This window comes from Rosa chinensis, chromosome 6 (assembly GCF_002994745.2).
Source record: "Rosa chinensis cultivar Old Blush chromosome 6, RchiOBHm-V2, whole genome shotgun sequence".
Lineage (NCBI taxonomy): Eukaryota > Viridiplantae > Streptophyta > Magnoliopsida > Rosales > Rosaceae > Rosa > Rosa chinensis.
The window spans coordinates 60,708,316-60,777,583 of NC_037093.1; the positions used below are offsets into that span (position 1 = coordinate 60,708,316).

The 69,268-nt window shown below is 38.4% G+C and overlaps 8 protein-coding genes and 1 long non-coding RNA gene across 13 annotated transcripts; 4 read left to right on the forward strand and 5 right to left on the reverse strand.

Annotated features, from left to right (window-relative positions):
• The first annotated feature begins 293 nt into the window (after positions 1-293).
• Positions 294-13,696, forward strand: LOC112171886 (CHD3-type chromatin-remodeling factor PICKLE). Of its 3 annotated transcripts, none has more exons than XM_024309013.2 (32): positions 294-455; positions 1,279-1,353; positions 1,483-1,632; positions 1,753-1,890; positions 1,983-2,137; positions 2,394-2,555; positions 2,729-2,970; positions 3,075-3,170; positions 3,260-3,396; positions 3,477-3,689; positions 3,771-3,878; positions 4,206-4,256; positions 4,355-4,454; positions 5,064-5,206; positions 5,310-5,413; positions 5,638-5,776; positions 5,904-6,073; positions 6,877-6,943; positions 7,042-7,164; positions 7,257-7,366; positions 7,463-7,544; positions 9,067-9,264; positions 9,580-9,742; positions 9,836-9,941; positions 10,234-10,305; positions 10,882-10,946; positions 11,046-11,122; positions 11,447-11,577; positions 12,106-12,454; positions 12,740-12,860; positions 12,963-13,036; positions 13,151-13,696. In XM_024309013.2, exons 3-32 carry the CDS (start codon positions 1,486-1,488, stop codon positions 13,451-13,453), a joined length of 4,146 nt encoding a protein of 1,381 aa, XP_024164781.1. In that variant the 5' UTR covers positions 294-455; positions 1,279-1,353; positions 1,483-1,485; the 3' UTR covers positions 13,454-13,696. The 3 variants fall into 3 exon arrangements, with proteins under 3 accessions (XP_024164781.1, XP_024164783.1, XP_024164782.1); XM_024309015.2 differs by having other exon boundaries at positions 1,285-1,353; XM_024309014.2 differs by lacking the exon at positions 1,279-1,353 and having other exon boundaries at positions 295-455.
• Positions 13,697-15,536: 1,840 nt separating this feature from the next.
• On the forward strand, positions 15,537-17,708 carry LOC112172784 (brassinosteroid-related acyltransferase 1). Its single transcript, XM_024310259.2, has 4 exons — positions 15,537-15,927; positions 15,974-16,174; positions 16,374-16,862; positions 17,040-17,708. Exons 1-4 carry the CDS (start codon positions 15,595-15,597, stop codon positions 17,547-17,549), a joined length of 1,533 nt encoding a protein of 510 aa, XP_024166027.1. The 5' UTR covers positions 15,537-15,594; the 3' UTR covers positions 17,550-17,708.
• Positions 17,709-18,032: 324 nt separating this feature from the next.
• LOC112172783 (two-component response regulator ARR12) lies at positions 18,033-22,009 on the reverse strand. Its single transcript, XM_024310258.2, has 6 exons — positions 21,525-22,009; positions 20,952-21,104; positions 20,213-20,602; positions 19,900-19,976; positions 18,604-19,806; positions 18,033-18,322 (listed from the first exon to the last, which is right to left on the reverse strand). Exons 1-6 carry the CDS (start codon positions 21,652-21,654, stop codon positions 18,308-18,310), a joined length of 1,968 nt encoding a protein of 655 aa, XP_024166026.1. The 5' UTR covers positions 21,655-22,009; the 3' UTR covers positions 18,033-18,307.
• A 5,318-nt stretch (positions 22,010-27,327) lies between these two features.
• On the reverse strand, positions 27,328-28,905 carry LOC112172542 (class V chitinase CHIT5a). Its single transcript, XM_024309933.2, has 2 exons — positions 27,568-28,905; positions 27,328-27,495 (listed from the first exon to the last, which is right to left on the reverse strand). Exons 1-2 carry the CDS (start codon positions 28,682-28,684, stop codon positions 27,467-27,469), a joined length of 1,146 nt encoding a protein of 381 aa, XP_024165701.1. The 5' UTR covers positions 28,685-28,905; the 3' UTR covers positions 27,328-27,466.
• A 14,706-nt stretch (positions 28,906-43,611) lies between these two features.
• LOC112174331 lies at positions 43,612-46,712 on the reverse strand. 3 transcript variants are annotated; one of them, XR_005801443.1, is made up of 6 exons: positions 46,324-46,704; positions 46,131-46,193; positions 45,269-45,511; positions 44,323-44,512; positions 44,163-44,261; positions 43,612-44,052 (listed from the first exon to the last, which is right to left on the reverse strand). It is a non-coding gene; the product is annotated as an uncharacterized LOC112174331 (long non-coding RNA). The 3 variants fall into 3 exon arrangements; XR_005801442.1 differs by having other exon boundaries at positions 44,163-44,512; positions 46,324-46,712; XR_005801444.1 differs by lacking the exon at positions 44,323-44,512 and having other exon boundaries at positions 46,324-46,698.
• A 2,929-nt stretch (positions 46,713-49,641) lies between these two features.
• Positions 49,642-50,877, forward strand: LOC112172459 (zinc finger protein 1). Its single transcript, XM_024309812.2, has one exon. The coding sequence runs from the start codon at positions 49,819-49,821 to the stop codon at positions 50,659-50,661; it is 843 nt and encodes a 280-aa protein (XP_024165580.1). The 5' UTR covers positions 49,642-49,818; the 3' UTR covers positions 50,662-50,877.
• A 2,143-nt stretch (positions 50,878-53,020) lies between these two features.
• Positions 53,021-54,484, reverse strand: LOC112173033 (uncharacterized protein At2g39795, mitochondrial). Its single transcript, XM_024310578.2, has 3 exons — positions 54,185-54,484; positions 53,663-53,991; positions 53,021-53,488 (listed from the first exon to the last, which is right to left on the reverse strand). The coding sequence occupies exons 1-3, from the start codon at positions 54,401-54,403 to the stop codon at positions 53,329-53,331; spliced, it is 708 nt and encodes a 235-aa protein (XP_024166346.1). The 5' UTR covers positions 54,404-54,484; the 3' UTR covers positions 53,021-53,328.
• An 8,241-nt stretch (positions 54,485-62,725) lies between these two features.
• Positions 62,726-65,195, forward strand: LOC112172635 (deSI-like protein At4g17486). Its single transcript, XM_024310036.2, has 3 exons — positions 62,726-63,526; positions 64,008-64,295; positions 64,666-65,195. The coding sequence occupies exons 1-3, from the start codon at positions 63,388-63,390 to the stop codon at positions 64,887-64,889; spliced, it is 651 nt and encodes a 216-aa protein (XP_024165804.1). The 5' UTR covers positions 62,726-63,387; the 3' UTR covers positions 64,890-65,195.
• Positions 65,196-67,735: 2,540 nt separating this feature from the next.
• On the reverse strand, positions 67,736-69,186 carry LOC112174130. The gene has a single exon (XM_024311847.2). It carries the CDS (start codon positions 69,079-69,081, stop codon positions 68,023-68,025), a length of 1,059 nt encoding a protein of 352 aa, XP_024167615.1. The 5' UTR covers positions 69,082-69,186; the 3' UTR covers positions 67,736-68,022.
• Between the last annotated feature and the right edge of the window lie 82 nt (positions 69,187-69,268).

Below are 69,268 nucleotides of genomic sequence, written 5' to 3' on the forward strand. Positions count from 1 at the left end.
GACATTGCTACTAGTATGATCATATAACTCTTTTTAATGGTAAATGCTCTGCAAAATTCACATCTCATTTCTAAGAACAAAAAGAACAAATAAACCATGCTTTTACAGAACGTTTTCCACCAAAGTTTTGATATTACTATACAGTCACATGGCAGCCAAGTGGCATCATTACAAATTCAGTACACAACCCCTGTTCTTCCACCAAATTATATTTTCATCCCCAAAACAATAAGGTAAATCTGGTTGGAAGGCAAGGCTATATAAACAGCACCCCCCAGTAAATCAACAAGGTCACGCTAAATCCTCGAGTGACCGGGGTCAGACTCCATCTACACCGCCTTTCATATTGTTTTTTTTTTTTTACCCCTCTTTCAGTTTCTCGAACCCGCTCGGAACTCTGGTTCTCGGAGCTCAGGGAATTCAGGCATTTGGTCCCCAGATCCATTAAAACTCCGGTAACTCTCTCTCTAATTCGTTTTACATTCTGCTCACTCTTACCATTCATTCACAGTTTCACACACAAAGAGAGAGAGAGAGAGAGAGCACTTCACTAGGTCTCACCCTAAGAAATGGTGGTCCAATTCTGAATTTTGTGTCCAAGAAACCCTTCAATTCGCAGTCTCTGTTAGGCGGAGTTGTCAATGACGTTGAATTGTAATCATATGCTTTGGGTTCAAATTCAATACGTTTAATTATAGTTAAAAAGAGCTGGAATGATTTAGTTCTCTGGATGTTGCTAACAACTTGATTGAATTAGATGGAATTCTTAGACTGTAGGAAGACAAGTAATGGTTTATTGAAACTCTCAAGTCTTGGCATTTGAATTAGATTGCTGGCTTATATGAATATTGTCTGCAATTATATATAGATAATTCTTGTTCTGAGTTTGTGTTTGTGGTGAGGTTGTTTGGAACCTGTTGGATGTATAGAAATTCCAATTAAGGCTGCTATGCTATGCGTGGGTACTAGTATCAAGGAAGGCCAAGGTTATGTGGTTTGGTCTGGGTTGGGTTAGGTATATTACAAATGAAGCACACTGCTATTTTGTGGTTATTGCTGCCAAGTACAAAGGATAATGAATCATGATTCAAGACTTACTTAAGCTTTCTTCCTTGTTGGCACTGATTGGGTATATATATATGCTTTGTTTAATTCAAGGAAACATGGAGTTGTGTCTTCTTGTGGAAGTTAGTGAAACTATTTACATGATTCATGATTTGGTCGAAAATGCTATATAGGTCGCTTGGCCCTAGAAAGTTACTGACTTAGAATTGTCAGGTTTAGGATTTCCAGTGACCCAAGGCTTGATCAACCAAGGTGGAAGCTTGGAGATTTCTTAAGCGTGGATTCCAGGTGGTGGGGCTGGGGGACTCACTTACGCCTCGCTAGTCGCTACAGCTTTCTCCCATATTTTCATTTTAGCATTGCTTGACTATTTGCATATCATTGAATGCTGATTCAATATCTACTCTCACTCTGCAGGATATGAGTAGCTTGGTTGAGAGGCTGCGCACTAGATCAGACCGAAAGCCAATTTATAATATTGACGAGTCTGACGATGATGGTGATTTTGGGACTGGAAAACCTGGAAGAGCTCAGGAAAAGTTTGAGAAGATTGTTAGGACTGACGTGGTTTGTTTATCACTTCTTCGATAACTAATAATACTTTGAAGTCTATTGTGTTGCCATATTTTGTTTCAATTTACAAATTACAACAAGTATTTTCTTATACTTCTTTTTCGGGGTATGTAGAAAGATAATTCCTGTCAAGCGTGTGGGGAAAGCGAGAATCTTATGGAATGTGAGACATGCAACTATGCATATCATGCTAAGTGTTTACTTCCCCCATTAAAGGCTCCTCTCCCTGACAGCTGGCGATGTCCGGAATGTGTATGTTTCATTGCCTACTTTTGCTTCTATTAAACCAGCTACAGATGAAATGCTTTGGTGATGGCTGAGAACAAAATTTCCTATGTTTGCAGGTGAGCCCTCTGACTGACATCGACAAGATTCTGGATTGTGAAATGCGACCTACTGTGGCCGATGATAGTGACGCCTCAAAGCTGGGTTCAAAGCAAATTTTTGTTAAACAATATCTTGTGAAGTGGAAGGGATTATCATATCTACATTGCACATGGTAATTTGTTAGTGGTTTCAGCTTATCTCTATGTATAGGGGCTAAATCTGTTTGCTGGATCTCTTATGCTCTCTTTAAGAATAGTGGCTGGCTTACATTAAAGTTCTCTCACTCTGAAAATCATCCCTAAATGCAAGCTGGTTGTCTTTCGTGGTACTCTGGAAAATTGTATTTCCATTTTGGGTAGTAAGCTAGTTTTACGTGACAATTGTCAGTTTGAGAATTTCCATTTACCTGCCAAATTATTTTCTTTCAGGATTCCTGAGAAAGAATTTTTCAAAGCGTTCAAGACGTACCCACGTCTAAAGCAGAAGGTTAACAATTTCAATCGTCAAAGTTCTTCAAATAATAACACAGATGATGAATTTGTTGCCATTCGACCCGAATGGACAACTGTTGATCGGATCCTTGCTTGCAGGTCCCGTTTCTAACTTCTTTTGTCTATTGAGTACCAATATCATTTGCCCACGAAAACGTTTGTATGCTTCAGTTCATTTGAAATTCAAATCAATATGAGGTGGTTAATGGGAAGACCTCATTGCTGTATGGGAAGTCTAGAATGTTAGTAATGCTTCTTATTGGATTCTGCAGGGGCGACGATGAGAAGCAATATCTTGTAAAGTGGAAAGAACTTCCTTACGATGAATGCTATTGGGAGGTGGAGGCTGATATCTCGACATTTCAACCAGAAATAGAGAGATTCCATAAAATACAGTCTAGATCTCAGAAATTGTCTGGTAAGCAGAAGAGTAGTCTTAAAGATGCTCTTGAACCAAAAAAGAAGCAGAAAGAGTTTCAACAGTTCGAACACAGTCCTGAATTTCTTTCTGGAGGTATCATTTCTGTCTGTTATGAACTTTGAATCTGGCTTGCTTCACTCTTCTTCCGCGATTTATTTTGACTATGGACGCCTGAGTGCTTCCTGGTGTAAATAAAGGTACACTGCATCCCTATCAGCTTGAAGGTCTGAACTTCTTACGTTTCTCCTGGTCCAAACAAACTCATGTCATACTTGCAGACGAGATGGGACTTGGTCAGTATATATATTATTTTAACCTGTGGCATAATTTTCTTTCCTAATAGCTGAATTTTACCAACAGCTTGAGATTTATTTGGTTGCAGGCAAAACTATACAGAGTATAGCTTTTTTAGCATCTCTCTTTGAAGAGAGAGTCTATCCACATCTAGTGGTGGCTCCACTTTCAACATTACGAAATTGGGAACGGGAATTTGCAACATGGGCACCTCAAATGAATGTTGTAAGTGCATTGAATGTTCATATGATCTATCATCAATCATCAATCAAATGTGATTCTGAATAAAAGTTCACTTGGTCCAGGTTATGTATGTTGGCTCTTCCCAAGCCCGTGCAGTCATACGTGAATACGAATTTTACTTCCCCAAAAATCACAAGAAGATCAAGAAAAAGAAATCTGGTCAGATCAGTGGGGAAAGCAAGCAAGATAGGATCAAGTTTGATGTCCTTCTCACATCATATGAGATGATTAACTTGGACTCTACATCACTGAAACCGATAAAGTGGGAGTGTATGGTAATTTTCTGTTTCTCTATATGTACATTCCATACATATCTTAATATTTGGTTTGTGCCTAATGCTGATATCGGTATGTAGATTGTTGATGAAGGGCATCGTCTCAAAAACAAGGATTCAAAATTGTTTTCATCATTACAGCAGTACTGGACTAATCATCGCACATTGCTGACTGGAACTCCTCTTCAGGTTGATTATGTAGTGTCTTGTGTGATAGATATGCTTTCCCTTATATTGCCCTTTCTAATACTTTCTAACAACTATCCTGTCACTGTGAAAAGATTGAACCATTCTAGTTACGTCTACAATTTCTTTTTGGGTACAATGCTGATTTGGTTTGTTTCTCAATTTATCGTTCTTTTGTGCCTTAGGGTTTTCTGGGTGTCGCAACACATAGTCAGCTTGATTTTGTTTGTGTGTTCTCTTATGATTTAGCTGACATAAACAAACTAGTTGCATATATCAAAGTTATTCATTCCAAACTTACTTTTGGTCACATATGTTATACAATTTCAGAACAATCTGGACGAACTTTTCATGCTTATGCACTTCCTCGATGCTGCCAAGGTGAGTATGAGCCACGCACTTTATGAAATTGAATTTAGCTAATTGGAAATAAATGCCTTTTTGTATTTCATACCTTTTCATGTGTTCTTTACATGCAGTTTGCAAGTCTAGAGGAGTTCCAGGAAGAGTTTAAGGATATAAATCAAGAGGAGCAGATCTCCAGGCTTCACAAAATACTTGCTCCTCATCTTCTTAGAAGTATAAATTCAAAACTCTATCAAGCGTAACGTGCCCTACTAATTAATATGCACATATGATTTCCTTAGATGCATTACTTATAGTTATACACTCTGTGAGCTTTGTTATTTGAGTCTTTTTCTTTTTGTTTTTTGAAGACATCCTGACTAAATATGAAATTTTTGGTCTGGAACAATTTTGCATTTTGGATCTTCAAGAAAATTTTGGAACTCTATTAATGTGGTTTAATTTTTGGTTTTATTGTGGCTCATTTTCAGTCTTCTTTTATTTTTTAATCACCCCACACCCCAATCCTATTCGTGTCAACACATATCATGAATATGCGGACTTGTTTATATTATTAGTTCTTAGTTTTGCATTTCATGTAAGATAACAGTTAACATGGTTTCTTATGTTAAAACCCTAAAGACGTGAAAACATTTGTCACTGATACCCGTTGAACTCATTGCTGCCTTGTGTATTTTCTGTAGTTCTGTTCACTTTGATGTAGTTTAATGTTTAATATGTGTAGTGGTTGTTACTGCATTTAAGTTTAATTGCTTTAATTTCTTCTAACCAATCTAGGGAAAAATTGCTAATGTGTGTGGAAATTGGTTATTGGTACTGCAGGGGTGAAAAAAGATGTCATGAAAGAACTACCTCCTAAGAAGGAACTTATATTACGCATTGAATTAAGCAGCAAGCAGAAAGAATATTACAAAGCAATTCTGACTCGTAACTATCAGATACTGACTCGTCGCGGTGGTGCACAGGTAACTTTGCGCCACGTAGTTAAATGAAACTCTTACTTCTTCTTCCTTTTTTTTTTTTGCCCCCCCAAACAACCAAACACAAAGCCTAACAAGTGGTTATCAGATATCTCTTATCAATGTGGTCATGGAATTGCGCAAGCTCTGTTGTCATGCTTATATGCTAGAGGGAGTCGAACCGGACATAGAAGATGCCAATGAATCTCACAAGTAATTTTGTTTCTTGCCTAAAGTTGGTTTGTTTTGTAAGGAGTTGGTGAATTTATTTTGATGTAGTTCATAATGCTGTAGTAGATATTTCCAGTCTTCTGCTTGAGTTGAAAATAGTGTCTGAATTTTTTTATTTGATAGAATGTTATTCTATTAACTACATTTGTGCATTCTGAGGTGGTGTTCTGAGATATGTTGTTCCACTTTCTTTTACCATATGGCAGACAACTTTTGGAATCTTCTGGAAAACTCCAAGTATTGGACAAAATGCTGGTGAAACTTAAGCAGCAAGGGCACAGGGTGCTTATCTATTCACAATTTCAACACATGTTGGATTTGTTAGAAGACTACTGTACATACAAAGTATAAACGCATAGTTATTTTGCTTTTTGTCTACATTCTTATATATTAGCATCTAGTTTTGCAGACTGAAATAGTCGGTAACTTTTCTGGTTATATCTAACAGTTTTAAAATTTTCATTTTTTTCAGAAATGGCAGTATGAACGAATAGATGGTAAAGTTGGTGGAGCTGAGAGACAGATAAGGATAGATCGATTTAATGCCAAAAACTCTTCCAGGTTTTGCTTTCTGCTTTCCACTAGAGCTGGGGGCTTGGGCATAAACCTTGCAACTGCTGACACAGTGATCATATATGATAGGTAAGTATTTAATAGTTACTAACATTTTCTTACCTCTTTGAAATCCTTCAAAAAGTTTTATCATGGAACTAGTGGGGGACGCAGGAATATATATACGCGGGGGCAAATATTTTTATATTTTTTAAATGAACACGAAATAAAACTACAACAAATGTTTCAATTTTTGTATATTGATAATATTTCTAATCAATTCATATCCCAGAAAACAAACATTTACAAATTAATCCATACATTTCCTAGCACAAAAAGTTCAGTACTTTCACAGCAGAACAGAAACAGTGCTGTTCAGTATATTTATAATTGACCTCTGCAAAGTGAGAAGATGAAGAACTTACTGACCTGCAATATAGGAAGCAATAGTTGTTTGAATTAAGTAAGAGTCATATTATAGGCTATATTTGCATAAATCCACAAATTTGGGGCTGAATTGCTGTAGAAAAGTTTATTCGAGAGAGAGAGAGAGAGACTCAGATTGCATTTTTTTAAATGAAAAAAAGACAGAGCTTCTCAATCTTTGTTTAATAATCATAGGGCCAGATAGATAGTTTTTGTCTATTGAAATTACATATCCATTCAAACTTTTGCCTCTTATCATAAAGATACTATTATATATGCCTAAGCTACAGATATGATCATATGGGAGCCAAATAGCTTAGGTAAGAAAATCCAATATTTCACTGGGGGCAATGGCCCCCACTAATCCTATGTTGCGTCTGCCACTGCATGGAACTCTGAAATCATTTTAAATAAAAGATATGAAGTATTATAGGACAGAGTTTAAGGAATATAAGTTCGGTCTGCAGTGATTGGAATCCTCATGCTGATCTACAAGCTATGGCTAGAGCTCATCGACTTGGGCAAACTAACAAGGTTAGATTTAATACTTCAAATGGTATCTATTATTCTTTTTTGTTTTGTTTTGTTTTTTTGTTTTGTTTCAGTCTTATAAAAGGGTTTTGGGGGTGCAGGTGATGATTTATAGGCTAATAACACGAGGAACGATTGAAGAAAGAATGATGCAACTGACTAAGAAGAAAATGGTATTGGAGCATTTGGTTGTTGGAAGGTTAAAGGCTCAAAACATCAACCAGGTCTGCAAATATCTTAATTATTAATTGGAGCAAAAGCATTATGTTCCAATGAAATTTGATCAAAGTTTTAAATGGTTCTAACTTCACTTTAGGAAGAGCTTGATGACATCATTAGATATGGATCCAAGGAGTTATTTGCTGATGAAAATGATGAAGTAGGAAAATCCCGTCAAATTCATTATGATGATGCCGCGATAGATAGGTAAATTTTGTAGCAAGCTTTGGTTCTCTCGATTGACAGCATTTAGATGTATTTGCCGAACTTATTTATTTATGCTTCTTGTTTCTTTGCTGATAGATTACTTGATCGTGAACAAGCTGGGGATGATGACGCTGTGTTGGAGGACGAAGATGAAGATGGATTTTTAAAGGCCTTTAAGGTAGATATTTTATGATTTTTAAGGTCATTAAATTTATAGTTTATATGCATAAGACGCAGTGGTGATGTGCATAAAGCCTAATTCCTTAGCTGCACACGTATTGTGTTTAGTTGTTTTCTATTGCTTAAACTGTTTGATAGTGATGATAACATAATGTGCTGGGGCTTAGCCATTAAAGAAAGTGGTGTTAGTTTGTTTTGGTAACTCAAGGTATCAGCTTAATATATTAAGCATGGTAGTTTGTCAGGCCATTTCTTTTACTTTTTACGTAGTGTTTTAGATGAGCTTGGAGCCTTGGACCATTGTATACTAGCAGAATATGTATATTTGGTTGAGTCACATATTATAGCTGTATCTTAATGTATGGATAATTACAAATTTGTACACAATCTGGTTCTCTGTAGTACTATATGGTTAAATTTAATGCTGTAGCATTTAGATTGACTTTTAGTTCTTCACAAAGAAGAGATGCTATGTGCAATCATGAAGTGGTTGTAATTTTGACTGTCTCTGGAATATGGTTAAATTTAATGCTGTAGTATTTAGATTGACTTTTAGTATTTCACAGAGGAAGAGATGCTATGTGCAATCTTGAAGTTGTTCTAATTTTGACTGTCTCTGGAATGATCATTTCTATACTATTATTAAGAGAAGTGAGTTTTTCCCCATTTTTGGCCAAAACTTTCCATAACAGTGATAACACCCTCTTTCACTTTGGAAAAAAAATGGGGCATTATATTAATTAACAAAATAATATATTAATAAAAGATATCATAATTTTCTCTATGTTTTTTTTTCTCTGCCTCTCCACAGGAGGTTTCTAGTCATTAGAATCAACTGTTTGATTGCGTGATACACTGATACATAATTGTAATGGTTGTTCATTTTTCTCTTTCCTCTTTTCCTCATTTGGGGCAGGGGGGTGGTTGTAATACTCTTGATTCTTTACCTTCTTTGTCCATTTTATCATGATTTTCTTTCCTTATATACATAGATGTGCTGTATTCTAATAAAATGTTTTTAGTCAAATACTTCCAAAGTTTTAAGATATAGAAAATTTTGTAATTAATTCGTATCTATCATTTTAAGAATTTATGCCTCAAGTGGTTTTTTTATGAGTATATATATGAAGGTAAATAGAACAAAGCTACCTATTATAATATAATAAAGGGGCGGTGGTACACTCGTCCCTTGTTGGTTCGTCCCAGAAATTTATATTCTCTGAACTGCTTTCTGATGAAATAGCTTACCATTATGTAGAGGAAAGAGATATTCATCTGTGTATTGTTGGAGTCTGAAGTTTCTGTCTGTAGAAATTGCAAACTTAGTTTGGAGTTCTTCTGTTGTGTTTACTCATCAAGGGTTGCAACATTTGGTAGTTCCTTGGTTTTATATAGGCAATAACAGTCATCTTCCATAAGATTTCTTATTGTTTAATCTCATTCCCTCTGTTTCCTGATTTGTTTTCTTTTGTTAAACTTCTTTCCCCCTAAACTAAATAAACCTGCATCATGTGCCATAGGTTGCAAATTTTGAATACATTGACGAAGCAGAGGCAGTAGAAGAGGAGGAACCAGAAAAGGCTGCAGTGGACAGTAGACCTACAGAAAGCGTTGCAGAGAAGACAAATTTCTGGGAAGATTTGTTAAAGGACAGATATGAAGTGCATAAAGTTGAAGAATTTAATGCTTTAGGCAAAGGGAAGAGAAGTCGTAAGCAGGTATCTCTTCAAGTTGCTGATTTATTTATTTATTTATTGTTTATTTTTGTAAGAGAGATGTGCTTTTGCTGCGAACTATATTGGGGTCTGATTGTGTGTGCTTGCATCATGGGGCATGTTCTTTGAACATCATCTTAACTAATCTACATATAAATAAATTCTTCTGTTTTAATTATTATTATTATTATTTTAATAATCCAAATTCTCAATTTAGTTGGTAAAAAAGGTGTAAAGGTACTATTAGACATGCCAAAAACTGCTGTTAAAATCTTAGTCTTTATGAATTTGTATCAATTACGTATTGAATTTGTTCAGATGGTATCTGTTGAAGAAGATGATCTTGCTGGTTTGGAAGATGTAAGTTCTGATGGAGAGGATGATAACTATGAAGCTGAAGTGACGGATGGTGAAACAGCTTCCTCTGCACCTCTTTCTGGAACTCTTTCTGGGAGAAAGCCTAATAAAAAGAGAAGTCGTGGTATATTGACAGACATGGTAGTGTATTAATAATTTGACAAATATTTGATCTCATGCTGATCATCTTTCCACTTTGAAATAAATTATTTTGCAGTGGATAGTGCAGAACCCCCTCCTTTGATGGAAGGAGAAGGAAGATCATTCAAAGTCTTGGGTTTCAATCAAAATCAGAGGGCTACATTTGTACAAATTTTGATGAGGTACTGTTTAAACTTGTATAATTTTTTTTTTCCCAGTGCTTATGCTTATATTTTATGTTTATCCATTAATTGCCTACCCTCCTTCCCTCCCATTTCAATCTATATACATTCTGACTGTGAAAGTAGTTGTTTCTACGAATCTACTGAAATTGTCTTGTGTTCATTTTGTGTGACAAGAATGTCTGGAATGTATCCAGCTTGTGGGGCTGGGGCTCTGTGATAGCGGTGTGTTGACGTTTTAAATAATCTTGTATATAATTCTTCTGACGAGAATTTATGGAACACCCTGCAGGTTTGGGATGGGGGATTATGACTGGAAGGAGTTTGTAGCACGCATGAAGAAGACATATGAAGAAATAAAAGCGTAACTTCTCTTTCCTACTTGCATCTATACTACAGTTGGACACATGGATAAATACTAGATAGATTGGATCTGTTCTTCATATTTTGTTAGCTGCTACCATATGCAAATTTCCCAGTTTTCTCTATGAAAATCATGGAAGTAAAAGGCCAATTTCTCCTTAACCTTCATATTTGCATCTTATCTTAGAAGTTAATAGAAAATGGCTGTATTCTTGATCCTTATTTATGGTCTTCTGTTTAACTGACTGCACCTATAACATAAGGTAATGATGCAAATAGATATTGCTTGGTGGGAATTCTCTTCTGTTGGTATGTTGGCATGCAAATGGGATTTTCTTTTTGTACAGTTCCTCGGGTCTCGTATTCATTTCAGTGTGACACTAGTAAATTCCAATGGCTTCATGTTATGTACTTGATATTACTTTTCTATTATCTTACATTCATCCATATCATATCCCTAAACAAGGAACACACTATTTCTCTGTATTATCGGAGACAAAATACGTGTACATATTCTTTGAGTACTGTGGGTGTGCTTTAATAATTTTTTTTTTTTTTTTTTTAAATTTCATTTTAGTTATGGTACTCTATTCTTGGAACACATAGTTGAACAACCATTAACAGACTCCCCAACCTTTTCAGGTAATAATCCATGGAAATCATTTCTTTCTTATCTGCCCTTTCTTTATATGTTTACTCAATATTTTACCATTTCTGACAAAGAAAGTATTACTGTTATAGATGGTGTCCCTAAAGAAGGACTCAGGATACAAGACGTACTTGTTCGGATTTCTGTTATGTCTATGATTCATCAGAAAGTAAGTTATACAAGACGTACTTGTTATACAAAATGGCTGTTATGTCTAGCTTTTTTTTTCTTTGGTATTACTGTTATACACGACGTACTTGTTCGGATTTCTGTTATGTCTATGATTCCTCAGAAAGTAAGTTTGTAGGCACATGTAATACTAATTTCATTTTTACGTATGCAATATTGTCTTTGGATTTCCAGTATTTCGATATATTCTAACCAAGTACAGAGAATTATTTACTTATCTACGTTTATTTTTTATCTATAGTGTGTTTCCACCAACCTTTCATCCCTTTGGATTTTTCTTTGTTTTTTGTTTTCTTTGGTACAGGCAAAGTTTGCAACCGAAAATCCAGGCGCTCCTTTGTATGAAGATGACATCATGTTCCGTTACCCAGGACTGAAGGGTAGCAAATATTGGAAGGAGTATCATGATGGAATATTACTGCGTGCCGTATTAAAGTAAGAATTTATCGTATGATTTTTACTATTGCTGTTGCTTTTTCTGCAATTTGTTTCTGCAACTATTTGCTTGTCTGCATGATGTGAAAAACTGAACATACATAGCATAGTGTCAAAGGCAAAACTTACAAAATATAGCCCCATAGATCGATATTAGCTCTCTTACATTCATATGTACGTCAATCATTTTGTGTGTTAATGTCTTGTTGGCAGAATAGCAGCACGTGTATTGGTTATCTACCAAAGTGTGCTTCACATAATCCGGGCAATACTTCTTAACCCTAGCAGCACACTATATATACATTACATTTAATTTTCCTGGACCATATTGAAAGTGGGAGGCATGATTAACTCATTCTGCCTCTAGCTTTAGATGTTGTAGTGGCCAGCACTTTCATTTATGCTGAAACTGAGTCGTTTGTGCCAATCTGATTTTTTTAATGTTCTTGGGACATTTCTCCACAGTTGTCAGTTTAAATATACAGTCTGGACATTCTTCACTTACTGTTTTTTGTGCCTGGATCACAGGCATGGCTATGGAAGATGGCAAGCTATTGTTGATGACAAGGACCTGGGGATTCAAGAAGTTATTTGTCAGGAGTTGAATCTTCCTTTTATGAATTTTCCTGTCCCAGGGCAGGTTAAAGCACAAAATACTGAAGTACCTGGTAACGCTGCTGGAAATGGTAATGGAAATGACGTAGGAGAAAATGTAGTTCAGGGAACCATTGATCCAGCAAACCAACCTCAATCATATCAAGAGTCTTCTACGTTGCATCATTTTAGAGATATGCAAAGAAGATTGGTAGAATTTATCAAGCGAAGAGTGCTTCTCTTGGAGAAAGGCAACAATGCAGAAGCCCAGAAAGAATACTTTGTAAGTTTATTTTGTCTCTTGTTACCTGCATGTGGGCAAATTGTCTAGTGTGTAGGAGCATATCGGAAAATAGCTTAAACTATTTACTGCTTTTATAAATATCATTGCTTTTGTTATAACTCCTAAGGTTCTCATAAAATCTATCCAGAAATTTAATGGTTTAAGGTTATGAAATATGAACTATGATGTATAATTTCCATTCAGAAATAGAAGAAAAGCAAGGAACATGTTCCTTTGATTTGATTTTGGCTCCTGAATTTTTGGTCACTTCAATTATTTTCTCAGGATGAATTGTATGCAAATGAGATTGCGGAGCTTGAGAAGGAAACCATGGGGACAAATCTGCCATACACTGGGGAGACTGATAAGCAAATGGGCGATCAGTTGCCAAGAGTTGAAGAAATCGGTAAGTGCAGTCTGTTTCCTGAATCACTTCCTGGTAGATCAAAATCGGTATTTTCTTTCTGCCTTGATTTGCTCAGTGACAACTGATATTCATGCCTTGCAGGTTCGGAAGAAATTTTAGCTGCAGCTTGTGACAACGATCCAGATCGTTTAAAATTGCCTCAGCTTTATAATGAGGTAAATTAATTTATTGTTGGACATTTGTCGATGGCTTTGAGCATATTGGCCTTCACCATATCACAATAACATGTCAGATTTGATATATTTGTCTTCTTCCTATTCTATTGGTAGATGTGCAAACTAGTGGAAGGAACTGCCCCTCAGTCACTGCAGACTTCTTTTGAAACTATCTGCGAAGACATACTAAGCAGGACTCGTCCCCCTGTGCAACAGAATCCTCCTACCTCAGCACAGCCAACACTAAATGCAGATAGACAACCAGGAGATGAGTCAAAGAGCAATCTTGTAGTCCCTGAATCACCCTCTGCACAAGATAATGCTGCTCCTGCAGCCGAAGTTCAAATGGGAGATTTGGCAACAGAACCCAAGCCCGAAATTGTGGAGTTAGACTCCCGCAACACAGCAGATGAATAGTGAAATTCCTTGTGATGTTCCAGCTCCTGGAGGTTCGTGTTTGCCTCGGACAGGTCCCACAGTGCCCGAAAACGCTGGAAATGCTGTTGGGAAGCATCAACTAAATGCAGTGATGTTACCGTGTACCTTTCTTGTTTGATCATAGCTTAGGCGATCAAAAGTATCTAGCTCACAGAAATATCTGGAAAAACAGCTGTCCCATCTTTTATCAAATAATAAAAGCAACTTATTTTCCCCTCAATATTTCATATGTGAAATTAGAGTTTTAATTCTTAAAGTTAGTTTTAAATGGTTTTATAACGGTTGCTTTTGGTCTTCAAAATTTCAAATCCAACTACTTGTCGTTATCTAAATTGGACCCAAAAATCTTTAAAAACAGACTTAACCTGTCTTTTATGGTGTGGATGCTGAGATTATCATATTATTCGATATGAATAGCAACTACCACTATTGATTCGTGGTCAACTTATCTTACCCACATATTCTATAATCGAACTATATTATGGTCATGATGATTCTAGTATAAAAGTCTGATGTGTTTGTGGTTGTGCCAAAAACAAACAAATAATTTATATTTGAGGACAAATTTTATTTATGCGTGATCTATATATTTTAATAAATAAAAATTTGATGATCCTAAACAGTCCACAATTGAAAGTAGAAGCATCCAGCATTATAGAAATCTAGTTAGACAATCATGTCCGAGTGGTTGGCTTTCACAATTCAAAAGTGTAGCTGGGATCATGATGCAAAGGTGTTCAAGAGCCCCACTTGCACCATAGTCCCTGAACCAGCTAGTTATGGCCGGCCAATTTAGTATTAATCATCCTTCAAATTAAATTCTTACTTTTTTCTGGTCTGAACTCTGAAGATAAAGTCTCACTTTGGGTACAGAAGAGTAGTGTGTGTGTGTGTGAGTGTGTCCACACAGGCGCGCGCACATATATATATATATATTTGTGGTACCTACGTTTTATGTGTATTTTGTTGGTTTTGAGGTTGGTCTGTTCCTTTTTTACCGAATTTTGAATCCAATTGGCAAATTGGGCTCAATCTGGGCTGTTAGGCTGCGAGATTAAAGACTCAGATTTTGTGAGTTTCGTCCAGATTTTTGATATTTCTAAAAATATCGCGATATCTCGAAAATATCACACTAAACTGTCATAGTATATAAAGATAATATCGTCAAGCAGGAAAAACAAAAATTTCGCCGATATTTTAAGTCCTTGGTTATATTTGTGGTACCTACGTTTTGTATGTATTTTGTTGTTTTGAGTAATGTCTCTTTTGCTTCGATCATTACATATATGAACCAAGGATGGTTTCATCCTGAAAATAAGGTGAGTGCTGGAAAAAGTCGATGCACCAAGAGACAAGACTCGGGCTTTGAAATCACGCATGCATTCTTATATTCTTGCTTTGGCCACGGCCTTTTCTTTGTCTTTGGCTTGCTATCAAGATTGAAGAGTCACCTGCAAACCCTATCCTAGCTTTAACCTAGCTAGCCGTCTCTCTCTATCTCACACAATAATGACAACCTGTACTGTACATGTTGAACCCCACCACTCCTAGCTTCTTCCTCCGATCGATCAATTCACAAATCACAAGTCCACCTTCACCAAAACAGAAAGCAAGTTTCTCTCTTAACGGAACTGAGAGATATATAGGCGTTGTTAATTATTAATTGGGATCATATTACTACACTAGTGAAATAAAATGGATAATAGACAAGGTTGAAGGTTAATACAGAAACATAGACCATAAACTCGAAGGTCATAGACGTACGTGCCAATAATGAAACATAGACAACTGATCGATCAGTAGCTAGCTAGCTATATAGTGGATCATTATATATTTCCTCCATGGTGCGAGACAGATCGATCACCATATGAATAATACAGGGACTACTTTGAACTACAGTAGCATGCAAATGCAAATTAATTCCGCCTCAATCATCTATAAATAAATAATTAACTGCTAAAATGATTGGCTACAGTACCACTAGTACTGTACCTCTTCATTCTCGGATGTCTATATATCTACCAGCTCCTTGCTTCCCTTCTCTCACACTTTTATTAACAGAAACAGTTTGGTTATATTAGTTACTATTAGCTAGTCCTGTAGCTACGTACTGATCAAATATGGCCAGTAGTACTGAATTAGGTGATCATGATCATGATGAATACTTGATCAGTAAAGTTTCAATCACCGAAACCGTACTGGTGTCTTCTGCACCAGTTTTGCAGCAGCCTCCAAAAGTTGTCAGCCTCTCAAACTTGGATCGCCAGTGTCCACTTCTTATGTACTTGGTTTTCTTTTACAAATATCCCACCACCTCCTCTGTTGATCATAATCGAATTTGGTCGCTTGATTCAGTTTTTCAAAGCTTGAAGTCAGGCTTGGAAGAGACTTTATCCATCTGGTACCCGGCGGGAGGTAGATTGATCATGACCAGCTCCACCGACGACGACAAAGTCCTTAGATCTAATGATGTTTATCATGACTAATAATTCTAAGCAGTCGCTTGGCGGTCTTAACTTGTTGTGCAACAACAAAGGTGCTGTTCTTGCCAAGGCAGCCACTGTGGTTAAGATATCAGAGCTTGGAGACCTCTCTCAATACAATGACTTCTTCGGAAACTTGGTTTACAAGCCTCCTCCTCCTGTGCTTGATGAACAACATGAAGATCATTTCTCTCAGATGCCTTTAGTTGCTGCTCAGGTACATACCTAAAGAATTAATCCTCCATACATGCATAAGCTAGCATCCTCTTCTTCTTCTTCCTAATTGAAACAAGTTAATATCGATCCCAAATTCTAATTAACTTTCATCAAATTTAAGATAAATCATCTCTTAATTTTTATATTTTGTGATCATTAATTAGGGTTTTGTTTTGGTGGAATACATGAATTTAATGTAGGTGACCAAGTTTGGATGCGGAGGCTACTCAATTGGCATTGGCATCAGCCACTCGTTGTTTGATGGACCAGCTGCATATGAGTTTATGTGTGCATGGGCTTCTAATTCTGCTATCAAACCAAATCAAAACAAATTAGACGTCATAATGGATGATGAGCTGCAGCCTAAACCAGTAGAACTAGTGCACGATAGAGACGCACTGTTGATGATGGTTGACAATTATTCATGTCATGATGACGATAACGATGACGATGAAGGGGTTAGCTGTAGGGCTGCTGCCATAGATCATTTATATCAACTGATAATGAAATCAGCAGCAGCAGTTGCATCCACTGATCTCCTGATGATCAAGAGTAGCAATGATGATAATAATTATGTTCACAAGACCTTTCATTTGAGCAGTGCATTCCTCAACTGTTTGAAGAAGCAGGTTGTTGGTGACAACTTTTCATGTTCCTCCTTTGAACTTGTAGCAGCTCACCTCTGGAAGGTAAATTTCTAGCTTGCAAAACCAATAAATATATCTCACGTACTAAAGGGCCAAACTTGAACTCCATGAATATTTGCTTTCCTTCCACTATTGATCTTTATGTGCAACAATTATTCATCACAACGTTACAATGTCTGTGTGAACTCTATAAATGTATACAACGTATGTGGATTTCAGGCGAAGACTTTGGCTTTAGGATTGACCATGGAAACAATGGTGTGCTTGCAATTTTCTGTGGACGCGAGGAACAAGGTGGACCCTCCACTTCCTCAAGGTTTCACCGGCAACGCTTACGTCCTGGCCTCTGTTGCGCTCACTGTCTCACAGGTTGTTGACCAATCCGACCACAAAGCCATTGTTGACAAGATAAGGGAAGCCAAGAAGTCTGTGACAAACAAGTACGTCAAGTCGTACATGGAGGCGGTTGCAGGTGGTGGATCCCAGCAGGCTTCTCTACCTCCTCTCAAGGAGCTCACCTTAGTGTCTGATTGGACCAGAATGCCCTTCCACAAGGTTGACTTCTTACAAGGAGAAGCAGATTATGCTTCTCCGTTGGTCGCACCAGTGCCAGAGGTTATTTATTTCATGCAGAATCCAAAGGATGACAAGGGCATTGACATGAGAATTGGATTGCTTCCGCAACACCTCGATGCCTTCACTCGCTATTTCCTCACCAATACCAACTGAAATCTTCCGGTACTGTTAAAAGTTTGAAGTGAAACTCACAGTTGGACATTGTTAATCATGAGAATTCAGTTGGTTTGGCCTTTGAAGGAAGTGGTTGGTTTGGTACTAATGTGGTCCGTGAAAAGATTATTAATGGGATTGTGTTTAATGATTGTGATTTATCATAAGCTATTCAAAGAATCAAAAACCAATTATTAATTGCATAATTATGAAACGGTCGTTTGTTAAGGCACATTACACACCTCACCAAAAATTAGAAAATGTTCTTGGTCAGACGATGATGTTGTAGGTACTCCTGTATTCCTGTCATTATCTTAATCTATCCTTAATCTTGTGGCCAAAAAAGAAAGGGAAAGAAGCGAAGTATGAAAGTGCATGTGCGAAAATAAGCCTCATGCTACAGCTGTTTAAATGCTTAATATGAGCCAAAGGGAAGGCAAAGCATTAAGCATTGTATAGTTAAAGCTGCATTATCATTAAAACTACTCTAGAAACGGACAATGCCCTTTCATATAAGTACGTAGCAAAGCCCTTATTTGTTCAATTAACAAGAAACTGACTGCTCATCATCATCTAACTAAAAAGACTGACTAATGGAGACAGAGTCCGAATAAGTTGTTTAGCTGCTAACAAAATACAAAACTTTTGATGAATGTAGAGACACCTACACAAATGCTATGAAACTCATCTCGCAAAGAACACTACGTTCTGGATCTTTCCACTTCTCATGTTGAAGTCTCCTTCCCATTGATGTCGCCTCATCTCTTTTCCAGCTGCATCACCAAGTTCATGTTATTCACATCAAGAAGGTAAAATGAAACATGTGATAATTGTAAGCAACAAATTCTTCAGTTCAATTTTGTGAATTTTACCAAGTTTATGCAAAAGAATTAATAGGAAAATGAAAACGAAGCTGCACCTATAATGACTGTTATCACTTCTCAGTATACAAGTATACTCTTATCAGTTCAGAGGCTAGGCTGTTAATAGAATGAAAGTACTCATTTCTACTAAGTTTTTTGAAAACTGAAGGAGGAGTGCTTAGGTTTCATACCTGATTTGTCATTGCACTCACTAAATCATCCAATAACCCATAATTATTTGATACTAGCCCACCCTGTGGCTTCCGTTGGTCCATAGTGTACCCTGGCTTCAAGTTCATTGATGCCTCCACTGATCTTTCAACCTCATCAAATTTTATGAGCAAAGGATCAAGAAAATTTGACTGTCCAATGGAATTGAAGTCCATGTTTCTTTGTAAAGTTGTGCCTTTTGAGTCCAAATTCTGGTCAAAAGCCACGGGAATATTAGCAGGCATCAAAGAGTTCATGGAGCTACTTATAGCATCCGAGTGGTGGTATGGGGAATCCTGCTTATGATCCATCCACACCCACCCCTGAGTTGGATCACTATCAATTATCTGCTCAGCAGTGCTACTAATTGCAGAAGGTTGGATCAGCATTTCTGTTCTTGGATCCTGCAATTGACTGGAGACTGAATTTATAGAAGGAACATCAAACTGACAGTTCCGCAGTTGCGAGGACATTCCAACAGGTATATTGTCCCTCGTATTACTTGATGGAAAAGAATTTGATCGGAAAGCAGATGACTGAGCAGCGCTTGACCAGCTGTCATTCAACCTACCATGATCCAGAAAGGGGGCAGAAAATTCAGATTTTAAAGGAGCCACTGAAAGTGAAGACTGGTTTACATATTCTCTTCCACCTTCAAAATCTCGAGGATGTCTTAAGATTAAATCGTCTGTAAGCCCAACAGCATCACTTGATCTACTGACAATCAGTTTTGCATCTGAAAGACCACCGGGAATGGGAAAAACTGGTGTACCATTGATACCAGCAGAGAGGTCCCGCACGGAGGTAGCACCTTTACTGTGCCGTTGATCAAGTTCCAAATTTCCTTGAAACATACTTCCATTACGGTTTCCAGGAAATAAGCCCTGATCAAGAATCGAGTTGCTTGGATGTTGTCCATGACCCAACTTAATTGATCCTGAAGATGGCAGGCAATGCTGACCCAGACCAGCAGGAGTGTTCACTCTACCAATCATCCCATTAAGTGGCATGGATCTAAAACCAGTGTTGTTAAACTGCCCAGGTCCAGTCAATGCATGGTAATTTCGAACTCCGTTGAAAGAACCCATTCGCAAATAAGAAGAATCCGAACTACCTATAGCTGCCATCATATTAGCTTGTTGGTTTGCCACGCAACTGATTCTTTTAAGATATAGTCTAAATTTCTGCAATGGAACAAAGAAAAAACAAAAAGAAGGGTAAGCTCCCGGAAACAGAAGATAAAAACTGTTGAACTGAAGAAATATCGGCATTCATACCTGGAGATGGCTTGCCACATTTTCTCTAGTAAGCTTATCCTCATTCATCAAATCTAGAATCTTTTTGGGTACCGCCTCTGCATCCAAACAAATTAAGCCAAGCAATTAGTAATGAAAAAAAAAAAAAAAACCTTGATTCATGAAAGAAGCTTTACGCATAGAGGACTCATGAATTGCCTATTCACTAGTACAAGTTTTGAGTCCAGGCTATAATTGTAGAAAGTTTAAAGATGAAAAATTCAACACATTAAGGAGTATCAGAAATATAGAGATAACTTCCTCAAGTAACTTAGACGAGAGTTGAAGAACATACTGTCAATGCCCAACTTATTAACAGCAGCAACAAACTTGCGATGCAGGTCTACAGACCAAACAACACGAGGCTTTTTCTGGGTTGAAGGATCATCATTGTCATACCCATCCTCATCACGATTGTCATCCTCATCCTCATTCTGATCCTTCCTTTTTTTATTGAGCTTCACATTCTGATCCAAATTAGCCATGCCTCCACCACAATTTCCAATATGAGACTTGTCCTGATTGCCAGAATTTGTCTGGTCCTTCGAATCAACCTTCTTTCTCCTGACAACATGTTGCCAGATGTTCTTCAACTCTTGAATTCGGACAGGCTTTACCAGATAATCACAAGCTCCATGGGTTACTCCCTTCATCACAAGTTCTCTATCTCCATTTGAGGACAACACTAAGAAAATATCACACTTCATAATTAATACCGAGTTCAGACTACAAAAGAAAAAGAAAAAAGAGCTAGCTGCAGATATGCTATCACAAGTCTAAGAATTGACTGCAAATTTTAAGAAACTTTAAACGGTCAGAATTTGTTGTATATAGTTCAATTTTACAAATAGTAGATATCTATAACGTTCTAGCTGCAACATTTGCACACCATGAAGACTTCTTGTTAAAACCGAAAACTTTGTTCTTTGACTTGTATAACTGTCTTCAATTGTTAGAAGTTAAAACTTTATATAGTGAAAAGAAGAAGCTAGGGACAACATAATGGAGATTGTGAAAAATGGTCGTGGATTTACTTATAACAGGGAGATCCATCTCAAGCCCAACAAGCTCGAGCAACTTGAATCCATCCATGTCTGGCATTTGGACATCACTGATAACCAAGTCAAACTTGTTCCTGTTTTCTCTTAACAACTCCAATGCCGTAAATGCATGACTGGTAGCCGTAACTGCAAAATCCAACACAAAAACTATATAAACACACCTATCTTCTAGAGTGTTAAAACTGAAAGTGCAGATGCAAAAGCAGATGGCGCAATCAACAAAGTCATCCAATAAAGAGATCCAATGATATGATAGTACCTAATAGACAATAACATAAACAACTGAATTTGAACATAGTTGAGAATCCGTTTGATATCCTCTATCTAACTATGATATCTAAGAGACAATCTTATCAAGTATTGAATCTTGTCAAGAACAGATATTTAAGAAGAAGATATCAAATTTAGACGTTGGCAGAAAAGCCAAGGTACAATCAAATCACAAATAGATTATGTTTATAGCATGCGAAAAGAAACAAGAACAAAATTTCAATACCAAACAAAAGCAAAAGGCTTGATAACAAAATCCGAGGAACATAGACACACCATGATATTGGCACTTATGAAGCATAGTCTCCAAGACCCGCAGGCAAGTGACATCATCATCGACGATAAGAACACGCATTCCAAGAGGAAACTGATCTCTCTGGTCATCTAGTACTGCCTCGATAGTCATCTTCTCAAGTAGAGAACTTGATAGAGAAATCACAGAGAAGTTAAAAGCTTGAGGCTTTCTTATTCTGGGCCCGGAAAACCCAGAACACGGAGAATGGATTGGTGAAGACCAATGATGAAAGAAAGAAGGTGATAACTGTGTCTCTCTCCTTCTCTCATAGGAGGGTGGTGGGGAGTCAAGTTTGTGTACAAGCAGAAACAGAGAAATGAAATGGAATCTCAACTAAATGTGTGGGATCACACACTGAAAGCTGGAACAGCAAGTACTCTGTAGACTTTCCTGAAATGAACCCTTTTTTTCTGCCTGGTTTAATTTTGTTTCAGTGAAAAGAATCTCGAAAAGATTTGGAAATAATTTTAATTTGATTTCTCAAGCGCGTGCCCTCCCACGCATCAGTTGACTGTTTGATGCATATTACTAGGCCTACATAATACATATTACTTTCTAAGAAGTAAGACAAAAATAAAATGGCTCAATCAAAATGGAAGCAAATCCAGAATCTTTTACTTACCAACTTGGGTTGGTTCACTTTGTTATCTACAACTGGAATATTTATGTACAGATTCTAAGAGCAAGTTCACCTGTTGGGTCACCAGGTCACCCACTATTTACTGTTTTTTAGTGTTAATTTCCACCATCTGAGTCACAGGCACAGTTTTCATGGTGACCTGAGTCACCAGGTCACGATGGTGACCCAGAAAGTGACTCCGGGTGACCCAGGGCACGAAATACACTGTGTCCATGACCCAGAGGGTGAAGTTAACACTAAAAAGTGATGAATAGTGGGTGACCTGATGACCCAACGGGTAAACTTGCTCTAAGAGGATTAAACGAGATGGGTGATTTTTAGATAATTTCCTTACATATTCTTTTTTCTTTTTTATTAAGATGAGATAGCAAGTCACTTCGATTATATTAACGAGTTAGTAACACACATCCAGTCAATATTCGTACTGAGGTCCATGAGGATATCCCAACAAAACTAGATTAATTTCCGGTCACTGGTGCCTAAAGGCCTCTCAAATCTACTGGTCATAAACTTGTAAGAGTTGGAACTCGAATCCTATACATGGGAGTTCCGTGTTAGAACACTCAACCACATCAGGTGATTCATATTCTTCCTTATTAAAAAATTTTTTTACTAAAACCTACACATATATACCGTTAACAAACAAACTTTTAGTCTTTAAAAATACACATGCAATATTGTAAGTTACAAAATATCATGAAATATTTGAGAACTATCATTATGCAAATTCGTACATAAGAATACCAAAAGCATCGTTTATAGTATTGATATATGAAGGGCTAGTGATCGAAAGAATATTCCTCCATTTTTCTGATATCCCTTTTCTTTTTTCTTTTAAATGCTTCAGCTTTTATTTTCTTTCTGAAAAATGAGTTCAATAAGTCAATAATTTGATCACAAGTTTGAGTATGCTTAATCTATGTGTCACGCGGACATAAAGCAGGTGTGAGTTGGGCATGCATTTTTTATTAAATAGACAAAGTCTCAATCATACAACTGAAAACCGATCAAAGTAAAGTAATGAACGTGGCCTCTTTCAATAATAGGTTCCTTCCATTTCTTCCTTTCTTCTCTTTTTGAACATTCTTATGTAGACTTGGATTCTAACTAAATCTGTGCCTACAGAAGAGAGGTCCGTGAACTCCATAACCCTGTCAAATATAGAAATGTATGACATGCCTTGATTTGGAAATATAAAAGCAAATTCAACAGTTTCTCCATATCCTGATTTTTCTCCATTTTAGAGAAAAAATTGACTGTTTTGCTCCAATAGATTCCATATAATTATCCCTAAAATAGAAATAGTGATGAGAGAGAAAACAAAATTCCTTATATTTACAGCAATCTGTAAAATTTTGGGGAAGGATTTAGGGAAGAATTATGGAATCTGTAAAATTTTGGGGAAGGATTTAGGGAAGAATTATGGAATCTGTAAAATAGAGAATCTGTTGGAGTTGAAGCAGAATTTTTTTTGGAGACTTAAATTTTTGCTTCCCTATAATAGAGAAATTATAGGGAAGCTGTTTGAGATGCTCTAAACCCTGCATTTTCTACTTATGCTAAGGTTATTAATTTTATAAGACTATATATAGTTTGAATTACATAATTGTAGAACATCGAATGACATTTTAAAATTTCATAATCTTATTTTTTTTACTACCAATGATCGATTATATTTGTCATATTTCCAATAAGAGCTTGATTCTTATGGTGCTCTCTTAAACTGACAATTTAAGGAGGACAGATAAACTAAGAGCTAGAAAATGATGATTTAATGTGATATGGAGGGAGAGAGACAAATCCAAGAAGTTGTGAAAGGTGGGAGGAATTGGAGAAAGGGACAGAGAGTGAGTGATGATTAGCAATGAGAACCAATCAATCCCAATATCTGCAATACCAAATCACCTTAAAGATGAATGGATTGTCCACTACATACCCAGCTAGCTTAGCTTCCTTCTCCTTACTAGAATTTTCGCCATCTCTCATCATTCTTATGTAGTAGAGTCTTTCATATAAATAATTAACCCTAGCTGCCTTCCGCATATTGAGACATTGAGTCATCTGGAAAGCTAGCTATCGTATATCCTTTTTTGATTTTTTTGTTTTATCCCAGTATCCCCTACCCTCAACTAGCTTAAGCTTTATCATCGCGCGATTTAAAAAGTTAGTTCTTTGTCTTTCTTGATCTTCTTCGTTTTTTATTCTTCTGCATGAAATTAAGACATACAAGTAGATAAATTAATATGATCATATATAATTGATGTTCAACAAAATTTTCTTCTAAGTTTTAAAAATGAGATCAATCTCTTAATTGTCATAATCTATTTTATAGAAGGCAAACATGTACAAATGGTTGAACACATAACCAAAGGATGCGATTGCTTTCCCCCATGTCTTAAACCTCATTTGGAATTATAAGCTATTCTCAATGAAAATGAAATTCATTTGTTATTATAATGACAAAAGAAAATTGTCCGTACGGTAGTCAAATTTTTCCTCCTTATAACTTTTAGTACTTGAACTTAAAAAAATATCAATACGGTACCTGAGGTTCTTTGCACGACCGAGAATTGGTACATATGGCCGTTAGCTCCGTTATAGAGGTTGTCAGGTGGCAATTTTAAATTTAAAATGACCAATTTACCCTTTACTCTCTCTCTTTCTCTCACTCTAGTCCTGTCGCCTTCAACCCGAAAGCCCAAAGCTTGAACTACAAGAACATGAAGAAAAAGAAGAAGAAGAGTCTATGGAACAAGCCCCCAAACGACGATGATCCGATGGGAGAAGACGCCTCCTCCATTAGCCCATCTGCTGTGTTCTATATTGGGGTCAAGCAACCTAGGTTTTTTTTAGAAGAAACTGGTTCGATTTGCAGCACAAGATGAGCGTTCTTGAGCTTGCTCGCAATTTTAGGTATAATTTCAGGTGCAGGCCTTGCATTCGTATGGCCTTCTTTTCCTCATTGATATTTCAATGTCTTCAATCTTCATTTGGGCTACTGAGCTCTGTAATTTGCTCATGTTTCTGGGTTTTGGGTGTTTAATTATGCGTTTTCACCATTGGTGGTAGTTGGGTTTGTGTGTAATTCTGGTTTGCTTTCGCAAAATGCTTACTTGCTTGTTCTTGATTATTACATATGAATTGTGATGGGGCTGCAGTTGAGATTTTGGGTTGTTTTTGATAATTTTGACTTAATTGTGGTTAATCTCCTTCAAAATGCTTTGATCCCTCTGATTTTGTTGTTATCTGATATCTCTGATGCCTTTTTTGCAGTCATAGCCTTATTGAGATTCTTGATAGCCAAAGAGGAGCCACCATTCTGGTTAGTAAAAGAAAAGTCTGATTGAAAATGCTACAGTATAAAAGAAAAAGAAAAAAGAAAAAAAACAAGAACAAGAAACAGATCGAGCAAATAGAATGACAATCAAACGAGGAAATTAAAGAAGTGTGCGTACCTTTAATCTCCTTTGTTTATGGATGAAGCTAGTTGGTCCCAAAATCTTGAGTTTAAAGCACCGGATTATGAATGCAAATTCAATTGATCTGTAAATAGGAACAATTAAGCTTAAACAATTAAGAGCAGAGAGTATGCAATGTTCTCCATTGCAGATCAGTAAAAGCAAAAAGAAGACTCAAAATAAGCAAGTTAAATAACACATTAATTAAGTAAATCAAGGGGGAAAAACAAAAATCATAATACATGTTCTTTAAAGCTAGCTTGGCTGTGATGATATGATTATAGGTGGAATGAGTTTGAAAGCCACGATTCAGTGTAGTATTTGATCTGGAAAGAGGAAGAAAGAAGAACATAGGGAGAGACGGGGGGAATTAAGGTATGAAAGGACGAAAATACCTTTCAAAAATTGTCACCTGGCAACCTCCGTAACCGAGCTAACAGCCATATGTATCAATCCTCGGTCAGGTAAAGAACCGTAGGTACTGTATTGATATTTTTTAAAGTTTAAGTACCAAAAGTTATAAGGAGGAAAAATTCAGTTACCGGGACTATTTTTCTTAATGACAAAAATTAACTGAAAACTTTGTTAAAGACGTGGCATTGGTGGTCAGCAATAAGCACATGCAGGGTAGGGTTTGAGAACGGATTGCTGTTACGATATATAATATTTCCTTCGAGATGATGATGACGACGATGATGATGGAGAAAGAGAGACTAATTAATTATAGTGCGAAGTCTTGGCATGAATTAAAGAATAAGCTGGCTAATGACAATTAAGTCGCTTTGTGATCGCATCTTGGAAGATATATCATGCAAGTGTTTATCTGGCCCTAAACAAAACACCAATGAGTAGCTTATATTTTATGATTATCATCAAAAGCATCATCATTTGACTAAACCAACCCAACCCAACCAGACAATTAATAATAATTAATCCAACCAAATTGAGCATGATAACAAAAGCTGCTTAATTCTCTATTCCCTATTCCCTATAGCCATAGGCTCTCTCAAAATATGATATAGTCTGTGGTATTATGATATGCATATTTAGAAGATTCTATGTTGGGTGCAAAATCTTGAGATTCCCTTGCTTTTTGAGTCACATGACATTTCCCTTTGGCATGACTAGGTAGCCTAAGAAGCTTAGCTAGACTTGTGTAGAGGCAAAGGAAAGTATGCAACTTGGCTATTATATAAGCCTTATAAATGGTGAAGCTTAGCTGATCTTGTCTCCCAAATGTCCATAACCTGCCTATAATTGTATGCTCTCACTTTAAAAACATGTTAAAGTGACTTTCCTACAATCTTCCTCTTTTCTCTCTCGGAATCCATTGCCTCATAAATTATGTCTTCTGCAGTTCTACTACTTCACTTCAGTCCAATCTATGATAGTTTGATTCAAGTCACAAGCAGTTAAATAACTGTTAGCTGTTCGAAACAATTTCTTGCCAACTTGTGTAAACTGCCATCAAATGGTGTAAATTATTTAAATAAACCATTTTTGAATCTTCATCAACTAGTTTTTGTTACTCAACTTATTTGCTAAGCAATTGTTGAAGTAACCTCAAACCGGACTTTCATCAACCTATTATATATTTTATGAGCTTAATCTCACTAAGTGAAAAGTAAGTTCTAAAAATTACAGGCCAAAATATTGCTTGATATATATGAATAAGGACAGGGGAAATGAGTTGCTTTGAGAATACGACAATGACTTGCTTATTCAATTAGTTATGAAACTGGATAATGTAACAACCTGATAAATATAAATAAACAATGGTGGGCTAGACTTGTCATATTCCGCTTCTAAGTTCCCTTCAGATTGATCACCCGCCATATTTCCAAGCGTTTGAAGCTGCCAAACAGAGCACCAACTAGTTAATTTCAAACTTGGAAAATCACAAATCAAAATCAAATAGTGCCTTACCTTTCTGTGATAGGGTCCAATCTTTGTCCTGGCCCAGAGCCCAAAAGAAGTACCCACCCAAGCCCAGTGACTTGGCAAACCGAACCTTCAAAGCGACGGATCGAACATCGTCATACCCGATCCAAGTGGTACCCGAGTAGGAATAGTAAGACTTGGTTTGCTTGTCAAACACAACCGTTGCGTTACTTTGAGCATTCAACTCAACTATCTGGTAATAAAGCAATATACCATCATCCCCGGGCCCCACGCCCACCGCCGCCGCCCCGACCCCATTCACTTTCGGGTCCCGGAGCCTCCAACTCTTCCCGTATAGAGGTAGGCCCATCACAAGCTTCTTGGCCGGTACACCGGCTTGGATCCACGACCTGATTCCGTAGTTAGTACTGATGTTACTCTTGGAATCATACAAGGCCGAATGTTCGCCGGTGAAGTTTTCCCACGAGCCGTGATAGTCAAAGCACATTGGACTAGCCCAGTCCAAGTACTTACTTATTGCGCCGGCCGGGTATGATCTCGGCCCGCCGTAAACTTGAAATTCCGAAGCGTAATACACGGCGGAGGTTAAAAGCAGACGTGGCTTGCCGCAAGCTTTAGCTTCCTCGTCTAGAGAATTTCTCCACTGCTTGTATAACAGAGCTAGGTTTGACATGTCCACCACGTTAGCCGGAAACTCCCAATCCAAGTCAACACCTTGGAACCCGTATTTCCGGGCTACTTCAATGGAGGAATTGATGAATACTTGACGGCTTTGTTTGGTGCTAGCCATCTCCGAGAATACTGTTGCGTTGCTACCGCCGCCTCCGATGGAGAATAGGGTTTTCACGGGCGGGGTTAGGTTGAGGAGCGACCCGATGAACTCGGGTAACTTGGTTTGGTCGTCTGAGGTGATGCTGAGTTTGAAAGTGGCGGGATCGGGTAGGAGGAAGGCGTAGTAAATGTGCGTGAAAAGAGAGGTTTGTATAGAGGAAGCAGGGAATGAATTGAACGAGGGCCAATAGGCTGCTCTGATTCCTTTACTAGGTTTAGCATGATCTGGATGATCACCATTTGCTACAGTACTAGTGCAAAGGATTACGAGAATGAGAAACAATGATATGAATGTTGTTGGGGTACCCATGGTCGGTGTCTCTGATTTCTGAGGTTCAATTCGTTAGAAATGGTCGGCTAAGGATGTGGCTTTTATAAAGCAAAGTGAATATGAAGCTCTAGAGGACTTGGTAGTATGGACTAAGTTTTGTCAGATTGCTTTTGGTTCAGGAATTTTGTGTTGGAAGTTTCCTGCTGGGTTTTTCTGACTAAGTTAGCATCAAACAGTTCCAGCCAAATTAAAAGCAAACCTAGCAAGATAAGAAAAGGTCTAAGTATCTGGAATGAGCTTGGTTTGTATTTATTAGAGAAATTATTTCTAAGTTTTGTATAATGCAGACAATTCATGAATTAAATTTAAACAGAGACAATTCGCTTGTCCGACTAGCTGTGTCGACTTTGCCGCAGAATGGTCCAACTTGCTTGCTTCAACTTGAACTCCATTTAAAACAAATTTCGTGCATTCCGGCCATTGTAGGGGAAAACTAAAACCAGAAACTTGGACGTATCGTTCAATTCAATTCTGTCTATTGTTTGAAGAACCAATTATAGGTGTTATGCGTGATAGACATTAGACTGTACTAATTTTCTCGATCTTGTTTTGTTTCACGCATACACTCGTGATCACATGAAGCTGCTTAATTGTTGGTCATCCTTGTCCCGAAGGCCACATACACCTATATGCCATTGAAGCAGTCAAGTGGCCGGTGTATTATATAGAATTAACCACCGTGTGACTGTGTGAGTTATGGTCGCAGGTAAACTACGGCAACGCACGGACTTGAATGTCAAGAATTGACTTTTAATACTTTATTATCTTACGTAATATTACATGATACTGGTTCAATGTTTTCTCTCAACATACTAATCTGAGAGACGTACCAATTAGTTTTTTCACTTTCTTCAGGTTGGAAATTGGCAAAGAGCCGTTTTCCATCAAGTAATAGTCAAATTAATTTCTAGAAGATGTCAATGGCAGTGAATGTCAACACCATACCAGAGATAAGTTGTTTTCGACTTCATTTGTTGTTGCGAATCTCTCCTCTCTAAAACAGCATAGTAGTCGCAAATTTCCAAGTGCCATTACTCTTTTTCTCTGTCTTCAAGGAAAAACGAATGATATTTCTTCTAGAACAGTTTATTTGAGGGGGAAAATAATGACGAGTAGAAACAAAGTCATAAATTCATTAGCCTCGTCGACCAAGAGGCATATTATTGCAATTCATGGTAAGTTTTGAGTCTTTGACACCCATTAGGCCATTATTGCTGCCAACCAATCCTAGGCCTAAAGCTGCTGCTGCAGCCAAGAAAATTAATAAGAACAAAATGTACTGGGTAAGCCTAAACCTGCACCTTAAATGATTAACCATCTATGGGTTCGATCAGCGGTTTGGATTGCGAGAGCGAGCCCCTTCTTTGAACATAAAGCCTACGTCTCTGAAAATGACAAAAAAAACTTTGATTCTGGAAGATGTATATATTATATAAGGCGCTTGTGATGAAACAGAGGACATATCTAGCTACCTGCAGAAGGGTTGGCGTATTTGCTATTCTAAGCCTCTGCTGATTCATCAACTTCATCACCTCATGAAACTTTCGGAGTGCAGCATCATCTGCATCCAAACAATAATATAAGAGACTTACAAAACGTTCTACTAAGCAAAAGCTTTACGAATATGACAAAATCGGGATTCTTTAATTTCCTTTTCAGTATTCACTATACCAAATAAAGCTTCAACTATAATTTCGGCTATAATGTACAAAATTCCAGAAATGTTAGCAATTCAGACCAGCAGGGAGTAGTGTTATACATACCAAGTTACCAAGCATTGGCCGATAAGAAGAAGCTAGAATGTGAAGCGCGTGCTGCGGCTGCTGCCATTGAATCAGCATTTGCTTTAAAATAAAGCCCATGGTTAAAACGAATATATATGAACATAATACCTGGATTGCAGTCGGCACATTTTCTGTTGTCAGCCCTTCCACATTCAACAGATCTACAATCTTTTTGGATTCAGCCTCAGCCTCTGCATATATCCAAACAAATTTTTTTTTTTTTTTTAAGCTAAAGGTAATTAGCATTTGAAATGCTTTGTTCTTCTCAGAAATAAAGGATAAATAACTTTGAGCAAGGATGAAGAACACAGACTGTCGACATTGCCTAAATGTTTAACAGCAATCTGTAACTTTGGACTCATTTCCATAGACCAAACAAGCTGAGGCTTTTGCTTTTGCGGGGTTGAAAGATCCTTGTTATCGTCTAGATCATTGCATTGCTTCCGTCTGTTAGTGTGAGTCATCGTTCCCTATTAGGAATAGACTACAAGGGAATATATTGTTGTAAATACTTACCTTGTATGTGTTGTAGTACAGTAGTACACAATAGTTGTAGTACGATTGTAATCTGTTTATATACACCACAGAATGGGTGTAATATGATATCAGAAAATTATTTTCTCAATCTTGTCTTATTTGACTTGGTATCAGAGCAAAGATCCGAAAAGGACTTTGTCTCTCTCTTTCAGTTTTTTCTCAATCCAAGGAAAAACTATTGGGTTAAAAGCCAATTCTTTGTCAGGCTTTGAAACGACGTCGTTTTCGACGTCCTCTTCCTCTTGTCTGTTCGCCTGTTCGCTCGACTTCGTCTTCAGCAACAGCCTTCGCTCGGTCGACTGCGTCTTCAGCAATAGATAGATCGCCCAGACCCTCAGTCCAGACTGGATCGCCCAGACCTTCAGTCCAGATCGCCGAATCCCATCCGTCCGGCGTCGCCCCGCTTCCGGTCGTTGCTCTCCCTCCCATCAGTCCGACGTCGCCCCGCTTCCGGCCTCGTCTTCGTCTGTCTCCGACATCAGATCGGCCTTCGTCCGCTGTCGTTTACTGCAGATCGCCGAATCCCATCAGTCCGGCGTCGCCCCGCTTCCGGACGTCCCTCTCCCTCCGTCAGAACCAGCTAAACTCGGTCAACTCAGTAACCCGGTCAACTCAGTAACCCGGTCCACTCAGTAACCCATTCAACTCGGTAACTCGGTCAACTCGACCAACTCGGTCAATTCCAACAGTTTTCAAAAAAAAAAAAAAAATAAAGAAAGAAAAAAGACACACACACACATATATATATATATATATATATATATCGCTGCAATTGTTGGAATATCCTCTTTTTCCGCTGCATACTCTGTGATTTTTACTATTGAGTTGTTGTGATGGGTGGTGATCAAAGTGAAGGTCAGGGTTCTAAGACCAATGAGGTTCAGAAAGTTGAGGTCTCTGTTAAGAGCTCAGAAGGTGGTTCTTTTGGTGGTACCAAACTCACTAGTATCAATTTCCGAACATGGAAGAAGATTATGTCCGTTTATCTTCGCGGGATACACAAGATGGGACATGTGACAGGAACAATCAAGGTTCCTAGTGAAGATGACATAAAAGCCTATGCTAAGTGGGAAGATGATGATGGGTTAGTAATGTCTATTTTGTTTACAGCCATGACTGATGATGTGCTACAGATGGTAGAGGAATGTGAAACTGCTGAGGCAATATGGAAGACGTTAGGAGATCTCTATACAAATGAGTCTGATTTTATACAGGTTCATGAACTGATGTGCAAAGCTGCAGGAATGCAACAGAATGGGCAACCAGTGTCAGTGTTTTTCACCAAGCTGAAGAATGTATGGGCTGAAATTGATCAGAAGCGTCCCTGCAAGATCAAGAATCAGGAAGATCTTGAGTGGTACCAGAAGGAGAAGGAGCTAGAAAGGGTTCATGTCTTCCTGAGAGGGCTTGATGAGAAGCATAGCAGTGCCAAGGGAGAATTGCTCAGAATGACAGACCCTCCTAATTTGAACACAGCTTTTACATACATCCGCAAGGATGAGTCTCAGCAGGAAAGTGTCAAACATGCACAGGTTGAAGTATCTAGCCTAGCCATTCAGGCCAAGTCACCTGCACCTTTCCTTCAGCAACAGAGTTCAGCCCCACTTCATCAGCAAGGTTTCCCGCAAGGCTTCTCCAACCGTCCTCGTCCTCAATGCTCTTATTGCAACGATCTTGGGCATGTTCGGGAGACTTGTTGGAAGTTGAACCCACACCTTAAACCTAAAAAACAAGGTTATCGCCTTAAGGGGGAAGCAGCTGCGGTTCACTTGGTCCAAGAACCGGATTTCTATGGAGTGGCTGGCCAAGATCATTATACAGCAGGTGGAGCTACCCCTACAGCCTCTATAGCTGGTCGAGGTAAAATTGGTATGGCTTTACAGATTTCTAACTTTGTTGGTTCTGATACATGGATTATTGATTCTGGTGCCTCCGATCATATGACTTATGATAAATCATATTTTACTGAATTGTCTTCCCCATCAGTGTCCTATGTAACCAATGCCAATGGTGAGGCTTTTCCTGTGTTAGGGTCAGGGTCAGTGCGTCTTACTCCTACCTTAGAACTTCATAATGTGTTATATGTGCCTGACTTATCTCATCACTTGATATCTGTCCCACAATTGAACACTGAGTCTAAATGCTCTGTAACCTTTTATCCTATGTATGTGATTTTTCAGGATCTTCTCACCAGGGAGATAGTCGGTCGGGGGTATCTGAGGGGTCGGTTGTTCCATCTGGATCAGACATACGCAGGAGAGAAACCAGGAGCACCGTCCCGAGCCGCTTTGACTTCGACTTCTGATAAGCTAAGTGAGATTTGGTTGTGGCATCGCCGTTTAGGGCATCCATCTTTTAATCTTATGAAGAAAACCATGCCTACTCTGTTTATTGGTATGGATGAGTCAGTTTTACATTGTGAAACATGTGTCTTGGCCAAGAGTCATCGTGCTACTTATTCTCCTAGTATTTCTAATAAAAGTGTTATTCCTTTTGAATTGATTCATTCTGATGTTTGGGGACCTTCTAGAGAGCCTACTGTCTCGGGTATGTGATATTTTGTGTTGTTTATTGATGATTGTACAAGATTGTCATGGGTTGCTCTTCTTAAAACCAAAGATGAAGTCTTCCCCGCTTTTCAAACTTTTCGTAATCTTGTTCAGACACAATATCATAGCACCATTAAAGTCCTTCGTTCTGACAATGGGGGGGAGTATGTTAATCATATGTTCCAAGAGTTTTTTCAAAACCATGGAATTGTTCACCAAACCACGTGTCCACAAACACCAGAACAGAATGGAGTGTCCGAACGGAAAAACCGTCATTTACTTGATATGGCTCGTGCCCTTCTTTTTAGTGCTCATATGCCTAAATATCTTTGGGGCGATGCTGTACATGCTTCCTCTCATCTTATCAATCGTCTTCCATCTAGTGTCCTTCAGGGCAAAATTCCATTTGAGGTTCTCGCCTCTCATGTCTCCTTACCCTCTTTTCACAATCTTCCAGCTCGTGTTTTTGGTTGTGTTGCCTTTGTCCATGTACCAAAAAATCAGAGGTCTAAGTTGGATGCCCGGGCCCTTAAGTGTGTGTTTGTTGGCTACGGAGGTCATCAGAAGGGGTACAAGTGTTATCATCCACCCACCCGAAAGTATTATGTCACTATGGATGTTACTTTCTTTGAAGACATGAGTTATTTCTCCTCTTCAGATACAGCTCTTCAGGGGGAGAATTCATATTTTGAAGAGCTATATCATGGAGAGGGGGAGGAATCAGAGGGAGAAGGAGAAGGCACACAGCCAGGAGGTATTTTGACGGATCCGGTTGAAACTATTAGCTCGCCTCCTCCAGCAGCAGAAGCACCAGTTCCCATCACTCAGAATGAGGTTGAAGACACAACTGCCCCTCCTGCCATTGCTTCTACCCCTGACCCACAGCTTCCTGGTACTGAAGATCATCCATTTGAGGTATGTCCATCCACTGATATTAGTAGTAGTGAGTCTAATGTTGAGCAATATGTGTTACCACATAGGACCACTCGAGGTCAATCAGCCAAAAGATATGAACCTACTCTTACTGCCAAATCAACATATCCAGTAGCCAACTATATGTCCACTAGGAGGTTGTCTAAGTCATATGCATCATTTGTGAATCAAATATCTGCTGTATCAGTACCTAACAAAGTGCAGGATGCATTGGGAGATCCAAAGTGGAGGAAGGCTATGGATGAAGAGATGGAGGCGTTGCAGAAGAACAGTACTTGGCAACTTGTGCCTCCACCACAAGGCAAGAAGGCTGTAGGCTGTCGTTGGGTGTTTACCGTGAAGCATAATGCAGATGGATCAGTGAATCGATATAAAGCACGTCTTGTAGCAAAGGGATTTACTCAGACATATGGTATAGACTATGATGAAACTTTTGCTCCTGTTGCCAAGATGAATACTATTCGGGTTCTGCTCTCGTTCGCTGCTAGTTTAAACTGGCCACTCCGACAGTTTGATGTCAAGAATGCATTTCTTCATGGAGAGTTAGCCGAGGAAGTATACATGAGCCTCCCACCAGGGTATGTAGTTGCTTCTCCTGGCGAGTTTGTATGCAAATTGAGAAAGTCTCTGTATGGTCTCAAACAGTCACCTCGTGCTTGGTTTGGAAGATTTTCACAGTTCATACGGAAGGTTGGTTACAGGCAGAGCAACTCAGACCATACCTTGTTTCTCAAGCATCAACAGGGGAAGGTAACAGCTCTAATTATCTATGTGGATGATATGGTAATCACTGGTAATGACACTGTTGAGATGGATAGACTACAGAGACAGCTAGCTTCTGAGTTTGAGATGAAGGAGTTGGGTGAGCTTAAATACTTCTTAGGAATTGAGGTAGCCAGGGGGAGAGAAGGAATCTATCTGTGCCAGAGGAAGTATGTTCTTGACTTGCTGACAGAGACAGGTTTATTAGATTGCAAACCTATTGATACTCCTATTGAGCAGAACCATGGTTTAGCTGAGTATCCAGATCAGGTACCTACTGACCGAGCTCGCTATCAGAGGTTAGTTGGGCGCTTGATTTATTTGGCTCATACCAGACCTGACGTTGCGTATGCAGTGAGCGTGGTGAGTCAGTTCATGCATAATCCGAGTGAGAGTCACATGGATGCTGTTATGCGAATTCTGAAGTACTTGAAGTCAGCTCCAGGTAGGGGAGTATTATTTTCTAAACACAACAACATTCTTGAGGTTTGTGGCTTCACAGATGCAGATTGGGCTGGAAATATCACAGACAGGAGGTCGACATCAGGTTACTTTACCTTTGTGGGAGGTAATTTGGTTACATGGAAGAGTAAGAAACAGAAAGTTGTGGCACGTTCTAGCGCTGAGGCGGAGTATAGAGGTATGGCTCACGGAGTGTGTGAATTGTTGTGGCTGAGAAATCTGTTACGTGATCTAGGTTTCATACTAAAAAATTCCATGCAGTTGTATTGTGACAACAAGGCAGCTATTGACATATCACAGAATCCAGTACAGCATGATCGTACTAAGCATGTGGAGGTTGATCGTCACTTTATAAAGGAGAAGCTAGATGCCAAAATCATTAGCTTTCCTTTTGTTCCAACTGAAGAGCAACTTGCAGATGTACTTACCAAAGGAGTTTCCAGGAAGGCGTTTTATGACTCACTAAGCAAGTTGGGCATGGTTGATGTATATGCGCCAACTTGAGGGGGAGTGTTAGTGTGAGTCATCGTTCCCTATTAGGAATAGACTACAAGGGAATATATTGTTGTAAATACTTACCTTGTATGTGTTGTAGTACAGTAGTACACAATAGTTGTAGTACGATTGTAATCTGTTTATATACACCACAGAATGGGTGTAATATGATATCAGAAAATTATTTTCTCAATCTTGTCTTATTTGACTCCGTCTTCTTTTGGTGAAATATTTGTCGTTAAATCGACATTGATCTTTGTCCTCCTCCTGATCTTGAACACATGTTGCCACATGAGCTTCAGCTGCTCCACTCTGACAGGTTTCAGCAGATAATCACAAGCTCCATTCAATTGTCCTTTCATCACAAGCTTTGTATCTCCACTTGCAGACAACACTAACATCCAACACCATGCAAGTATATACACTTGTTTGTTGAAGAATGTCGACATAATGTGTGCCTCTACAAACTAGGGTTTAGAGTTGTAATAGGAAAGTGTTCTAGGTATTCAATTGTATTCGGATTCTATTACCTATTATGTACCTTGTAACTCCATATATAAAGGGCCCCTATTATCAATAATAAACACAATTACAATTCTCCTACAACACGTTATCAGCACGAGTTCTAACCCTAGCCTAAAAGAAAAAAACCCTAGCCTCCCTGCAGCCCTAGCCGCAAGCCTGCAACAAGCCAGCCTCCTGCCGACCTGCTGTCGCAGCCTCCAGCCCACCTCCCTGCAACCTCCAGCCTACACATTGCTGCTGCCTCCGCAGCCTCTGCACATCGCCTGCGCACCCGCGCGCTGCGTCCTGCACACCTGCCTGCGTCGCAAACCCACTGCAGCCCAGCCTCCTGCAAACCCCGCCTTCTGCAAGCCCACTGCAGCCCAGCCCATCGCTGCCCAACAGTCGATCGCTGCAGATTAGGAGGAGGAAGAACAGAGGAAAGAAAGAAGAAGAAGACGCGAAGGAAAAGAAAGAAAAAAAAAAAAAAAAAAAAAGGGACCCGGCCCAGAAAAAAAAAAGAGGAAAGCCCAAAGAACAAACGGCCTAGAGAAAAAAAAATGTGTCTGCTCCAACACGCGCGTGTCCTCAAGCCAAGAACCATCACGTAAGTTTTTGTGAATTAAAGTTGCTGTTTTCATGTATTTTAAATTCTTTTATTTTCTGCAGAATATTGGAATATATGTTGCCAAATGGTTTTGAGTGTTTAACAAAGCGAAATTGTGGGGATTCACGCTTAACGAACTAAGAGTGTTCGTATGAACTAAGAGTGTTCATAATTAAACGAACTAAGAGCGTTCGTATGAACTAAGAGTGTTCATAATGCTTGGACTAAGAGCGTCCGCAAGCATCAAATTTTGACTATATTAAAATATTATTATTTGGTCTAATCCAAAAGAGATTCTTGGAAATTGATTTCTTGGTAGCATAGCTCGGAAATCTTATTGTTTTAGTTTTCGTGGAAGTTTAACTCCGAAACTAATATATCTTCTCTTCTTATTTTCAGGATGTCGAATGAACCTAGACTCGACTTTCCCATGCTTGACTCAACAGGCTCGGATTACCACAGTTGGGTAACCGATGTTGAGAACCATCTCACTTCAAAGGGAATATTACCCATAATCCAGGCACCTAACCCGGATCTTGTGTTCGTGCGAACACCTACAAAGCATGCTCAAGCAGTTATCTTGATGCGACGCCATATGGACAAGGCACTCAGATTGGAGTATATGTCGATCAAGAATGCAAGAGAGCTATGGATAGCGCTAGAAGAGCGCTTTGGAAATGTCCAAGATTCCCTCCTCACTGATTTGAAGGTTCAATGGAACAATCTGCGCTTTGCTGACTTCAAGTCTGTTGCTGAATATAATTCAGAGGCTCTTCGCTTACAATCCATGTTGAGATTCTGTGGACAACCTGTCACAGAGCAAGAGCTAATTGAGAAGACTCTCTCCACCTTCCCCGTCTCAGCCATTGTGGTATCAAAGCAATACCGTACTGAAGTCAATGCTAGACGGATCACAAGGTTTCATCAGCTTATCAATGTTATATCTGTAGCTGAGAAACATGATAACATACTCGTGAGGAATTATAATTCAAGGCCCATTGGAACTAAAAGCATTCATGAGGCGAATTATAATGCACCCAAAGGAGGGCGCAAGGAGCGGTACCCTAAGAATGGGGGACATGAGGGACGTATAGACCCATATAACCGCCCTAACCAGGAAGGAAACTGCAAGTTTGGTGTGGATACACGTGGTGGTAATGCCACACGTGGGAGAGGGGGTCATGGTATCCCTAGCCGTAATGGTGGCGCCATGGGTCGTGGTGGTGACACCAACCCTCCTAGGGAATGCCCGCAACGTGCACAACGTGCACCTCAATTAAAGGGAGGCAACCACAATGATGAGTGTCATCGATGTGGATCAATTGAGCATTGGTTCAAGCAATGCAAGGCACGCGAGCAACTAGCTGCAAGATACAGGGCATACAGGGACCTGAGGGAGCAAGAAGTGTACCTTGCAGAAGAAGAAGAAGATGGTGGAGATGTCAATCTCACCATAGAGGACTTCAAAGCTGAAGATGAAGTGCACAAGGATGTAGCAGACTTTGATTAGATTAGTCCTTTTATTTTTCCAAGAACTTTTGTAATACAATATGCATTAGTCAATAAATGACAATTGTATTAACTCTTTCTTATGTGGCGGACCCAATAAAATGTGATGTCTAGGAAAGTCATTGAGATTATTGGTACTTAAGAGAGCCTCGCTCCACCAACATCTCTCTCTACTTTCCTGGTCATATTTGATTGGAGTTACCAAACGGATAGAGTAACTACAATATGTCTTAGTTTGATTTTATTTTGGATTAGATTTTGGAAACTTTGATATAATCGTTGGCTATTAATAAAGTGTCAATTCTTTTACTTAATGTCTTGGACATACCTTAATTTAGACTTTATTATATAAGAGCCAATGATTTTCATGTGGAAACACATTATGAGAATGGACAGAGTTCCTTTGCATCACCTCTAATGACTACGAACATAAACGAGTATTAGAGAAACTTATGTGTCGCTCTAGTGGGTTGTATGCAACCACTATTCAAGTTATTGAATCCAACCATGTCATGAGAGACGACTTATGGGATTTTGACACATATAGTCTTTGGCATGATGATCCGTGTATTAAAGACTTTACACGGACATCCATTTTCAGAACGAAGAGAAGTAAGAACCAAGAATTGGTTCGAGGAACTGCACATGCGCCTCATGGCGCCATGATTGTGCAAAGATCGGCCACACATGGCAGGCGCCGCCTACCCCCTGCGGCAAATACATGGCATTGACACCATAAACCCTTATTCAACTCCTCTCCCTACTTCTCAAGTCCATTGTGGCATTGTTGCTTAACCAAAACCTTCATTGGTTGATTATAAGGCCCATGTTTCATTCTGTAAAGCCTGTTATTTAGGATTGAGACCATCCTATGCAAAGGAGATTGAGGAAATAATTCCATTCTCACAAAGAATCAAATGGAATTCTGTAGATTTGATTAACCAACTTGCGGATCGTATAGATGTTTTATGGTATTGGTTGATACGCAAACATGTTGGTCACGTGTTGTGCGATTATCCACTCATAATGCTGCTTATACTACACTCCTAGCACATAACATATGGCTACGGGCTCACTACCCAGATCATCCCATTCAGTCAATTTGACTTGATAATGCTAGAGTTTACATCGAAAATTTTCGATGACTATTGCATATCATTGGGTATTGATATCAAGTATCATATTCCTATGTACACACCCAATTGGTCTGGCGGAAAAGCCACCATTAAAAGACTACGATGGTAGCCCGGACTTTGGTAATGCGCACAAATATTTTCCGCTTGGGTTATGTAATATTGCATGCAGCTATGCTCATTCGTCTACGACTCATAGCATCCACTCAACTTTTATTTGAGTTATAGCTAGTGACTGGATTCGAGTCTAAATATCTCGTACTTATGCATATTTGAGTGAGCGGTTTATGTGCCAATTGCGCCACCACAGCGCATCAACATGAGTCATTGTAATGAATATATATATATATATATATATATATATATTTGTGTTGGCCATAGGCCTCCAACTATAAGTCCGCTACGTAAAACCCTTGACAGACGATCTCTATTTCGCTGGATTTGCGAATTGTCATTTTGATGGGACAGTCTTCCCGTCGTTAGGGTGAGATTAGAAAGTCAATGTTCAACAGGAACGACAGGAATTGTCATGGTCTATCCCCACTATGTCTCATCTTGATCCCCTAAAAGTGACGAGATCACATATACCTGCTGCAAACATGCCTGCAAGGATTGATGTCCCCACAAGAGGACATGGTGCCACCCAGAGAAGATGGGTACGACAACACTACCATGGATGGTGGTATGGTGACGTCACAAAGGTGGCATAATGGCGTCATAGGCCATGGGTTCTGTTAGAGAGCGTAAGAGACCCGTGGGTTCGATGGATTCTCGCCTTAAGAAGAGAGCGAGTTTGGCATTACTTGATCCATTGATCATTGCTACTCGAAATCCGTCTCATGAGAATATTTTGGATTGTGGTTATGTCCAAGAGACATCGTTGGGGGACGCTTCAATTTAGAACCAATTCCTGAGAATATAGAGATCTCTACGAACTACACTAGTGTATATGAGGACATGGAATTATTGAGACCAATGACATCGAACCTTACTCCGTTGAAGAATGCCAACGTAGAGAAAATTGGCCTAAATGGAAAGATACGATTCAGGTTGAATTGGTTTCACTAACGAAGAGGAAGGATTTCGGGTCTGAGATGCAAACATCTCCTAACATAAAACCTATTGACATTAATAGGTCTTCGTTAGATAGCGTGAAGAGAAAAAAGAGATGGTAATCTCGCCTTATGGCGCAAGGTTTCTCACAATGCCTTGGAATCGACTATGAGAAGACATATTCTCTCGTAATGGATGTCATTGCACTCCACTACCTTGTCAGTTTGGTAGTTTCCAAATAACTGAACATGCAGCTTACGAATGTGGTCACTACGTATCTCTATGGGGATCTAGATACGGAATATAATGAAGGTTCTTATGGACTTCATTTACCCAAGTCAAGTGGCTCTAGACCACTGAGCGTATTTGCAACGAGGTTGAAATGCTCACTAAAATGACTAATTGATTGGGAAGTGATATGATGAACTATGCCCACGCGTTTCCATGACAAGTTCCGGATTTGCAATTTTCGCGGTTTATGTTGATAAACATAATTGGAACCCTTGAGAGTTAAGGGAAACCGCTGAACACCTGAAATCCGAGTTTGAAAGGAAGGACCTTGGGAGAACACGGTTTTGTCTAGATTCAGAACTTGTATACCGTGTCAATAGATGCTTAGGCATTTTGATAAAGTCAAAAATGCACTCCCATGGTCGTCTGTAGTCTTGGCCCTATAAGGGATCCGTTTCGTCCCAGGGATGATGACGAAGACGTGTTAATAGTAGAAGTGCTTACTTATGTACAATAGGCGCATTATTGTACTTAGCACAATATAAGACCAGACACCTCAATTATTATGAACTTGTTGGCTAGATATAGCTCCGCGCCAACGCAACGCCATTAGATTGTTATAAAGACAATCTTTCGATATTGAGAGGTTCGATTGATATGGGCTTGTTCTATCCCTACAGAGAGAAAAGAAATGACAGAAGTGTGGGATCGGACCCCACAAGGTAAAATGCCACCTTCCGTGCTCCTCCTCCCCTCCATCAAAATGACAACAAGCACTTCTAAATATTGAAGTGAACCAAATCCGATCAGAGGATAATATAGCGGACTTATTTACTAAGTCGTTGTCAAAATCCACATTCGAGAAACATGTGAAGAGCATCGGATTGAGAAAGTTATCTGAACCCCCATGATTGTAGCAATCAGGGGGAGATATTGACATCAGGGGGAGGCATGATGTCTACATGTTCGATCTCGAAGAGTGAAGGACGTGTTGTGCTCTTTTTGTCCTTCGACCAGAGTTATTTTTGTCCACAGGGTTTTTGTTACCTGGCAAGGTTTTAACGAGCCAACAATCAAAGCGTCATCACCAAGTTTGAGCGGCACAAGGGGGAGTGTTGAAGGATGTCGACATAATGTGTGCCTCTACAAATTAGGGTTTAGAGTTGTAATAGGAAAGTGTTTTAGGTATTCAATTGTATTCGGATTCTATTACCTATTGTGTACCTTATAACTCCCTATATAAAGGGCTCCTATTATCAATAATAGACACAATTACAATTCTCCTACAACATTGTTCACATTAGAACATCTATATCATGCATTCTATCTATCGATCACCGTGTTGTTTTCAATTACTAATTAGTAATAGGAATCAGAGTATTCACTATGCCAATAATAGCTTCAGATGACAGATTATATCTGTCGTCTGATATGCAAATTATATGTAGTCTATCCAGCTGTCATCTCTTATAGCATCAGACGACAGATATCCTCTGTCGTCTGTTCTCACTCAGACAACAGAAGTTTCGTAAGGCTCTGTCGTCTGAACAACCCAACTTTGAAGGATATGGAACTTTCTGTAGTTATTAATCATATACAACGACATATTAATGTTGTTGAAATGAGGTACAAACTACAGTTTTAATAAAACCTCTGTCGTCTTAAGACAAATAAGAAAACATATATATGTGGTCTGAAGTTACCAAAATAAAGACTTGTTTGACAATCTATTGTTTGAATGCATTTTTAACGACATTTAATTGTTGTTTGTAAATCACTTATAATTGGGTAAATTATGCTTATATGTCGTCTAAGTAGTTGTAAGACTTTATTTTTATGTCGTCTGTCTCGTATTCCAACCACAATTTTAAGTTTTTATGTTGTCTGATAGAAAATAAAACTTCGCGTTTCTGTTGTTTGATAATCAATTGAACTTCATTTTTATGTTGTCTGTTAGAAGTATTTATGTTGTTTGATAGTGAATTGAACTTCAGTTTTCTGTTGTCTGTTAAAGGCATATTTGTTGTTTGATAGTGAATTGAACTTCAGTTTTCTGTTGTCTGTTAAAGGCATCTCTGTTGTTTGACAGTGAAATAAACTTCAGTTTTCTGTTGTTACTGTATTTGTGATACAACATATCATAAACCTGCATTTGTTGGATTTGAACCATAGCAAACCTCATTCTGTACAGTAGTCAATCGAGAAAGGCAGATTAATTATAAGATCTGAAATCAACAAATTCCTCATTGTATAAATCAACCCACCAAAATACATTCCCATCAGTAGCATAATACTAAACTAGCTAGCATGCTAGCCTTTACATTAAATGATTTTAATGACTGCCATTGTTGCACGGAGCTTAATCTAACTAAGACAAAAACCTAGTAGCATCCATAGAGTAGTTACAGCAACTGCATGCATATGTTCAACACTTTCCATCAGTTCTGTCAAAATGCACAAAAGCAGTTCCTAACCACTACTACTGCTCATAACCTACCAGAAACAAAAGCATATATATAGGCAGTTCTGTCAAAATGCACAAAAGCAGTTCCTAACCACTACTACTGCTCATAACCTACCAGAAACAAAAGCATATATATAGGCAGTTCTGTCAAAATGCACAAAAGCAGTTCCTAGACACTACTACTGCTCATAACCTACCAGAAACAAAAGCAAATATATAGGCTGATACTTAATTTTCTGGGAACTTCAAAACATGCTCAGCCCATTCAGCTCGGATCTCATCAATATCATTGACTGTGTAAACCAAATTTGACCTCGTTCCCCACTGCAATAAGGAAATGCAGCAAATTAAATATGAAAGTTTCATGCACAGAGCATGCACGTACTATATCATTAAACAATAAAGTCCATAGGTAAGCAGTTGATCAATTTTACCTTCATACTAAAATCCAAGTTCTTGTCCTCCACAATTTCTTTCATGTAACACATAATGAAATATCCACAAGTCTTGTCATTTTTTTGCTCCGGAATACCCTGAAAATACAGAATTAAGATAATGGAAGGTGAAATATACAATGAAGTACATAAAACTAACCACTATAAGTTTGAGGTTTGCTTGGTTACAGTCGCTCCTGGAACATTTTTCAAAAAATAGTTGGTCTAGTTTTTTGATGCTAAAATAGTTGGTCTAGTTGAGCCTATCCAGAAGTTGCTTGTTCCAGTTCTATCTACACAAAAAGTGGTGCAAGAGCTGCAATGCCATTGCTGGTTCAATGTCAGCTTCCCTATTATAGTGAAAAACAGAAAACATGTCAAGATAAAACCCACTTCTCTGTAATGGAAATTTGTTTCTAAGAACGTTGCAGCAACAAACACCTCACAATTACAAAGACCCTCACGATTCATACAGTTAGACCAGCTCTATCAAAATAGGCTAAACAAAAGAATATGCATCCCCAAGCTACCACTCTATAACAACAGAAAACATATAAGATTGACTAAGGGATCTGGTATAACTTAAATGACTGCAAGAATTTGCAGCTTATTGGCAATAGTTACTCTTAAAAGAACAAAACAGAGAATAATCAGAAGAATCGAAGAGCACACAGTTCATTTCAAGCACAACACTAGAGACCAAAACACTGGAGGCAAGAACCACATAGCTAGCAAACAGCAGAAGAAAAAACACATAAAAAGGGCACATAACTCCATTCACAAAATCTAAAAACAAAAGAACAAACTATAGCAACTCAGAATATATATCAACTTCTACTGGCATTACTTTGTTCAAACACGTCTTTGTATAATTGTGTGTGTAACGTACAGGCATCACTGACTATATGCTAAGGCACCTTGAAGTAGGAAGTTCAAACAAGCAATTCTATTATTGCCAAAAAGAAAAAGAAAAAAGAAATTTCCAGTACAATATTTACAGGGGAGAAAGAATCCAAGAAAAGACAAGTACATAGTTACTATTTTTTTCACACTTGAGCTGTCAAGAAAAATGAAGTTGAATGAAGAAAAATTTTGTAGAGGTTTACCTGCGAACTGTTTTGTTTATCAGGGACTCTTTTTTGTCAGGAAGAGGATGGGCTAGTGTGAAAGTTGTTGTTTCATTTCCTGTTTGTGGCGTAAAGGTTTCCACGTCTAGATAGATGCCTTTGACTATGGAGCCATTTGCTTCATTGATTTTGATCTGGAATGTATGGATTTGGCCTTTTGTCTACTCTATTACTTGTGGAACTGTGTCTTGTGTTAGAGATGGGTTCTTGTTTATCAGGTCTCTGCACATAATAAGAAGAAATAATTTAAAAGAAAGAAAAAAAAAGAGCAATGAGTGAATGTAAAAGATGCGAAATAAAGTTGCATTAGCACTAACTTAATAGTAAAAAGGATGCAGTTTAGAAATCTTAGAATGCATTGACATATATTCAAACATACATTAGCAAATAAACTGTACCTAAATATTATAATCTATCACTTATAAATGGACTGTAGAAGCTTGTTCGTCTCAAAGACAAATTCTACATAAATTATCATGATCAATCGTATTGGTATTGCATTTGTTTCACAACTGCAAGAAGCTTGAGTGTATGTTATCCATCACATAGCTATCAATATATCTATCATTATTGGATACAATTTCAAAACTGGCAAAACAGATGCCAAATATCAAAACTTCAAAAGTCCAATAGTTTCTGGCAAAAAGAAATCGAACCCAGACAGGACCAATACAAGAGTACAACTCAATTGAAAATTCTCAAATTTGAAATCACTCAAATCAGTAAGACAATAATAGGAAGACAGTAAGCAAATATTCATACAACTCTTCTCAGTTACCAATCATTCATTATTCATAGTATCATACACAAGAACTGAATACCCAGAAAGGCAGCAACTTACCAAGCTTGAAGAATTCGAAATCGAACCAGAAATCGAACCAAACTTGAGGACGTCTATGCTTTGCTGCAAATTGAACACATGAAATTGAAAACCCAGAAAGCAAGAGACCGATTGATTGAAGAATGAAGCTTGAAGAGTGAAAAAAAGAAACCGAGAAACCCGGACTTGAAGATTGAAGACTTACCAAACTTACTTTACCCAAACTTCTATACCCAAAACTTCCATACCCAAACTTGCTTTGCCGGAATCGCAGGAGGATGAGAGTGTGTGTGAGCTTGAGAGGGTGAAAGGGATTGAGGGTGGATTGAGGGACTGAGGTTCATGAGAGTGAGATCGAGCGTGCGAGGGAGAGATTAGCTGAGAGTCAGAGGCGGCAAAACGAGCCCGAGTTTTTAGATCTAGGGTTGGTTCTTTTTTTCTTTCAGCTAAGGGAAAGGTCCTAGCAAAAGGAGCCCGAGTTTTTCTTTTTTAGCCAAGGGAGGGATCGAATACTTTAGATTAGCAAATTAGCTGTCAGTTTCCCGTTTACTCAGACGACATATGAATGTAGTCCTAATTTTCCACTTGTTTCCCATTTACTCAGAAGACATATGAATGTTGTCCTAAATTTCCACTTTTTCATGCAAATTTATCAGTTCTTTCAGACGTCTTAATTTTCTAACTTACTAAAAAGTGAAATAGTATGGATTCTCATGCTATTCAGACTACATAATTAATTTATATGTCGTCTAAAGAAGTTTAAAAGATTCAGACGACAGAAAACAAAAATTCTATCGTCTGAAATGTGTCGTCTGAAGGCATTATTGGCATAGTGATTCTAGTGTGAAAAGAGAAGCTAAAGAATTCCAACATAAGCTGGTTACTTACATACAACAGAGAGATCCTCATCAACATGTTACGTACACAAGTTCGAGAAACTTGAACCCGTCAATGTCTGGCATATGGACAGCAGTCATAACCACTTGCTTTCTCTTAACAACCACAATGCCGTTCCTGGATGGCTGATACTCTTTAACTGTAAAATCCATTAGTACTTAAATCCTTTCCCTCATTATAATCCTAATAACAATTAGGATCACAATACTGTCACACTGTGATAGTATATTGTGACATCGTGAATGAACTATTTGAACAAACAAAACAATATATTCGTTATCTGTTGTGACATCATCAATTGGTACACAAATTGGAATCCTATCTTCATTGCTGAAATGCTGATCGATCGAGCACTAAACTATAGTATCCAATTAAGTTATGGTTGAAACAAACTTCTTCTTGTTTTTTTTTTGGGGGTCTGAGTTTGAAACAAACTTCTTACGAATACACAGAAAATTCTGTAAATTTTAGGAAAAATCACAGGATGCCAAACGAGAGTTAATAGAATTTGTTCACAAAAAAGAAAAAGAAAAAAAAGCTAGTGTTGGTAGAAATTAGAAAACCCAAAAGGGAAGATATCTTAAGCAACCACACGATCAAAGTCTTTGGTAGACCAATTTAATTAACGGTCCTTGACCAAATTAAAATACCAAATAAGAACTCGTTAAAAAATTAAACTTGATAACAAGGTAAGGCCAAAGCAGAAAGCCATCAGATAGATGAATGAGATATAACTTAAATAAACAAACAAACCATGATAATGGCAGTTAAGAAGCACAGCTTCCAAGTCGAGGAGGCCAGTGCGATCATCATCTACCACAAGCACACGCATCCCAATTGGAAACTGATCTTCGTCGATCTCTTGCTCTTGCTCTTGGCTCATCATCATCGAGCCTCAACCCACCAATCATATTCTCAATATTCATTTTTTCTTTTCTTTTTCCCAAACAGAGATATCGAACTTAATTGACAAACTTAAATAATAAAATGATCAGAGAAAGAAAACCACGGAGATGTTTAGTCTAGCTAAAACTCTTTGAAACCGATCACTTATTCAAGGATTGGATAAGTCACAAAGACCCATTTAGGCCCCCTTTTTGTTCTACGGTTTATTTATTTATTTTTGATGAAAAGCTTAATCTGGTTTTGGAGGAAAATACATGAACCCTAGTTGGAGCACCAACCTGCAGTCTAGAATCCAAAAGTAGCTGATATTTTAGAACAGGTTTTGGTGCTGCAAAATATATACGTGCATGCATAACTGTAGTAGTAGTGCGGTCATAGTTTTGACTCCAAATTTGAGTCGATCCGCCTGCAACTTAGAAATGAATCGATCAAGTACGTACGTGTCCCTTTCTCAACTACTAGTTCATGTGGACGATATTCTAAAGTAGTTCAGACTTTCAGAGATAAGATCCATACGTACTACTGTACCAGTCTTTAAGCAGGTCACTAGGTGGATCGGAAATGATGGATTCGAAGTTGGAACACTAGTTTTGTGGGTCTCATTCTTGTTTTGTATTTCAAATTGGTTTTCAGCCCTGAACTCGTTTTAGACAGACAAAGAGATCTCCTGAAAGATATTTTGGCCCCATTTAGATTTGACTTGAACACAATATCTTCCTATATCATGATTCATCACTCCATCCATCCCTGCTCATTCAAATATCGACCATTTTATCATTCAGGCTACCAAACTTAAATTAGTTTTATATGTGATTATTATTGGGTGAAAGTGAAACAAGTTGCCAGCCTAAAATGACTTTATCCCCGTGCAATAATTCATAATTTCATATCAAACCCAAAGGTTATACTTATCTTGGGGCTTAACTTTGGAGATTAAAATTAATTAAATCTGTATTAAATACTAATAATGCAGCATGAAACAGCACTATCATAGCATATTAGCATGAGCGACTCGATCATCCACATAGATCACCTTCTACCTTTTTATTTGTCGGCCATTTGTCGCCATCTCTACCTTTGACAAATCATATCTGATTTCCTTTCTTTTCGACTTTGAAAAAAAAAATTAAGAATATTAGCTTTATGCTAGTGAACTAATTTGGCTTTACCTTGTCAACTTTAATTATTCAAATTATGTATTGCATTGCGTGCTAATTATCTAACTTCTGTACTGTAGTAACATGGACTCTATAGTTAAGGATGATTAGGATTTCGGATTTATGTAATCAAAACCTAGACAGTAGGCAACAGCTAGCTTAGCTTAGCTAGAAGAACAAGATAAACATGCACTTAGTCACAATCATACTTAAATATTCATCTCATGGAATAGAACTACCATCAGCTAGGTTTTGAAAATGACAATGAATTAACTAGCGCAGAAGCATCTTACAGTGAAACACAATCCTCGATCCGATTTCAAGGAACACAAGAAAACAATGATCCATAGATATTAATATGGAAGTGGAAAATGATAGTACTTTCAATCTATAAACAACGTGTTCAGCTTTTGTCAATCTAATCTAGTATTTTTGTCAATCTAAGTCTAGTACTCTATATATCTATGACAATAAGTAAACCAACCATCCAATACATATATGATATATGTACATGCTTTTGATTAAGATATGTAATTAACATTAATTTAAGAGCCAAAGGCCCAAAGTAATAGAAGAACAGTTCTGTAGTCCATTTCTTCTTCTGTTATCCATACCATAAATACCACAAAGCATTTACTTTCCCATCAATCAATCCAACTTTTTATCTTTTGAGTTTTGCCTTGGCTATATACCAGCTCAAAGTTTCATAAATATTCCTTTGGAGATCAAAAGCTTCAAAATATCCTTCAATGGAACCAACTAGGAATGTTGTTTCTACACTAGAGGCTCCTCCGAGTCCAAACACCCCACTGCAGGATCCAAACGAAAGCAAGAAGAAACTAGTGATACTCGAAGATCAAGAAGAAGAGGAAATTGAAGAGGTGAATCGCCCCAATACTGTCCTGTTATTAGATCTAGAGCTTTCTAATACTAGTAAGGATTCAACTTCAAACAGTAGTGGGTTCAACCCAGAACTCAATCTCATCGACAGTCTGCAAATGGGTGGTTCATCATCAGAAACAGATCAAAGCAGCCCTGGTGATCAAGGGGCAGCAGAGCCAAGAGTTTTCTCATGCAACTATTGTCAAAGAAAGTTCTACAGCTCACAAGCACTTGGAGGACACCAAAATGCACACAAAAGAGAGAGGACTCTGGCAAAGAGAGGACAAAGGCAGTTGATGGCGTCAACAGCAGCGGCCGCTGGTTTTGGTGATTACCCTTACTTCCATCAGCACAACCACCCTTACTTTTCGAGCATAGCTTCTCTGCCTCTTCATGGTGCCTATAACAACAAGTCTTTGGATATTCAGGTCCACTCAATGATTCACAAGCCTGGTGGTAGTGGTATTGGGTTTGGAAGTTCGTATGGAAATCGTGGGCACAAGTCATCAAGACCCATTTTTGATCAACAACCAACGATTGGAAAACTGGCACCACAGAATTTTCAAACCACATCATCATCAAGAGGTAGTAGTACTAGTAGTGTGGGAAGATTTGACATGGCAAATGTTGGTTGGTTGGAAAACGGCAGTCGTTTCAGGAGTGGTCAACACGAAGAAATGAAGAACCTAGACTTGTCCCTCAAGCTCTAGTAGTTCACACCTATCTAGCTAGCTAACTAGGCTGTAGAATTCTTCTTCTTCTTGATTCATTGTATCATATAATGTTCATCTGTTTTCTGTCAGGATACTAAGATGTGGCTTTTCTATTTCTTCTTTTTTTTTTTTTTTTTTACTTTTCGAAGTATGCTTGTGTAAATTTGATTCTTGAGAGCAACAAGAAGAAGAAGCTTTTTTCTATTGGTTTGATTTCTTATTTGTCACAGTTGAATTTTATAAATTTTCAACCGAGATTACAATGGCTAAGGAGTGCATTTGATAGAACTCAGAACTAGAAGAAAATAAAGCCTACGAGCTAGAGATGCCCCAAAAACCAATCAAAGCAACAAAAATCCTAGTTGTTATTTTTTTTAATCAGATAATTTTTTTTTATTTTTTTATAAAATGTGCTTGACAATACGGTCATGAAAATAGACACTATATATCAATCAACTAGGTGAATACAATCATTATGAATTGATCATAAATGGTCAAAAATAAATTCATGTCATCTGTTATGATAATAATTAGGTTGTCACTTGGTTTGGTAATTACCAAACCGATCAAATACCAACAGATACAACCACTGCAAATGGCCTAGTGGTTATTGCCTAGTTGGGTGTGCTCCCCAACATATGTTCGAACCCCGAAGGTGTCAAAGTGGCCAGGCACTGTGCTGCAATGCACAGTTGGAGCATTTCACATGCGCCGAAGGAGTTTATCTTGGGCCTGGAAAGCCTTGGGGTTCCCCTTAATAAAGTAAAAAAAAATACCAACAGATACTTTAAGTTTGGTAAACCGACTTTTTGATAACCGAGACTGATAAAACCGAAAAAAAAAATTACCGAAAAAATTGATTTGGTTTTGGTAAATACTGAATCTACCGATTATCTAAATATTAGTTTTATATACTATGATTTTCAATACACATACATGTATATTAAGAAATAAACATAAAAGTTTTCATAATAGTATGAACATTACTCAATATACTACATAATTAATAGTACATGTATTTTGAGTAACCTAGTCCAAGATGGTTAAATAACCTAGTTTTATTGAAAATTGCTAAATTTGATGTCATATATATAAAATAAAGCTATGATTAGTAAATGAATACGAAGTTTACGGTTATAAAATTGAAAAATCTAATTTTGTTCATTCTAATTTATATTACAAAGAATTAGTTGTTCTAATTTCTAAAGTTGGTAATACCGAAAACCGAATTACAGAATTTAGTAGATATAAATAAAACCCGAAAATTTTGGTTGGTACTTGGTAGTTCAATTTTGAAACCGAAAGCTTTGATTTTGAAGTTGGTAATACATATAACCAATTCAAACCGACCGAGTAACAGCCCTAATAATAACACACAAGAACCTATAATGTTATTATTCATAAATTCATAGTTTGTTCCAATCTTTCATGCTTTTTTTTTTTGTTGACAAAGTAACCTTCATGCATTTTATTATAAACTTCAAACAAAGCTTCCACTCATTTGCCTTAAAAAAAATGCTTCCACTCACAAAGATGGAATATGCAAACTGTCAACTTGACACTAAAAACAAGCGCAAGATAATGAGTCATAAGTACTTAATCGAGTTGTGAATGTAGTTGATTGACAAAGTTTTTTGTCCTCTAGTGCAAATATAAAAAAAATGCTTTTCCTATAATTTTATGTAAACTATATTCGAAGTATATAGCTGGTATCTTTGTCCTCTTTTGAGGAGCGTGTACTGTGTCACTTTCCTCAACTGATATGAAAATCTAGGAAAGATTTAGTTACAGATTTATGAGAGTTGAGTCTAGTCTGCTATGCGTCACATTTTATCATAAAGCTTTAAAATTCTTTCTAAGTCACTAATAAACCTGCCGCTACCAATAAACAACGTTTTCGCCAATTTGCCCCAAAAACATGTCATCAGTCATCTTCACATGTGCCTGCAATTGTGCATTGTATGTGCCCTCAGTCCTCATCTGCAATTCTGTCATTTTAGTATTCGTTAATTAATGCGTAGTGTGCAGAAACCTCCAACAAATTTGTTTCTTTCTGCATTTTCTTCATACTTAATAATTTACTCGAGGGTTGTCTAAATGATCTGAGGCACCTTGAAAACAAGATAGAGCTCGGAGTCGACAGATGCCCAAATATCAGCAGGAAAGTAGAAAAAGGAAAACATGGGTGACAAGGACTAATGGAAGTAACCTAATAGAAAATAGGTCCGAGGAAAGAAACCCGTGGCAGTGGCAATTCCACAGAGTGTTTGAATGAATACAAGTTCATAATGCAAAGCAAGACTTTAACAGGTTAGCAAATGGCTGGATATCAGCATTCAGTGAACAATGTAAACAAAGACAGACATGATCTGTGCACCATCAAAAATGCCAATGTCCCATCACTTTGCTTGCAGTAAATCCATACAATCAAAAACAGTTTCGAGACACAACTAGGCAGAGTTGCTGGCCAATAATATTCAGTTTCCGGGAGATACATGCTTTACATAACTCGAGACTTTCAAGTAATGCTTTCAAATAAAGCATATACAGTCAGCTACTCAATCTTATGCAGAACCTAATTCCGCATCAATGCCATGTTTCTAAACGAAGGAGTACAATTAACTACCGATCAAGTGTAACTTGAGGTCTTAGAAATGTACCATTCTATTTCTCCACAGCCAACTTGAGATTCCCCAACCATCGGATAAGTTCTATTCTATCCTTGTTCATCATATACTGATGCAAGAACAAAGAAAGCTCATCATTTACTCCCCTTGCATCTAAATAACCACGAAGCTTCTGTTGAATCTCCTCATTCACATCCCTGTTCGAAAGCAAAAACAAAACAGTGTCACCACCAAACAACCGACATTCTTTTGCTTCATATAGTTGCTAGCAACATCTAAAGCATGGCTATTCAATCCAACAGTGATAAACTTTGCCGCATAAAGATCATCATCCAACATTGTAAAACAGAAATTAGATATGGAGATGATACCTGAAATCGGGTCCCAAATAAGGCTTCGCCGGCATTCTACCACGGTGAAGAACATAAACTTTCTGAACCTCCAAACGGTCCGGCCAGGCCGAGCACAGGAACTCGAGATCATTGGAGGCGTCACCCTTGGAAATATCAACAAGCACACTAATGTGAAGACGCAAATCTTCCCCAGAGCCGTCATCTCCAGTCTTGGGAACAGATTCATACCCATCAAACATAGTAACTTCAATCTTAATCTCTTCAGTATCTCCAAATTTGCGTCTCATTGTAATCCACTGCTCCCCGGGCCGATCTTCCACCGCAAAAGAATCGAACTTTGCAGGAGGCTAATACATTATTATTCCCCATGACAAAAATTAGAATCTCTAGATTACAATATCAAAGATAACTACAATTGCTCAAGTAAATAAAAATGTTTGGTTTCTGGTGTCACTTCATTTTCTTGGAAATGAAAGAGAGCTTACTTTAGGGTTTAGGGTTTAGTTGAAATTAGAAGGAAGAGAGAGTGAGGAGACCAACCTGATGAGGAGGAGCAGACTCTGACTGGTACTCGATCTCAGTGCGCAGGATTCTAAGGATGTTGGCAGTCAAGGGCGATGTGGAGAGTGCCTCAGAAGCGTAAGGTCTGTTGTGCATTTGCAGCAGAGGAGGATTTGGCTGGCCATTAATTAGGGTTTTGGGTGAACAAGAAGAACAATTCCGAAGCGTAGTTTGAGCAATTCGGATTAAACGAGCCATTCAGAGTGTTTAGGGTTTAAGGATTTGGGGGTTTATTAATCATACAGAAGCTATTATGCTCTCCCTCCTATTCTTCTGTAGTGTAACAGTTAAAAGGCCTATTTGAAGAGTTATTGGGCTGAGAAGCCTTAAGCTTCTCAGGCCCAAGTTGAATGATTAGGTTCTCTATCGAGGGGTTGAAATTATTAGGTCTCTATCTCTATCTCTATCTTAGGCTAGAATTGATGCCACAAACTTGGTCAAAATTGCACACATGGATGCATGCCCTTCACTAATCCCTCATAAACCATTTCTGTGCTTCAATCGCAGTCACAATCACCAATTAATTCAACCATTGCTAATCTGACCCAAGCATTCAAAATTCTAGATAATTTTTTTGTTTTCCACAAAAGAAAACAAACATCGATTATCTAGATGTAGTTGGAAGTGGGAACCCCAGAGTGGGTGGTGATTCCTGAAAGCCCGACATGTAGATGTAGTTGCTGTGGTAATAGTTACTCGAGGTCGAGGCCACCATGAACGTGGGCATTCAATTGATTTTAGTATCCTTTGAATTATACTCATGATTCATGAACATGTTGGAGATGATAGCTACACTACAACATGCATTGATCTATGAAAAAGAAAAAAAGGAAGAAGCAAGAATTTATGAAGATTGTGGGCCGGGTTTTAATCGTACATATTATGAATCTAATAATGAAAGGGGAAAAAAAAAATTAGTATGGTTTTGATTCGATTCTACCCAACTTCTTCGTACATTGATTATTTAGCCAACAGAAAAATGACAATTGGATTTAATACAAATGACAAAATAGAAAGTCCAAATAGATATAGGTTTAGCCCTTCCTTTGTCTGAAAAAATAAATGTGTTTAACCTTGATTAGTCCAATTGATTAGTCAATTTGGCCGGAGTTCTAGCTAGTTGAAGTCGAACAATGTGGGGCACGGAGTTCGTAGATAGATGTTCCATTTTCGTTGTACTTTTGAGTATCCAAAATTGTTATTTTTTTGTCATATAGTTATTTCCACGTTAGAGCCAAGTGTGAATTTTATTTTATTATCATACTTATTTAACAAAAAAAAAATGATCCTTGTCATAATCGACTGTCCAATGTTCAAAACGTTTGGATACACACTAGATTAAGGGACCTTTGAATTAAGATGTTGACGTGACATCTTTTTTATCACTTGTGACTTGTATTTAGCATATGACCTTGGGAAGATACGTCATACACTCAAAAGATTTTAGTATACGTAATTGTATTTAAATGGTTGGAGAGAGAGAGAGTGAGAGATATTATTTTAAAAATATAACATCTTATTAGATTTTTTTAGTGTATATTTTATGACATTTTCATTGCTAGTTGTTTTGTTATTGATGATGTATGGTTAGATGAGACTCCTGCTATTATTCAGGACGTTCTCTACGAATATGTGTCATTGTTCTTATGTAGCTCGGGGTTCAGGTTTTATGTCCCCCCCGATGCAAAATTTTTCTACTATTAATATAATAAATGGAACCGGGCGTGGGGCTGAGCCTCTCAGATAGGCTGAGTTCCAAACCCCTATTAAAAAAAAAAATATATATATATATATATATATATACATAATAGGGTCATTGACCAAAAGCCCCAAAATGAGCTAAAGTTATCCCAACAAGAGATTTTTATTCTCATTAACTCAATTTAAAATGAAATAACTATTATGCCATCAATCTAATTAATGAATTACATGCCATGCCACTCTCTCTCATCCCTATCTTTCTCTCCTCTTTCTCTCTCTCCATATCGACACCGGCTGCCTGTTGCATCTCCTCCCTTTGCCTGAATCTACGTCGCCACCTTCTCCAGCGAGCTGCTTCAGAGCTCCAAAGACAGAGATGGGCTCGGATTGCAGATCATTATCGATGCAATCTCTCTCGCAGAGCCACCTTCTCCTCCGACGAGGATTTCCCGATAACCACGACTTCTTCGTCGAATTCGCCCTCATTCTCCGGCCACACTATCCGATCGAGGTCTGAATTTTGCAGAAACTGTTTTGTTGAAGCTTTACAAAATGAAACCGTGGAAGGGTTACTATCACTCCGACCCAGGCCCAACTCAAATCCATAGTCGCCAAGAAGAAGCTGACCGCCCCCTTCGACTTCAAACGCTTCCTGGAGTTGATGGGGATGCACATGAAGCGTCACCCTTCAATCACCAGCTCCGCAACACCTTCAAGGTCCTCGACAAGGACGCCACCTACTTCGTCTCCGTCTCGGAGCTCCGGCACATCCTCACCAGCATCGGCGAGAAATTGGAGGTCTTCCCTAAGAACTTTGGGGCCGGCGTTGTTGTTGGTGGCGCCAGTAGAAATGCGCTGGCGTAGTTGTTGGATGGCTTCTTGGGTGCCCAAATTTATTTATTTATTTATTTTTTCAAGTAATAGGGTTGAAGGAAAGGGAGGAAAAAATAATTGAATGTCTATTGGGGGGCAATAGACATTTTGAATTGATACAATCTCTTTATTTTTTTTCTTTAATCAAAGTTTTATTTGTCTAATTTTAGGAAAATTAGTTCTCATTTCGGTAATTGAAACGTCTATTGGGGAGGCAATAGACGTATATTGCCCTTCTATTGGGGGGGGGGGGGCAATAGACGTCTATTATCCCTCTATTGGGGGCAATAGAAGTTTTCGGAAAAATCCGGTGGGCGGCGATCGGTAACCCGAATCTGGTGGCCGATGACTGGATTCCGGCGGCCGGTGAAGTGTCTTATGGTTTCTCTCTTTTCCATTTTCTCTCTCTCTCTCTCTCTCTCTAAATAACAAAGGGGTGAGGGGTAAAATTATATTAAAAAAAAAATCTTAATGGGGTATTAGGGAAGACTTCCTTAGAGTGTTTTGGGTAAAAGAGAATTAAAAAAACTTAATGGGGTTAGTGGAAAAAAAATCCTTAGAAATGGGGTAAATGGACAAAAACCCATAAATATACTACTATATACTAGGGCTGGGATCGGTCCCATTTTGGCAGTTTTTCATTGGAACCGAGACCGATTAGTATATTTTCGGTTCGGGTTTGCATTTTTTCATCTTAGGAACCGAGATGGGACAGAACCGATCACATACGGTTCGGTTCTCGGTTTTTTCAGTTCCTGTTTCAAAACTGACCTGTTTAACAAAAGTGACAGAAATTCTGCAAAATTACAATATGCAAAGTCATAAATATATGCCATTATGCCATTACAACGTTCCAAACTATCCAACTTGCAAATGCAAAGTAGAAACTACAAACTGGAAGTCTGAAACAAAACAAATAATGCAGAAACAATTGAAACTTTGAAAGTTTCAAACAACTAAACATTATGACTGAAAGTATGAAACAGAACAAGAAAGTCTAAAATTCTAAAGTCTGCAATATTCCAAGTTTTCAATAGAATCACAATGAGCAGTTTGACACACTCCACAATAGGTTAAACATTTTAAAGCAATAAGCATCTGCACAACTCCATTAGGAATGGCTGCAATGCAGACTCCTCCCAGCTTCCTCATTACACCATTCCACCAATCCAAGAATCAAACGAGCAATCACCAAGGCGAATAGGCATACAATGATACAAGCAATTTTGCATTATTCAAAAATTAAGATTATGACATATTGTTCAATTCTAAACCTGCCATTCACTGAACTGCCATTAACTAAATGAAAACAGAAAACTGAGAAAACAATTGAAGCCTGCAAAAATTAAAAATCTGCAAACTGCAAACTTCATACCTTGACAAAGCAAATCTACATCATTTTTTAAGTTTCTTCTTCTTGGTTGTAGGGGCTGAAACTGAAGCCTCACTACTTTTGGTTTTTGTTGTTTTCACACTTGGTGCTTCTGCAGATCCACCAACATTGTTAGCCTTGTCTCTGTCCTCCTTTTCATGTTCTGCAAAAAAAGAACAAATCAGTATGGTTCAGGGGAATTTTAACAGAGAAAAAATAAATAAAAATTTAAGTCTTTAAGCACGGAAAGTCAGAAACACATACCAGCTTCAAGTTGTTCATATGTGTCCATTTCCTCTACACTTGGTACATATTCCAACTCCATAATTGAATCAGACTTCAGCCAATTTTGCAGACATATTAACTTTTCAACTGTCCTCAGAGTTAAAGAGCTTCTATATGGATCTATCACCCTTTTCCAGTGCTGAAACTGGACTCACTTGCAACTGTAGACACTTGTATTGCTAATACATCTTTGGCCAATGCTTGCAAGTTGGGATATTTACCTCCATTTAGCTTCCACCAATCCAAAATCTTCCAATCATCCTCTTCTCCTTGCTTGACTTCAGGTTTTTCTATAGGGTCCAGCAAATAACGATCCACTTCATGTCCCACAACAACTTCATTGTTTTCTTCAAGCTGCCTATTCCAATCTTCAAGCATAACAGCCCTTTTCCCACTTACTACCCTCGATCTGCCTCTACTATTACCAGTTGTTGTTTCACTAGTAATTGGTGTTTTCTTCTTCTGTCCTCCAATTGATGCATCATTAGACTCACTGTACAAGTCACAAAGTTCTATAGTAAGTTGCTTCACTTCCTCCGATTTCTTCTTGATCTCCCCACTAGGCAAATTCAGCCACACCTCACACACTCTACCAATGTTTCTCAACTTATACCTAGGATCTAAGACCACAGCAACTAGGAAAAGTTGGTTCATGTCATCTAAGGAACCAAAATACTTGTCATATTTGGACTTCATTTGAACTGCCATGTCAAACAATACCACGTCAGAGTCACTTGAATCAGGCCCTACACCAATTGAGCTTAGTTCTTCAAGCTCAGCTTCAATGGTTACAACATCATGGAAGGCCTTGTGTGCAGTAGGGGTAAGTGAAGCACTTACATTAACTGTCACATCATAAAAGACCTTCAGGAACTTCACAAAAATGGCTGCATTATCCCAATCTGTTTTAGTTGGTGGCCCAACTCTTTTCTTAGGCACTCTCCTCCTACTTGTAGTCTCTGCCTCATCTTCAACAACTTCTTCATCTTCATCAAAGTAGCTACAGTACCTTTCATCATCATCAGACAACCTCTGAAAAGCCTTTTTCAACTCCAAAGATGTGTCCAACATAAGAAATGTGGAATTCCACCTTGTTGGAACATTTAAAATGCAAATCTTATTGCATTCAACTTTCTCCTTCTCCACAGCCTTTTTAAATTCCTCTAACCTAACACCTGAGCTCCTAACATACCTGACAACATTCCTTATGCTTGCCACTGACCTCTCCAACAACTTCAATCACAATGAGGTTTACAATGTGAGCTAAACATCTCACATGCATAAAACTACCTTCACAAACTGGTTTAATATCCCAACTACACATTTTCTTCCTAAGATAATCAATAGCATGCTTGTTTGCATATGCATTGTCAATCGAAACAGTTAAAACTTTATCAATTGACCAATCAATGAGACAAGGCTCTAACAGTTTACCAATTGTTACACCATGATGATTTGGAACTACACAAAATGCAAGCACTCTCTTATGCATTGTCCATCCCCAATCAATAAAATGAGCAGTAACTACCATGTAGTTTATATTCTGACAAGTAGTCTAGGTGTCAGTTGTCAAACTAACATAATGAGACTTCAATTCCCTCCTCAACTCCTCCTTCTTTGCATCATACATGCAAAGAAAGTTTTTCATTATCACTCCTCTACAAGGGACTTTAAAAAGAGGCACAACAACACTACAAAAGTAATTAAACCCTGGTTTTTCGATGAAACTAAAAGGAAGTTCATCGACAACAATCATATGAGTATCAGCTTCAATGCAATTATCCTGACTCCAATTCACAGAAACTAAACTACCCTGCCCTCTTTTACCATCACTGGTTAACACTTGTTGCCCAGATTCAACCTTAACTCTACCCGGGTACCCTTTGCAGACTATCTCTATGTGTTTCCTAAGAGAGGAAGTTCCATTATCATAAGGATTGCATGCCAAATGCGTCGGACAATACTTACATTGAGCTCGTTTGGTATTGCCAACCACCTTTTGAACTCCATTAATAGTGTCGATTAATGGATGATCCACCTTCGTGAAATGATCCCAAACATCTGACCTTTGTTTGCCTTTCTCTCCTCGTTTTCTTTTCACAGGAGCAGTGCTTCGAGCCTTGCTTGCTTTCGGCTTGTTAATTGCAATAACGATTTCATTGCAAGCAGAGGATGGCTTAGATTGTTCAGAATCAGAAGCAGCAGACTGGTTGGACCCAGATTGTCCTTCACCAGAAGTTTGGGGCATGATGGAAAAGAATGAGCCTGCATAAAATTTGAAGTTTGCATGTCAAAATCCATGATTGCTCTCTTTCGTCCTACATTAAAGATTTAAAGTTGAGAATCATCAACGGTTACAAACTTACAATACCTTCAGAACAAATCTCCCCAAGCTCAGAAACACCAAACCTGCAAACCAAACAAGGCAATCAGACTCCTAGACCACCACAAATGAAGTTTATAACAAAGAATCAAAGATTACAAACCTGCAAAGCTAACAGGGCAGATGGTGAACAATTTCTACAAGCACCAAGTGATCGGCTTTCACTTGATCTCAAGTTCTCAACACCCGAGCTCTTCAACCTCGTCCCACTCTGCGACTCCTTAGACAGATCAGAGCTCACTCCATTCATCCTCAACTCCCTTCATCCTTGTACCGAGTTTGGGAATGTTTGGGTATTCAAATCGAAATCGAAATGGCGATCTCAACGAGAATTGGAAGTTGGGGATGAAAAAGAAATGTTTGGGTATTCAAATCGAACTCGAACTCGAAATCAAAATCGAAATGGGCAAATGGTAATCTCAACGAGAGTGGGAATGGTTTGAAACTTTGAATCGATTAATTGAAGGACTGGGGAAGAGGCGAAGAAGTGAAGAACGCATGAGAGGAGGCGTTTTTGGGTTCTGACCTGTTTAGGCGTTTAGCACTTTAGGCCTTTAGGGCTTTAGTCGATTTAGACAACGTGTCGATTAATGGGGATATTCAGTTCTAAGAGATGACAAACACCAAACACCGGGACCTAACCGATACCCTCTTCCTCGGGTCGGTTTCTATATGGAACCGAAAGCCTCAGATCAAGAACCGATTGGAACCGCACCGAACCGACCATTTCGGGTCGGTTCCTCGGGTTTTCGGTTCAAAAATCTCAGCCCTACTATATACAAAGAAACTTAAGGTGCAGTTAGAGGTGAACATATTGAGTAGGGTAGGTACTTGTATTTGGAACTTGGAAAAAAATTGGTTCGAATCAATTTAGACTTGTGTGTTTGAATTCTCTCTGTTTACTTAGAGATGATGATTTGTTTCAAGATTTGAACCGTTTTCTTTTAAATTTTATTTTTAAAATTCATCTCTGCAAAAATTCAACTTAAATAACAATTGTTTATTCATGCAATTGCATTAAAAAAATGAGCGGTTGGTCATGAGAAATCGAGAATGTTAACTTTCACAAAAAATGTTTATTTGTTTGATATTGTTGGATGAGTTCAGTATTATCTATATGAATTGTTCTTTTAAAAAATGATCTTAAAATATTGATTTGAAATACGAACGATTCAGATCATTAAATTTCATTGCTGGATATATGCAAAGAGAGAATTTAGCGGTCTGATTCGAACATATACAACCATCTTTCTTTTAAGGGCTCATGATTTTTTTTCTTTGTTCTGATTCCCCATTCTCCACCCTTTCCTCTTAACTCGGGCCAGAACTGTATTCCTTTGAGCTGTATATATACCAAAATTAATAAGCACTAACTTATAATACAAAAATTTCAGTAGAGGTCTAAAATAATAGTGTCTCCATTGTAGACGACAATGGCTCGTGGTCATGGAGATGTAAGCCTATCCTATGTTATCATGCCACCAACGGTGGAACCCAGGTTCTGCTCCCTACATGATATAATACATGCCATCCAATAAATAATTTTGTTAAGAACTATGGTTTTTAGTTTTTTACTGTTTTTACGAATCCTTTTCAACACATATGCATGTAAAATATTTGTTTATAGCTTACTTCCCCTACTTGGTGGCTTTAAGCAAGGTCAAAAGTATTCGATCCTGGTAATCTCAATTCCCAACTAGTTAGCGTTGAGAAAATATTGCAGAAAAAGTGGTAGACCAGCCCCAACGCCAATAGACTCTTTTTTTTTTTTCTTTCTCCAAAGAAAATAAGACTTAACTTACACGTCTGGAAAAAGAATGAATGATGACCCAACGTGGACGATGTCAATGGAAACTCTTTACTTTACTTAAAAGCATAATAATTACAACTTTGGTGCAGCAGGGGAGAATTCTGTCGCAAAAGGAAAGAAGCGGAAGCAGCATTAGTTTCTGTTTCTCCCTCCTCTTCTTGAATGGACATGGATAGCTAATAGCCTGCTTGGTTTTGCTTAGTTGTGTTTTTAGCGCGTTTCGGTTTCTCTCCCGAGTTAATTCTAGCGTGGCAAAACGCAGAAATTTGATGTAAGGGTAGTTTCCGTTATTATTTAGACTTGTATGGTTGGTTTGATACGTCAGCCTTCTTTTTTCCATCCGGTTTTGCTTTGCTTTTGGTTTTTGGTAATAAACTTATAAAGAGAGTCCGCGGCGTGAACACTTTCGGCCGCCGGAAAGGGAGGAGGAGGAGGAGTTGGGAGTTGGAAAATAAGATTCGTCTTCCAAAACCGAAAGCGGGGAATTGAAAAAGAGTAATCGGAATCTCGTTATCTTTCCCGCTTTGCCCTCCGAATATCTCTCCAATTTCATATCCATCCCCCATCCCTCCCGTCCTCGGTTTCAGCAAAGATTCTTCTATTCTGTTCTGTTGTTTTCGGTCTGGCTCTTCTCTTCTATGTATCAAGACGCTGACGGTTGCCGTTTTTGTGCTCCACCTTCTCCGTTTTGTGTTCATATTTCATTTCGAGAAATTCTTCTTGTTTAGAGAGAGAGAGAGAGAGAGAGAGAGAGAGAAATGCTGTGTAGAATGGTATTGGTGCCCAAGAAGAAGAAGACTGGCAAAGTTCCGGTGTATCTCAATGTCTACGATCTCACACCAATCAATGGCTACGCCTATTGGCTTGGCCTTGGTGTCTACCATTCCGGCGTGCAAGGTAATTCGTCTTTTTTTGTCTTTGCCGTTTCCGAGTTTAGATCTGCTGGCATACATCAAATGAAAATCTGGCTCACAAGTTTATGTTCTGCACAAGAAACACTTGTAATTTGGATCTGAATGAATAGTCGAAATCTCGGCCCAGGTTAATTAGTTTTCATCATCAGAGAGATTCTGAGCAGAACAATCAAATTTTGCGTTGTTTGAGTCAGTGAATTGAATTCGTTTTCGTGTTTGGTCTGAGCTAAATTGAATCCTCCTTTTCAACTAAAGAGAAAAAAGTATGAAAACGTGAAACGTAGTGGACTCGGTTGTAAATTTGAGTGATCAATTCTTGTTTGCTGGTTAAGAAGTGATTTTTATTATAATTCATAAACAAAGCTGACATCATGTATGTTCTTGGGAGGGAAATGGATTTCTGTAATAAAGTACTAGACTTGGTTTCTGTGTTTTTAGATTTTTGTGTTTATTTCTGTGTTCAGTACACGGCGTTGAATATGCTTTTGGAGCGCATGACCATGCAACAACTGGGATTTTTGAAGTTGAACCAAAGAAATGCCCTGGTTTTGTATTCCGAAAATCCATTCTGATAGGAAGAACAGATTTAGGTCCCAAAGAGGTCCGTGCATTCATGGAGAAACTCGCAGAAGACTACTCTGGAAACACATACCACCTCATCACCAAGAATTGCAACCACTTCTGTAATGATGTGTGCCTCAGATTGACAGAGAGGCCTATTCCTCGTTGGGTTAACCGTCTTGCTCGACTCGGTAACAATTTCTTCTTCTCTTAGAAGTTCCTTCATTGCATCCCCACCGTTAATGTTTATTAGCACAATACCAATATTTAATAGCACATCATGAATGGCCATGCCACCAAAAGAATTGCCATTGTTATCTCATCTCTCACATTATCAGAAATCCATCATAGCATAGCTTAGATTCAAATCTGAAAAAGTAAAAATAGAAACGAGAATAAGTAGAGAATACAGATGTGGTGTTAGTTATTTGCTCATGTATATCCGTTGGGATTTCTATGCGGCAAGAAGGTCAGTTTCCGGAAAAAATAGTGTGCCTGTTATTTACTCACTAGAAATGACTATCCTAACAATCTTCTCATGTTTTTTTCAATGAACTTTAGGTTTATTCTGCAATTGTGTTCTTCCGGCTGGCCTGAACGAAACTAGGGTTCGGCAAGTAAGATCAGATGGGGGGATTTATGGAGATAAGAAGAAATTGAGAAGCCATTCAAGTAATAGTGCACCCGATTCTGGAGGCAGAGGTTCTAGACAAAGACATTGTCTTCCGCCGTCTTCATCGTTGATCCATTCTACCTCAACCCCAGCTTTGACTGTAAAGCTTTGACACCAGTTTATTTGATTTGGAGGCCTGTTATAGAGTTTTAGAATTTCATATGAACAACAGATGGGGGTAATTGCAAAGTTTAATTCTGCTCCATCTGGTTATCTCAGCTGCTTGAAAATTGTGTCAGTGTATTAGTTTTCTGTAAAATGCTTTCTGGGGAGAATCAAGGTCTGTGATTTTCAATTTTTTTGGTTTCTTTGTTCGTCTTTAAGACATGTTAGAAAATAAGAATGTACAGGTAATGCATATATGCACAGCAGAGCAGGGATTGAAATAAAATCAATTGGTGCTGACTTGGTGACGGTTCATATGAATGAATGTAGCCAGGCATCGCACAAAGTAGGTAGGTGGGAGAACCCTGTCCCAGTGGCTCGCTCATTATGAGTTTGAGAAAGACATTGTGTTCGGCATGCCTTTGTGACCTGCTGGGGTCCCATTCTTATATGAAAAACTTATCCCTGTCGGTCAGTGGTTTAGCTTCAAGTTCTTGATCCTGTGTGAGCTTGATCCATTTTTATTTTTGATCAACAAACTTCGGACTACAAGAAGAGAAAGGTTGCTATTTTTTGAAGGATTTTTCTGTGATCAGATACTTTCCAACCTTCAAGAGAGTCCTTGTGTGTGTTTTGGAGGTTACTGTACGATTATCAGAGACAAATTAAGGTGTAAGTTGCTAGTTGTTTGGAGTTTGCACCATCCGATCAGCTGTTTGGGCTGGGCTCGTATGGAGACTTACGGTCTCTAATAAGAAATGAAATGCATTTCCTATTAGGGTCGGGTTAAAGTCAAGATTGTTGGCTGTTAATTAGGCTTGTCCCTAAACCGTAGCCCAAAGCACTCACGTCCCAGCCACCATTATGGGTAAGCTACCAACAAGTCTTTGTTGCAAGTAGCGGCCGCTTGTTTTGAACATGCAGACAATCTAACCTTGATAAATATAGGTTTAAGGTTCAATGCACGCATTTAGCATTTGCTCCACTAGTTTTACTTGTACTCTTCATTTGCAAGTGAAAGGCAAATGACTAATGAGAGTAATTAAGAGTCCAATTTTTCGGATACGAAAATCTTGTTTTATCAATGGTAAAATTTTGGAGAAAGTTTCGCTTCAGCAATGCAAGTATATTATGTGGTAAAATTGGGATTTTTTTAATTTATTTTTTATTCGGGTTTAGTTTTTACGGAGTTTGAAAGCATATACAACATATTTTGGTATGTTTAGCCACGTTTGCATGAGTACCGTTAGCTACTTGCATAGACATAAGCATAGGCATCATTAACCTCACTAGATATTGCCTTGCCAAAAACAAAAAACTCACTAGATATGGGACATCATTAGTGTCGCTTGCATAGGGGTGGACTTGAACATTTTTAGCTCCACTTGCAATGAGCATCATTAACCTCGCTTGCATGAGGGTTGTCATGGATACGGGGCATCAACATCGTTAACTTGACTTATTTAGTGTAAAATGGATATAATATTTTTGCTCTCACCGTGAAAACATGCTTGTAATTCTTAATTTACGGAGAAAAGATTACTTTTGGTGAAAGAAAGATACCTAGTACTGAAAGAAATGGACAAGAGTGATGATTAATTCCCATCCAAAGAGAGAGGACGAGCAGAACAGACCAAGAACATGTGAACTCTGAAACGAGTGCATGCTTGCTAGCTGCCTAGCTTGCTCTGTTTGGTCTCGGCGCGGTCTGCATGCGCCCCTCCTTATTTAGATTCATTCGAGATGCCATCTTCAATCTTTTAACATCTTCATCAAACTTCCAAACGTAAATGTCGACAACCTCTGCAACCTTTCTGACCATAATTTACCACTCGCTGACTTAAGAATCTTAGACCAATTCACCACAGCTCATCCAGTGCTGGCTATCATTCGGCTAAAGGTCTAGTTACTTTCTCAAAATTGCCATATTAACACTTAGAGAAACAGAAAATAAGACAATAAACTCTGCAGCAGAAAATAAGACAATAAACTCTGCAGCAGTATACAATTGCCGTGATGAATTCTTCTTCTATGTTCAGATAACAAAGGTCTCATTTTTCATAAACGATTGTAATTTTTGTCAACGGATTATAAAACGAAATAATTGTTAACAATTAGAACGTTTTGTATTTGTTATGAATTCCAGAAAGACAGGAGTGAAAGCAAAACAGCTTGAACTTTTATAAAAGTCGGACCTACCGACCTTTTATTTCCCATTACTCTTTCATTGGACCATTTCCGGCATATAAAAATCCTTTTGAGTTTTATTTTTGAAGTTTCAAAATATTGCCGTGTTTTGAGTAACGGCCAATGTCAGATGTTGCATTGATCCAAGAGACGGTCAACAAATTAAACGGTTGATATTGGTGAAGAGTAGGTTGAATTAGAAATAAGAGATATTTCTACGTACCATTGCAAGTAGTCTAGTGATTCTTGCTTAATTGAGTGTGCTCCCCAATCTAGGTTCGAACCCTGAAACTGTTAAAGTGGTCAGATACTATACTGCAACGCACAGTTTGAGCACTTCACATACCCCGAAGGAGTTTATCTTAGCCTAGCCTAAAAAATTTTTAAGTTCCTCTTGACAAAGTAAAAAAAAAAAAAAAAGATATTTCTACAAAGTACAAACCAAGAAATAGAAGACCCACCCTCACATGCATCTTGTCTCGTCCTTTCTCTATTTTGTCCTTTGTTTGTTTCAAAGAAAAGGAACCAACTTTGCAAAATTTGATGACAACCAACTCTACCAAAACCTCCCATCAAACTCATTCAGGCCACACCAGAAGCCACAAGAATGTAAGATAACTTTATATGAATACTCTTCAAAGTAAAAAAAGCTACATAGAGTTCATCTTCATCAATATTATGTTTCACAAATTTAATTGATTGCGTCAAACAACTCCAAATATTACAGCAATTCCTAGTAGACATACCTAAAAGGAAGCTTGTTTGCCTCTTTGTAACTAGAATTGTTAGATCATCCATGTGTATCTATGAATTTCATAGTTTGATTGGATCTTATTGAATTTATGTTCAAGAACAAATGGGTTAGTGGGGAACTAGTAGTAACTATATATCACCATATATGAATATGAAACCAGCTAATTTAGGAAGCAATGCATTTCGATTTCCAGTCAAATTCACCTCCTCCAAGCATAAACGAGCAAAGAAAATCCGGTAGGACCAGCGCTGAGCTCGCTCTCCTCCATAGTAGCCCATTCCATTACCGAAGAGCTACAAGACCCCGCAGACGACATTGAAACGGAAGAAGACGAAAAGCTCTTGCCCATCTTCCTCCACTCAATCCCATTCATCCCGAAATTCCAGAACTGCTGCTGCTGCTGCGCCCAATGACCGACACTCAATTGGGTATTAATGTCTTGTTCGTCTTCTTCGAACCTGAACATGAACACTGCATGGCCATCATTGCTGTCATTCTCGAAAAGCCAATTGTAGACGTCCCATGAGATATGCATCGGCACACCGTCCACCTCAATCCGCTCATTCCCTCTGAATTTCCACTTCAATCGCTTTATCTGCAGAACCCTTTTGTTGTCGACTCTGAAGGTGAGCCGGCTGAAGTCGTCATTGTGGCCGCAATCGATTTGGATGTCTCTGATTCTGCCGCCCAATTTGGCCTTGGTGGTGTAAATGTTCTTGGCAACCACGTGCTCTCGCTTCAAAACCAGAGCCTGCGGTTGAGGACTTTCATCCAGCGCCTGTTTGGCTCTGGTTTTGGCATAAGCCTCTTTGTTCAAATCTCCGAGGAGGAGGGTCATGTCGCCCTCAACTACGACGGCGACGTAGAACGCGGAAACGGGTTCGGGTCCGGAGCCGAATCGGGCTCTGGAGAAGTCCCAGAAAATGAGGATATTGGGGGCGAGCTTCTTGGATCCATGGCGTTTCCAGAAGAAGAAGGGCTTGATGTTGAGGTGGAAAGAAGGGGAGGAAGAAGGAGGTGGGGGAGAGTCGAAGGCGTGGTGGAGGAGGTTGAGGTGGAGAGAGCGGCCGCCAAGGAAGGAGCGAGACCAGGTGAGCGAGAAGAGGGCGAAGTCGGTGTGGTAGAGACAGGTGGTTAGGTTGGCGTGGCCGGAGATTGGGGGAGGAGGCGTCGGCGGCGGGGAGTGGTGGTGTTGGGCGGTGGTTGGGGAGGGGCGGAAGCAAGAAGGGAAACTAGAGGAGGAGTTGTGGCGGGACATTGGGCTTCGGATATATGTGTGAATGTGACTTAAAGGAGGACAATCCGTGAGTGCAAGGGTTTTGGTGGTTTTTGGAGGGAGGTAGAGGTATGTGTGAGAAATGGTCTAAAAGAAGAAGATGGGGTTTTATTGGGTTGGGGGGGGGGGGGGGAGATTTGTTATGTGTCGTCCTCGGTCGCAGAGACTC

What these genes read in the sequence shown, in the direction of transcription:
- LOC112172542 (XM_024309933.2), bottom strand. Translation starts at nt 28,684, where the DNA reads ATGGGTACCCCAACAACATTCATATCATTGTTTCTCATTCTCGTAATC. An exon ending in TTGGACCCTATCACAGAAAG is followed by an intron (nt 27,496 to 27,567) that starts GTAAGGCACTAT and finishes TCTGTTTGGCAG; the next exon opens with CTTCAAACGCTTGGAAATAT.
- LOC112171886 (XM_024309013.2), top strand. Translation starts at nt 1,486, where the DNA reads ATGAGTAGCTTGGTTGAGAGGCTGCGCACTAGATCAGACCGAAAGCCA. An exon ending in CTCGTCGCGGTGGTGCACAG is followed by an intron (nt 5,207 to 5,309) that starts GTAACTTTGCGC and finishes AGTGGTTATCAG; the next exon opens with ATATCTCTTATCAATGTGGT. An exon ending in GACTTGGGCAAACTAACAAG is followed by an intron (nt 6,944 to 7,041) that starts GTTAGATTTAAT and finishes TTGGGGGTGCAG; the next exon opens with GTGATGATTTATAGGCTAAT.
- LOC112172459 (XM_024309812.2), top strand. Translation starts at nt 49,819, where the DNA reads ATGGAACCAACTAGGAATGTTGTTTCTACACTAGAGGCTCCTCCGAGT.
- LOC112172635 (XM_024310036.2), top strand. Translation starts at nt 63,388, where the DNA reads ATGCTGTGTAGAATGGTATTGGTGCCCAAGAAGAAGAAGACTGGCAAA. An exon ending in CTACCATTCCGGCGTGCAAG is followed by an intron (nt 63,527 to 64,007) that starts GTAATTCGTCTT and finishes TTCTGTGTTCAG; the next exon opens with TACACGGCGTTGAATATGCT. An exon ending in TAACCGTCTTGCTCGACTCG is followed by an intron (nt 64,296 to 64,665) that starts GTAACAATTTCT and finishes AATGAACTTTAG; the next exon opens with GTTTATTCTGCAATTGTGTT.
- LOC112172784 (XM_024310259.2), top strand. Translation starts at nt 15,595, where the DNA reads ATGGCCAGTAGTACTGAATTAGGTGATCATGATCATGATGAATACTTG. An exon ending in TGCCTTTAGTTGCTGCTCAG is followed by an intron (nt 16,175 to 16,373) that starts GTACATACCTAA and finishes AATTTAATGTAG; the next exon opens with GTGACCAAGTTTGGATGCGG. An exon ending in TAGCAGCTCACCTCTGGAAG is followed by an intron (nt 16,863 to 17,039) that starts GTAAATTTCTAG and finishes TGTGGATTTCAG; the next exon opens with GCGAAGACTTTGGCTTTAGG.
- LOC112173033 (XM_024310578.2), bottom strand. Translation starts at nt 54,403, where the DNA reads ATGGCTCGTTTAATCCGAATTGCTCAAACTACGCTTCGGAATTGTTCT. An exon ending in AGTCTGCTCCTCCTCATCAG is followed by an intron (nt 53,992 to 54,184) that starts GTTGGTCTCCTC and finishes ATAATGTATTAG; the next exon opens with CCTCCTGCAAAGTTCGATTC. An exon ending in TATTTGGGACCCGATTTCAG is followed by an intron (nt 53,489 to 53,662) that starts GTATCATCTCCA and finishes GCTTTCGAACAG; the next exon opens with GGATGTGAATGAGGAGATTC.
- LOC112172783 (XM_024310258.2), bottom strand. Translation starts at nt 21,654, where the DNA reads ATGACTATCGAGGCAGTACTAGATGACCAGAGAGATCAGTTTCCTCTT. An exon ending in TCATAAGTGCCAATATCATG is followed by an intron (nt 21,105 to 21,524) that starts GTGTGTCTATGT and finishes TGGATTTTGCAG; the next exon opens with TTACGGCTACCAGTCATGCA. An exon ending in ATGTGGCAAGCCATCTCCAG is followed by an intron (nt 19,807 to 19,899) that starts GTATGAATGCCG and finishes GTTCCATTGCAG; the next exon opens with AAATTTAGACTATATCTTAA.
- LOC112174130 (XM_024311847.2), bottom strand. Translation starts at nt 69,081, where the DNA reads ATGTCCCGCCACAACTCCTCCTCTAGTTTCCCTTCTTGCTTCCGCCCC.